The sequence below is a fragment of the Dromaius novaehollandiae genome, chromosome 5, assembly GCF_036370855.1.
Source record: "Dromaius novaehollandiae isolate bDroNov1 chromosome 5, bDroNov1.hap1, whole genome shotgun sequence".
Classification (NCBI taxonomy): domain Eukaryota; kingdom Metazoa; phylum Chordata; class Aves; order Casuariiformes; family Dromaiidae; genus Dromaius; species Dromaius novaehollandiae.
In genome coordinates this window covers 72,879,693-72,951,590 of record NC_088102.1, presented here as the reverse complement: position 1 = coordinate 72,951,590, position 71,898 = coordinate 72,879,693, and the positions used below count along the sequence as shown (strand labels likewise).

Sequence of the window (71,898 nt, the reverse complement as noted above, 5' to 3'; positions counted from 1 at the left end):
GTGATTGCCACATTGCAGCCTTGGAAAAAACATGTTAAATAGCCAGAAGGAAAACAAAGAACTCTTCTAATCATAGGGAATATTTTACCAAACTCCAAAATATAAAAGGTTACCAGCCTAGTGAAGACAACAATTTTCAAAGTGAATTGGGAAATGGAAGAGCTACAAATGGTCAGAGAAGAGTGCTTCAACATAATGCTAGAATTAGGACATAGTTGCCCTCATTGAGAATACTGGCTGTTGTTATGAGTTCCAACCTCTAGACATACAGCAAAAACAGAAAACATGTAGCAAGAGGATGTTACTAGAGGGCTGAAAAATATCTTACTGTGAGATAATTTTTCAGGATTTTCATGCAATCTGTAAAACCTGTGATTCTCAGATAGTAACCAAATGTTTAGTAAAATCTTGAATGCTCCAGAAGTGATCACATAGACATTTGGAGATTTGGCTTCTGGAAGCTATTTCTGGGCACATGAAGGAGAAGAAGGTGACTCGAAATATCCAGCATGCATTTGCCAAGGGTAAATCATGCCTGACCAACCCAATTGCATCTAGGATAAAATGACTAGAACTGTGAATGAAGGGAGTGCAGGGGGTGTTGTCTACTACGACTTTAGCAAGACTTTTGACCATGGTCTTCTGTGGCATCTATGTATCCAAGCTGTGGCATTACAGTCCAGAGGAGTGAAAAACTGGCTGGATTGTTAGTCTTAGAGGTTCATGACTAATGGGTCATACTCCACCTGGAAGCTGGTTAGAAGTGGAGTGCCACAGGTATCTCTCCTGCGACCTGTCCTGTTTGATCTCTTGACCAGCAGCACTGGGGAAGAAGGGAGAATGACACCCCCCCCCCCCCAATACAGCTTGTGGATAGCACCAGCCTTGGGTTGGCAGGGGAACCAGTCAAAATGTTCAAGGACAGGGCTCCCCTTCAGGGGGATCTGGACAGGCTGGAGGGATTGGCCAACAGTAACCTTGTGAAATTTAACAAACACAAATGCAAGGTCCTGTCCCTGATAAGGAAGATCCCCCTGACAGTGATACAGGTTGGGTACTGGCTTCCTGGAGAGCAACTCAACCAAAATGGCCCCGGAGGCCCCTCATGGACAGCAAGCAGGACACGACTTGGGTGTGTGAGGTAGTGGATCAAAGGAGAGTGGTTATCCCCCTCTATTCAGCACTCATTTGACCACATCTGGATACAGCATCCAGTTTGGGGGCCCCCAATACAGGAAAGTGATCACAAAACTGAAGCGAGTTCAGTGGAGGGCCACCAAGACAGCTGGGGCTGCAGCACATTCCCTATGAAAAGAGGCTGAGGGAGCTGGGCCTGTTCAACCTTTAAAAGAGATGGCTTCAGGGAGACCTCATAGCAGCCTCCTAGCACCTACAAGGAGAGAGTACCAAGAAGATAGAACCAGACTCTTTACTATGGTGCATGGCAGGAGGATGAGTGACAATGGGCATAAATTAAAACAGGGGAGGGTCTGGCTGGACATAAGGAAAACAAAGTTCACTGTGCAGATAAGTAACAGGGGCCCAGGGAGTTCATGCAATCACCATTCTTCAAGATTTTCAAAGCAAAGCCCTGAACAACGTGATCTGAACTCCGTGTTGAGCTTGCTGCATGAGCAGGAGGTTTATCTAGATACCTCCTGAGCTCCCTTCCCACCAGAATGCTCCTGTGACTCTATGAAAACCTTAACTCTCTGAAAATGCCTGTTTCACACTGCTGAATATAGTGGAAGACCAGAGTCCCTGGCTCAGACATGGGCATCCATGCTTTAGGTACCTAAAGGTAGATAATCCCATCCGTGCTGGAAAGCTGGGCAACCTGGGGTCAGCAGAAAGAAATCAGTAGCTCCAGAGAGGGAATCATTTGTTGTGTTTTAGGAACTTTTGAGGGACATAGTAACATCCTTTGAAAGATCTGAAATGTCTCTGTAGGAAAGGTCAGTCTGAAATCTTTGCCTGGTCCACAGGTATCTCTGAAGAAGCACGATATGAGCAGGTCAGGGGGTCATCACTGCCATTTGTTTTGTTCATGTCTGTGCTTAGTGGCTGCTTACATACGTAAGGTCTTTCAGATATCTGAAGCTGCACGGTGGCTTTCAGAGTCATGTTTCACTCTTTTCTCTTGCTACAGTAAACAGCCCAGTGCAGAGCCCTGGAGGCTCGTTCCCAGGACAGCACGCTGGGTCATATTTACCTCTCGATCACCCGCAGGCTCAGTAGCTGGGGTCTGGAAAGGAGTGCGTCTTTCTTCATATCAGGCAAGTTACATCTCCACAGCTCCTCTGCACATGAATTATGCCTACCTGCAGATGTTCTCTGCTTCCTTTGGGATAAAAATCTTGTATTCCATCACTTGATAGTGGTGAATGCACAGGGGGGACTTGTATGCCATGACAAAGCAGAGCCTCAGCTTCCTTTGGGCAAGGGGCTTTCTTGTTCGTCTCCTCTTTTACACCTATTTTCAGACTCCTTCAGAAATGAGCTCTACCAAGGTAGGTTTTCTTCACCATAAGACAAAGCAATAGCTCGTACAGATTGTTTTTCTTTTATTGAGACAACTAACGCAAGGACTGATTTAGGCGAGTACTAAACCAGGGTAAGTCTTACTTTGTTATAGAGAAATGTAACATTTAAAATGATCATCGCAATAAGAATAGAGTCATTAACAAAGCAGCCTTTGGAATGAGTATGTTTTAAAATTAACGCAGTTTTCAAGCAAGCATCTTAACATAATGCCTGTATTTTCCAGAGTGCTTCGGTATGCTGGAGCTCATGAAGATACAAACCATGAATTTATCCATGTGACATTTATCCATTGTAAATGGTATTCAACTACTTGCTAAATGTGATTTTCAGACAGGAATAATAATTGGAAGCCAAGTGAAAATGTTTGAAAGTTCTCAAAATTGTAAAGCTGAACTGTATTTTCTATTTTGAGGATTGCTGACTTATAGATTTCACTGGATTCCCTTGTAAATAATATCGTATTTTCTGTAGATCTTGTTAGTTTCATTCCGTAAGAGTTCTTTTTCAGTTCTTCCGTGAATACAACCAGTGGAAATTCAAAATTTCTTTCAAACTGAAAGTGACAAAAATCTGATATTGTTCCTTAAATTCAAAAACACAAATGCTAGAAATAATGCCTATTTTTAACTCTCCAGGCATAGAAACAAATGTGACATTTGTATTGCTTCAACACATTCTGCACTCTTTTTTAAGCATCTCAGCTGAAAGAGAAAAAACATATACATATTGGATTGAGAAAATATCGTAGCAGAATATATCAAAATGCAGCAATTAAATTGATGATTGATTGGAGCAAAACCTTGCCCCAAACTGAAACTACTTTTTATCTTTTTGACGTTTTTCTTCCTTTTGCCTCAACAGGTAACATTTGGCCATGGGACAAAATCACACATACAACAAATTCATCCTCTTGGGAATTACAGATAGGCCATTTGCACAGATCCCTCTCTTTGGGTTGTTTTTACTGATTTATATTGTCACTTTGGCGGGGAACATTGGGATTATGGTCCTGGTGTGGACTGATCCCAGACTCCATACCCCTATGTACTTCTTCCTCACCCATTTGTCATTTACTGATGCCTGCTATTCCACAGTGGTCACCCCCAAGATGCTAGTAGATCTGCTACTAGAGAATAAAACCATTTCTTTCGCTGGATGTGTGACACAGTTCTATGGCTTTGCTTTCTTTGCCACTGCTGAATGTTACCTCCTTGCTGTGATGGCCTATGACCGATATGTTGCTATCTGCAACCCATTGCTTTATGTGATGATCATCTCCCAGCAAGACCGCACGCAGCTGGTAGCAGCTTCTTACCTCATTGGGTTTCTCAGTGCCGTGATATACACAGGCTGCACATTTGGGGGCTCTTTCTGTGGACCTAACCTGATCGACCACTTCTTCTGTGACTCCAGCCCCGTGCTAAAGCTTGCTTGCTCTGACACCCACCGCAATGAAATGGTGATCCTTGTACTTTTTGTTACAAATGTGGTAGGCACAAATGTGATTGTTTTGCTCTCCTACAGCTATATCCTCTCCACTGTCCTGAGGATGCGCTCTGCACAGAACAGGTCCAGAGCCTTCAGCACATGTGCCTCCCATTTGATGGCTGTTTCCTTATACTATGGGACAGGCTTCTTTATGTACCTACAACCCAGCTCCAGCCACACCAGTCTAGACAAGGTGGTATCTGTGTTTTACACACTGGTGACCCCCATGCTCAACCCCCCATTATACAGCCTGAGGAACAGAGAGGTGAAGGATGCTCTTGCGAAGTGCAGGAGAAAGATTTTAAACTGAAGTCAGCATAAAAGTATTATATCAGCTAATAAGTGAGCAACTTATCCTTTGTGAAGGTATAAACGAATTTGATTTTTCCTTAATCTTTACTGCTTTATGTAGGTTCTTCCATAGCTTCAACACAGACGTGAATTGCGGTATTGAACCCTGAGACATGGGCCCCACAATAACATCTTCCACAGAGGAAAACCGGGAGGAATGGGACCCTCGAACTTCATTCAATTTTGAAGTCACTAGGCTGTAGGAAAAAAATGATTTTGAATTATTAGAGGCCTCTCTTTCTCACAGGAAATACAAATCACAGTTCTACTGATTTATACATTTTTCACTGAGAAATGTTTTTTTCTTTTCTTGCTGTGAAATTATTCATGGACTACAAGTAAGTAAACTGTCAGCATTTCTTAGATAGACAACTCACCTCTGAAATGGGCAAGTCATACTAAATCCCTTCCTCTGCTGAGGATACTTGAATCGACCAAGACACTTGAATTTTATCACATTTTCTGGGCTGTAGGTAGGCAGGGACTGTCCCCTCCATAGACAAAACATCAGTAAAGTAGGGATTGCTTTAGATGTCTTTTCTTTTTACAAATACATTAACCGTCAAACTAAAAAATTTGATTGTCTCTGTGTACCCCAGTGAGCATTAGAAGATGTCTCATGCAAAGCTTCACATGAAGGAATCGAATAAGACTCAGAGTGGAATGCTGAAGATGATTAGAGTTCAGTTATTTTATTTTCCTAAGAGCTGCAAAATAGCTATTCATATGCATTTTTATCATAGTTACAACAGGGATATGGATGCAGGATCCTATTGCTCGAGGAAGTTCTGTAATCACAGTAAATTGGTAGGACTCCTCTACTTTCTTTGTAGCTATTCTTTTACTTGATAGCAAATGTGTCAGTTTTTGCTTTAAGGAAACAAGTGCAATTCATCTTACAGCAAGGACAGTCTTGAAGCATTAACAATATTAGCTAGGAGAATATAAGATGATGTACCTTCTCAGACCACTGTTAGACCATTTTGATCTCATCTCTAATCCCCAATAAAATCCCCCCACTGTCACATGTGAGTGAATTTGAGAGTTGAGTTTGGGGCAGGAAAGGAGGGAGAGTCTGGAAAAGTAAGTATTCACATTGGAAGAAAGTTGATGCCAAGATATGACAACAAATGCTTATGAGAGTATGGTCATGGCCTCCTGCTGTGGAAACTCCATCAGCCCTCATATAACCTCTTTAACCCTGGGACGCCCTTGCTTTGCACTCTCTATCACATTGCTCTGAAGGGAAATTGATAACTCTTGAAGAATACTCATCTCAGTGAGGAACATCTGTTTCTAGCATTGGCATGGAAACCTTTCTTGACATCAAAACCTGCACATGTTTGATGGGAGTGCTGAAAATGGGTGCTATTCAGAGTTGATCTAGCCAAAGTAAAAGCACTGTAGGATGGACAGAGGACTTCCACAATATCTGTAAATATTCCTGTAGAAAGGCAGTAAGGCCTTAATGCCTGCCTCTTCCATCTCCTACCTACTTTCACATGCTTTCCACAAATTTGACATTTTTCAATCATTAAAGGATGCAATCATGTCAAGTGAGAAAACTCATAGGCAATTTGTAGCTCAAGAGTGTTCTGAGTGCTCTGACACTGATCTTGCTGGGGAGACAATCAGATGGAGAGCAGCTTGGCAGAAAAGGACCTGGGGGTGCTGGTGGGCACCAATCCAACATGAACCAGCAATGTGCTCTTGCAGCAAAGGTGGCCACCAGCCTCCTGGGCTGCATTAGGAAAAGCCTTGTCAGCACATCAATAGAGGTGATCCTTCCCAGGACCACTCAGCACTGGGGAGGCCACATGTGGAGTGCTGGGGCTGCTTCTGGGCTCCCCAGTACGGGAGGAACATGGACATAGTGGAGCAAGCCCAGCGAACAGCCACAAGGGTGATTAAGAGACTGGAGCATCTGATGTGAGGAGAGACCAAGAGAGCTGGCATTGTTTAGCCTGGAGAAGGCTCAGGGGGGATCAATGTGCCTGATTGCCCCTCAATACCTGATGGGGGGGGAGTAAAGAAGGTTGCACATAACTATCATAAGTTCATTATTTTGCATGTTGTGTGATTTTTGAAATGCAGTACAACTAGGATTGAAAATGGACTTTAAAATTTTCTTACTGGCAAAGTAAGATAAGAAGGAGTAAGCATCAGAAAGAAACCTCAGAAATACATTTTTGGCAGTCCTCTCCTGGCTATATTCTGATATCTCACTTCCATATAGAATATATTCAGAGTTAAAGAAAAGTAGAGTACATTTGTTTCTAACATAGAAAGTGAGAAAAGTGGTGGAAGCCAGAATCCCTAGTTATATCTTTCAATATCAGAGGGAATCCCTTCCCAGGATACACACTCATCATCCATTTTCCATTCAAAGAAAAGTCTAAGTCAAGACTGAAAAAATGAAGGATGATGAATCTTGCCAAGGCTGCCCGGCATGAAGGATGATTTCTGCATAGTGGTAGCATGAAAGTGGCCAGCCATTCCTCTAACAGGGTGTTTTCCTGTGAGGGACATAGAATTACCATCTAGAGATAGGTGCCAGTGTCCCACATGCAAACATCCAGCTTATGCCTTTGTATGCCATGGAAACCAAATGGTATATTTCATTTTGAAAGGAAGCATCTATCCTGTTTTCATAGTTGAAAGACAATCTGGAGCACATCTCCATGTGTGTCAACAAGTGTGCCTCCCATGTAACAGCTGTTTCCTTATTCTTCTTTATATACCTAAAACCCAGCTCCAGCCACGACAGTCTAGACAAGGTGGCCTCTGTGTTTTACACGCTGGTGACCCCCCTGCTGACTCCCCTTATCTACAGGCTGAGGAACAAAGAGCTGAGAGAGGCTTTTATGAGATATGCAAAGGGATTGCTCTGTTTTCATCTTCATCCAAGTGGAAGGAGGGGGCCTGAAACTATAATGAGCATGTAGTTGCTCTTTGCTCTCAAGGAAACAGTACTTCTAATAAAGTTTTAATTTGAATTTACCATCCTAAATTCTAGTAGCTTCTTTCCTAGTCTCAAGCTGATGCAACAGTAGTGGGAAAATAAGCCCATGGGATACACAGTGTACTTCATCATATTCTTTTCTTTCTATTAGTAAGATAGAATTGTGGTGGGGGTGGGGGGGAGTCGGTGTGTTTTTTTTTTTTTTTTAAATTTGAAATACTGTATTTTAATTCTAAATTGGATTAGTTAAATTAATGGGCATAGTGAGCTACAGGGATTCAGCTGATACTGAAACTCAGTCACATCCTCCATGGTCATCTCTTCTTATGAAAGTATCTCATTTTGAGATACTTTCATAAGGATGAAGTTCCTCACTTTCATGAGGAATTTTGAATCTCACACACCCTTGAAGCTGGAGAGGCATTGCCTTGCTGGAGAGTGATTTTCTGTACAGGACAGAAATTATAATCAGTGGGAACACTAGCTGTTTTGTTAGTTCTGCTGGGATTTAGACACAATATTGGGCTTAACAATATTTTGGCAAGATTTCAGTGATTCTGCCTGTGACAGCAGCAAAAACGCAAGGTACATTTTCAGAGGCAAGTCGGGTGCCTGTAGGATTAGTCTCAGAATTATGCCAAATTATTTTATGGATTTTGGCTAGTGGCTAGCAGAAACAAATTGAAAATACTCTTAGTCCAAAGAAAATGATTTTTTAAAAGCTTTATTGAAACAAAATGCTAAGCATCCCTGAACAGATAGCTCTGTCTGACTTGCCCCCTTCAATGATGTTCTCAGAATGCTATGAGGCATGCATACACCCTTGCTGTACTTGTGTGTGTGGACTAGGGGATTTCTTTGACAGCAAGTACTTATTTTTTATCAGGACTTTGCTTGTCCAGTGGTTTCTGAGAATCAGCCAAGCTGGGTTCTGTCTTCCAAGACAAATAGCTATCAAACTCAGGTGCAATACACTAATTATTTGTACTCCCCTCCCACTGGTTGGTTTGAAAATGGGACAGAGGCACCAAAAGTGATGCAAACTTCAAACTAGTTCTATAGACCACCTAAAGTGGGAATAAAGCAGATCAGAAGTGAGGTACTTAAGTAATACAGTAGATATTTTTAGTAAATATGTTTTTATGCATAACTAAACTACCTGAAAGTTCTGAGCTAATCTTCTCTCAAATGGCAGTATATGAGGGGGGAAAAAAGCAAATGACAGTAAAGTCACAAAGCAGAACAGAAGCAAGGCCCCTCAGTATTCGCTATGTTCGGCCAGGAATTGGGACATTCACCCAAAGGGTAGTGGTTCTGCATTCAACACCATTTTCTAATATTCTGGAGAGAGGAGTTTCCATTCCCTCCCAAACATCACTGTTACGCTTTGCACAAATAACACAAAAATGCAATGGATGCAGCATTCGCTGCAGATTGGCACACATTAGAGAACGATAGGATTGCAGGAACTTCATTTGGAGGAGATCTCTGGAGCTCATGTTGTCCAGCCTCCTGCAAGAGGTAGAGTTGCTGCCAGCACTAGCTCATGCCAGCCACAGTTTTGTCTAGCCACAGTCTTGAAAAGCTCTACGCAGAGAACGGAAAAGTACCTGTCTTTCCAATAACCTCAGTAAATGCCTTGACCACTGAGTTTGTGAAATAAGAAGGAGCAGGGTGAAAAAGTGCCTTAATTTTTTGCCTTTCTGAATTTCAGAATTCATTTACTGATTGTCCAAAGCCATGCCTTTTTCTATGAGTATTGAATCCAAAATAATGTTATCCATAGGGTTTTTATCAGCAGTGCTGTTTTCATCCTTGAAGACCAGTGGCACTGATATTGTGCAGTAGGACTGCAATGCACCAATATATTTTCAGGGACATCTTGAGATGTAAGGTGGGATTCACAGTCAAGGAGATGAGGCCGTTGAATCTATCATGCCACAGCCTGAGTGAATGTCTTAGTCACTAGGGTCTTGGATAAAAGAAGAGATATGTGAATATCACCTTTGCTTTGATCATTAGTTAGTTCACTAAGGTAGTTATTTGGTACCTCCCTGGGATTGATGGAGAGCAATCAATGGAAGCAATCCACAGATAGGGGCCTGAAATAGTTCTTGTTCCTAAAGCTACTTCTCAGATGGTTTACAAATATAAATAACTTAATGACATGTTTGATTAATAACAATTGATTCACCATTTATTGTATCATCTATGCTGTATTCCTCATCCCTTTAAAACTTTTTAAGAAATGAATTTTCAGTACAATACACCAAGAAGTTATGGACAGAGCATTAATATTTACGTTTCAAAGATCTCACTGCTATGAGTGAGCATAGTATTAAGAATAGTATGTATATACTAGTATTCTTAGTATATTATATATTATATACATAGTAAGTAATACTATGAGCATAGTATTAAGAAACAAATAACTTCAGATAAAAAATGCAACAACTACAGCTGGGATAAACAGCGTTCTTGGTAAAGTGAATTTTGCACTCACCATATATTTCCTCTTCCCATAAAAACACTAACACCTCAGTTCCTTTGAAATCATGAAGTCTTTTTTGTCTTAAACTACAAATTTTAGTCTTCAAACAATAAACTGATATACTGACAAGTATTTTTTCTCTTAAGGAATCCTCTCAGGGCAGCCTTCACCTCCTTGTTTCTGAGGCCATAGATCAGAGGGTTCAACATGGGGGTCACCATCATGTAGAACACCGAGATCACTTTGTCCTGGTCAAGGGAATAGCTAGATGATGGGCAGAAATTCAAGAGTAGAATTGTCCCATGGAATTTCATCACGACTGTCAGGTGGGAAGCACAAGTAGCGAAGGCTTTGTACCTGCCTCCGGCTGAGTGAATCCTCAGGATGGTAGTGATGATGTAAGCATAAGGGACAAGGACAGACAGAAGGGTGCTTGCTTTCACCATTGCAGCCAGGTTAAATATCAGGAGCTCACTGAGATGTGTGCTAGAGCAGGAAAGTGCTAGCAGGGGGGTGATCACACAGAAAAAATGATTGATCTCATTTGACCGACAGAAGGATAAAGTAAATGTGAAATATGTATGCACCAGAGAATGCAACAGGCCAAGTGTATAGGACCCAGCTACCAGCGGGACACAGACTTTGGGGCACATGATGAGCGGGTAGAGCAGTGGGTTACAGATGGCCACATACCGATCGTAGGCCATTGCAGCCAGCAGAAAGCACTCGGTAGTCCCAAGGCCTAAAGAAAGGAACATCTGTGCTGCACAGCCAGCTAGAGAGATGACTTTTCCTTCCCTTATGAAATTTATCAGAGTGTTTGGTGCAAACACAGAAGAATAACAGCTAAGAATGACAAGCTACTGAGGAAGAAGTACATGGGGGTATGAAGATGCGGATCAATATTAATTAAAATGACCGTCTCCATATTGCAGACCAGAGTGATGCTGTAAACCATGAGAAAGAACACAAAGAGGATGACCCGATCTGTTGGGTTATCTGTTAATCCCAGCAAAATAAATTCAGTGACAACCACAGTAGCATTGTTATTCATGTTCATCTTGTCTGTGTTGCTATCCTTGTATGGAAAATAATAAAGTGATTAGACAGAGTGAAGCAGAGAAATGAAATTACAGTGATTTGTTACTTTTCCTACTCATGATTAGAAAACAGAAAACATGAAAGGTTAAATCAGCAGCAATGAGATTAATTTCTCCAAGTCTCAGGGGTCAGGAAATATCTGCTATGTAGATCTGCACTCAACCTAGACTTCATCCCTAGTCAAAGGACAGAAATAGGCTCACATAAGACATAAGGATATGTCACTCCTAAGCAGAATCTTCTCTAAGAAGTAGTATTACTGTCCTTTGACCATCAAGGGAGGCATGGTGACTAGTTCAGATGCAGATGTTTACATTTGGTACAACTAAACTTTGGACCTCATCGTAGATGAGTTGAATCTTCCTTTTTCCAGTTCCCTTGGGATGTTATTCCAGCCATGGCTGTTGAAAACTGCAAGCATTTCCTGAAAAACAAGTACATATTCCAATTTTGATCCTTCTTCTCCCACTACAGGAAGACCGAATTCACCCGCTTAATTTTTTTCTAGGTCCAGGGATTCTCATTCTTTCAATACAAAACAACAACAAAAAAGCTCTACAGGTTTGGGGAATTTCCAATTAATACTTAGGGATAACCAACACAGTTGATTGACATCATTTCATCCTAACTTTCTCCCTCTGAGGATTTTATTCAAGTTCAGTGTTGTAAGAAGATCTCTCCCCTTGCACTAACCAACAAATTGTTACTTCAGATGCACAGTTGGAAAGCTGGAGTGCTCAGATGGCGTTCTTGCAGTGCCTTAAACATCATGTTCTTCCATCCTTGGTGAGAACAGTAGCCACAAGACTATTTACTGTTGTAGCTTCCTTGTGCTATATCATGTCTGATGTCATTAAAACTGTTAAGGTTTAATTCAATGTCTGAGTGCAAGCAGTCTCTTTTTTCATAGAGGAAGTAAACACTTCCAACCCATACAAATAGGATTATCTGCCAAAAATCAATATGCACTTATTTCTTCCTTAGAAAAACTGTTCCCTAAAAGCTGTGAAGTTACAGTCAACAGAATCATAATATACGTTGATCCTGAAAGTTAGTTGTTGTTGTTGTCGTTAGCTTATTTAATGTTGCACAATACTTATCACTACCTTATCTCTGCTTCAACTAAAAAGAAAAATGAAAAACTGGAATTGCTTGTGTTCCAGTAGATACTCTGTCTCCCTTTAAGGAACATATCCCAACTATCCACCCTTAGGTTTTCTTATTTATCTCCCATTTCATGCCCCTGTGAGACTCTCCCGATCTGATGCCCTAAAAATCAGCAGGGTATTTTGAGTACCATGAGTCCTAATCATCCCCAAGAATGCTTTTCATGTATCGCAGCACTTTACAGTTCCCTCTCCTAAAGAATACCTACAGCTTGTGGTACTTTGAGCAAATATTGCCCCATTCCGTGCTGCTTCAGGTGCTTCCTGGACATCAGCTTTCTTTCATGACACCTAGGCCTTTGAAGAACATCCCTGGCTTCTACCTTACTCATATCTACTGAGGTGAAATACTCATTAGTCTCTCACTCTGCCTAGTCAAATCTCATATAGAGGACCGGTTCTCTACATGCGGTTTTGTCTCGACATTGCTGCTGCTGCTGCTGCTGCAAAGCCGCTGCTGCCAAGGCGTGTTGGGCAATGCCGCACTGGCGCCCCCGGGAGCTGTCCGCGAGGTAAACAACCTCGTGCACCTGCACGAGGTAAAAAGGGTGCGAAAAGGGCAGAAGGTCATCTCTAGGGCACGAACTGCAAGTACTCATTTGCCATCTGCGCATGAGCAGGAGACCCCCAGATGCCCCAGCCTGTTTCTGGAAGGTTCCGAGAGGGCGGACTGCGCATGACAGTTAATCTGCATGGGAAGCGAGGAAGCACCTCCCAGAGGTGGGGCAAGAACCTATAAAAACTGCAGACTGTGTGAATGGGGGGGGCTTGCTTGCGACGGCTGCAGAACTCAAGCGGAGTCAGCGGAACCAGACGGGAGCTTCCCACCTCTGCCCCCCCGCCGCCGCCGAGACACCCAAGAGAAGAGGACCGGCGGGACGCCACTGGATCCACGGGTGGTGATATCTATCTTTCTCTCTCTCTCTCTCTGTCTTCTCCTTTTCCTCTCTTTTTCCTAAACATGTGACGCGAGACGTGTCTAGTTAGTTGATTCCATTTTGCCTTAATAAAACTTAAAACTGGTTGGCTGGTGTCGTTTCACCTTAATTCAGTCCAAGGGCATCACGAACTTGGTCGTTTGGCCCCAAGGGGAGGGAGGTCATCCTGAACGACTCCCTTCGGGCCGCGACATCTCAACATCTAGTTTCTCTTGAGTGATGAATAGTATGTTGGATCCCTTGTTACTGGATTGCCAGAACACCATCTCACCATGGCATGTTATCTCTCTCCTTTTACATACTCAGCTGCAGCCCCTCTGTCCTGATGTGTAAAATGTGAAATGTCTTCAGAACTGTCTTGTAAGCATTCTCTACAAAACTCTAGATAATTAAAGAGATACCATTATGCTACAAATAGACATACTCATCTAGGTCCAGCAAATGTTCTCATGCCAGTAGGGCTTATATCTATACTGGAAATCAATAAGCCAGAAATAAATTACTACTAGACCTATAATCAGAATTGCCTGTGAAAAGGTAAAACTTTACAGGCACATAGATACAAGGAAAAAAACTGTGTATATACTAAACCCAAGCACTGAAAAATTACTGGAGCTGGAAAAGACCTTCTATCCACTCAGTGGAACCTTCTTTGATTCCAGAAAGACACTGCAAATCAGCCTATCTTGAACAGAAAGCATGCTTTCCCTCCTTTTCCCTCACTGTTCGTTTACTTACTCTACTATTAAGAAAGTGCCATTTTTCAACTGGAGTCAGACACTGCAGCAAGAACAAGTAGTCATAGCCTGCTTTGCAATGTTCTTACATGGCTGGAAATAATACCCTTCCCTTCCAGCTAAACTACATAGAACTTGTTCTTTTTTAGCCTTCCCACACAAAGGACTACAGGACTTATTCCTATTACTTGGAAGCTCGGAAGGTACCTGTTGATAGTTCTTCACAGACAGTGGAAATTTTGTGTCTGTCATGTGTAAAGCATGACAGTTTATTTCTTTTGAGCCACAGGGGACAGTTTTCTTCAGATGTTTCTGAGTTCAAAGTCTCAGGTGGTCTTATTAGGACTGTCATAAGGTGTCTCTAAAAAACTGAGTAATTGTCTCAGAAACAGTGACTGCCTAGATTTCATGTGATTCTGTTTTATGTACATTGTGCCTCTTTTCAGAATAACAGTAATAACTTCTAAAAGACTTGCATGAACGGTTCAGAAGGGTATGACTGAAATTTCATAGTATGCAATAAGTTGGTAGTGCGTATCGACCACTGTGATTACACTGGCTCATGTCATGAGTTAGCGGAGCACCTTTCTAAGGTGCTAGATGCTTGGATGCGAGAATATTGAACCCACTGGGCAGTGGTAATTTGAGAAATTGAAACCAAGCAATTGAACACCATTCTCCCTGGTATGAATGTGTCAGGGCAAGAGACAACAGGCTGGGAAGAATTTCACTTCATCTCTGTTTCTGTAATTAGGTATGAATACAGGCTATACTTCTCCAAGTTCCCACTGCAGCCAACCTGGAGCTGGTCAGTGCAGCCAAGTCTAGCATCTAGAGAGCAGTTTGGCTCACCCTGAGACATGCACCTACATTTGGTGTGATGAATTGCTCTGCCTACTAGATCTTTACTGACTGCAACAGCAGTTTAGACCCCAGGTTTATATTCAGAGACTTCTGCTGGGGACAGCCATGGCTTGATACGGTTGCCTAAGCACAGGCATATTTAAGCAACCTGGGACATCATACTAGACATGAGACACATGTAGGGCTGGCAGATGTGACTTGAAACACAGGTGGATTTGTGAAGTGTACCTGGAGGTGAGGCAAAATAGGCAGCTGACTATATGCAGGCAGGAGAACTGAGCACCCAAACTGTTTTAAACTTCACCATCTAAAGCTCAGTGTGAGGGTGACTGAGCACTGGAAGAGGTGTCCCAGAGAGTTGTGGCATCCCAGTCTTTGGAGATATTCACAAGCCATCTGGACATGGCCCTGGGCACCCTGCTGGAGCAGGGGGGCTGCACTAGATGACCTCCAGAGGTGCTTTCCAACCTCCACCCTTCTGTGGTTCTGTGTTCCCCACATACCAGGCTCCCACTAGGGCCTGTCAGGTTGTGTCTCCCTGCCCATACTCACCTACCACAGTCCTGGGAGGCCCTGGGAGGCCCTGGGAGGCCCTCTTCAACCATATCCAAATACCAGGGTCTCAGAGAGTCCCAGTGTGCTGTCCCCCCACCCATATACAGATACCAGGCTTCTGAGGTGCCCTCTGGGACTGTATCCCCCCATAGCCCAACGCCAGGGTGTCCTGGGGCCTGCATCCCTCCATAGCCACATGCCCAGGACCTCAAGCACTGCAGGGCTGTAGCAGGAAAAGGGTGACCCCCATGGCCAAGGCAAAGGGAATGCAGGGGCGGCAGCTGAGGTATGAGTTGGGCAAGAGCAGACACACGATAGCCACCAAGGCCATGCCCAGCGCCCATGGGAGCCCCAAGCAAGAGTCGGCTGAGGGAGGCAGGCCCAGTCCCACCTGGAACATTGTCCCCAGATACCACCCTCCCACAAGTGCGCAAGGGCCCCACTTACCCTCATGCCACCTCAGTGCGACTGGGTGGCTGGAGCCCCACACAGACCCAGCCTGGCTTGATGCTGCACTGGCAGCCCCCGCACTGCCCCTCAGGCTCCCTGTGGCTGGCAGGAGTGGCCCTGCCCCAGGCGGGCAGGACACATGCGGTCCATGATCTGGAGGCCCTGTGCCCCCCATGCCACCTCGCCAAGACACTGATATGGGCTGTGCTGCCCAGTGCCCTCAGTGCATCTGGCACCCCCATGCGGGGACCCTCCAGGCCCCCAGGACTGTACAAAACAAGGAACAAACACACTCCTAGGGCTAAATGCGCTGCCTGAGGAGAGCCCGCCGGGTGTGCCCAGCCCCAGTGTGACTTCGCAGCCACCACTGTGACCCATGGCGGGGCCTGCTGTGAGGTCAGGGCCAGCCGCCCCTTAGCAGCTGGAAGGAGCCTCTGGTGGCCTCACGGCTCTCTGCTCCCGAGGGTCAGGTCAGTGCCTTTTCATGTGCCAGCCAACCTCCTGGGCCTGAAGGGGACAAGCTGAGCTGAGAGCTTGGCCTCTCCTAGAAATGGTGAGGGGGAGAGCTCCTCGTGGAAGGGTGCGGGAGGCACCGACAGCCTCCTTCGGCAGCAGTACTGCCAGCAACACGGCGGAGGATGCTGCAGGGCCCGGCCGGTGCCTGGAGAATTGGTACGAGGCCGGTTTCTTCTCCCTGGGTGTCTGGCTGGGTTGGCAGCGCAGATGCAGCCTAATGCGAGGTGCATTTTGGAGGGGCCAGGCGGCAGCACAACACCTTGCAGATGTGTCTGGACAGCAGGCTCTGGCAGAGGAGCCGTACGAGGCTCCTGCTCTTCCTGTTGTGTGGAAAAACACCCCCCCAGAAAGGATCCTGGGAATCTCCAGGGAAAGCATGCCTCCTTCCTTAGCAAAAGAGAAAGCAAGCACACCACAAAGACTGCCAGAAAGCTGTTTTCTCTTGCGAGATCTGTTTATTTCCCTGGATTATGGAAGCTCCTTTTCCAAAGGTGCTTTCGGAGCACTTTCTTCCCAGAAGAGCTGCCTGCCATGTGGAATAGGGCTGACAGAGACCATGTGCCTTTTGGGGGTTGGTCTGTCAGCTTTCTGCCAGCAGCAGCAGACTTCCAAACTTGCTTCTCTGCAGCCTGTAGAGGAAAATCCACCTGGGAAGAGGTTTGTCGCAGACTTGGAGCATTCATAACAAGAAGGGTCCCTCTTTTTCAGGCAAGAGATCACCCTGCACAAAAGTAGGTTCTTGAAAATCCTCCTTTTGTTGATCCCAGTCACTCTTTGTGAGTTCTTATGAGCAGACACCTGTCAGTGGTAACACCAATGGGCTGAATGCCAGCTCTCAGGGTGAGGGAGAGGCACTGGGGTGCCTTCCAATTTCCCATTTCAGGGATTCAGGATGCTTCTGAGGTGCTCTCTGCAAGTGGAGCCCACCCTGCCTAAGAACTGATATTGATGCACACAGCATTAGGAAGTGGACCAAGTAGGGCCCTCTTGGACAGAAATCCTGCCTATTTTGCAGCTTGCCCTTTTGGGCAGTCTCTGTAGACACTCCCATGGCCCAAGTGCTTCTTGAGGATGTCCAAATCAAAGGGAGATTGGTGGTCTCCCTGCCAGGCAGACAGATAGACAAACAGAGACAGAAAGGGAGAAAAGGCTTTGCAACTGTGAAGGGGAGGCTAGAGAGAGTCCTTCTCTCTTGTGGAAATGAGTTCCAGGTGGTGAGCCCATCCCTTGGATGGGCCCAGCTCTGCATTGCTCCTCACTGTGCTGCTCCAGTATCCCAACACTGCTCAGAGGTGTGTTGTGCTGTGGAAAGCACGGGGAAGGACAGGCAGCCAGGGTCAGACCTAGGCATCACTTTGGAAGCAGAGCCCAGCTGAACTGGGGCTTCTCAGAAGGGCAGTGCAGGTGGCATGATGGAGAACTAGCTCTTAGAAGGCCCACGGAGCCTAGTTTTGGTGCTCGCAGGAGCAGTAAGGGGAAATGGGGAGGAATTCTGGGGCACCAAGCATGCCTGGAGATGACGGCTGTGTAGGCCCCCAAGGCCTGGGGTAATGCCTCCCAGCTGGTGTCACATCCTCTCTCTGCACCAGGTCCCCATGTGTTCAGCTAACCTGTTGCCACCCGGGTCTGAGAGGAGACAACGTGACCACAGGGATTTTTAGAAATCCTAGTAAAATAACTGTATTTTGGTGATGTGAACTATGTGGGCAAGGGAAGTGACACAGGTGAGTGACTGTTGTTGTGGGACAGGAAAGTCCTGCAAAGGAGTACTGCTGGTGGTGCTTGGATGACTCACTGACTCAGCTGGTTCCATGCAGAGTAAGCCACAGAAGCAGCAACTTAGGCCATATCTTCCCAGAAAAGCCCCTTCTGGGAAGCTCTGACAGTTCAAGGAGTGCCAGAGAATGGAGAGCCTTTGTCTTTCAGGAGCTGCTAGGGCTGTCTGCAGCAGAACCGGAGTCTCTGTGGTAAGAGACAGTTCCACTGGTTCTGTGGAGTAGCATCAGCTGATCTCCTGCTCTTTGCGCTCACTTGCATAAGGGCCAGGGCTCATATCTTTCCCTTGTGTCTTCTGCCTTTTGCTGAAGCTGGCAGTGCCAGGAAGCACTTGCAAAGCAGGGAAAGAAAAGGGGGCCCAAGCTCACGTGTCTCTTCTCCTCCCTGAGCTTGAAGGCTCCCAGCAGGGGCTGGGCAGCTCTCTGACAGGATCTCCTTTCCTGTTGTCTTCAGAAACTCACTTGCTCTGTTGAGGGAGCAAGCCCAAGAGATGCAGCTTCTGATGGAGCAGATGGCTCACCTGAGTGTGGAGATGTGCAATGCAAAGAAGGTGATCCTGCATCTGGTGGAAGAAGGCTTGGACGAGCAGAACCCCGGGAAGGCACATTCTGGGGTGGTTGGTGGGGTTTTCTTGCTCACCGCAGGCACCCATCCGTTGCCAGGAACTTGCTGGTTGAGCTTCTCCTCTATAAAGCCCCTTCTCCAGGCCACCTTTAGCCAGGCCACTTCAGGCAGTGGAGGACTCCTGACAGCCTTCTCTTGGCTCTGTGCCTACTCTTTGCCTGTGCCTCTGGTAGCTCTGGCCTAACCCCTGAAGCAGTGATGAGACACAGGAACACTCACGGGAGCAATTGGTGCTGGCAGAGTCTGAGCCTGACCTGGAGAGCCAGGGGGTGGAGACAAGGGTGTGGGGAGTCTGACCCACATCTGGACTATGGCTGTGAGCAAGGATGCCATTCACGAGTCCTTGCTTTTCACATCAGAAAGCACTGAGTCTTGCCGCTCCTTGGACTAGGCTTCTCTTACATTTTGTAACAGACTCGCTGTCCTAGGACACAGTAGTCACACTGAACTGCCTGCTGATGTGGTCTTTTCTTGTGTTCATTCTTTTCTTTCCCAGGAAGTTCAGCAAATGAAGCAGGCAATGTCTCAGTCAGGTTGGGAAGACCACATGCAGGTGTCTGACTGGGCTCTGAAAAGCTCAGGTATGCATACAGGAAGTCAAGTCTCCTTGCCTTGTGGCTGTGTATAGACCTCCTAAAAGGAGGCTGCGCATCAAAGCAGAGGGAGATGAAATGACATCTTGGGGTCCAAAAGCAAGCTTGTGGCAGAGTGGCTCTTTTGGGTTCACTCCCAGGTCTGGGGTCAGGCCCCTCACTGGTGCCTCTGGCACTGCCCCTACAAACGTTTTGGTGCTTACAGAAGAGCTCTATTCCTCTCCACTGCATTTACATTAAGGTTATCTAGAGTTGCTGACCTTGAGTTTAGAGGCCATTGTGCCTGTGGTGGCAGCAACAGGAGTGGTGAGGGCCTTTCACATCAGCCACTGGACTAGCAGCACTCAGCTGCTCTCTCCTCATTTCAGGTGGCACCATTGACAGGCAGAGAACATCCAAGAGCTATGAATGGGAAGATAACTGGCCCTGCAGGATGTTTTGGTTCCTTTCTGCTGCAAACCCTCCAGATACAATTTTGCAGGTGTCATAGCAGAAATCATCAGTGCTGGTTTCATTCCTTCCTGCCAAGTTGGGGACAAATGCCAGGGCATCTCTGTCCTTTGGTCTTGCTCAAGCCCACAACATTGATCTGGTTCCTGAAACCTAAGGTCTAATACAGGGCTTGGCTTGCTACAGATCAGTGGTTCCCCTCAGGAGGGACACTGTTCTGAACTGAACAGAACTGAATTGAACTGTGGCATCCTGCCAGAAGGCCTGATCATGGTTGGGTGAAGGAGTTTCTCTTTAGTGCCCCCATTTGACTAACCCATCCCTGACAGTTCCTTCCATTCTTCAATGGGGTGGGAAGCTTGGGGGAGACAGCAAGGGGAGCTGCGGAGCTGCTGGGCAGAGCGGTATCTGTAGGACCCTGACTCAGATGTGGGGTGGCAGATTTCATGCTTTCCTAATCAAAAGTTTCCTCTTTTCAGGAATACTGAGAGTGCCCTTTACCAGGCAGGGAAGAAGGCCTCGTGCTTCTGCCCATTTCCTCACACACTATTCATTTATCAGCTGGAATACAGACCATAGACAAACAGGCACCTGTGCTGCTGCCTACATGTTTAGCGGTGCCAGATTTGCCACTACTTCACTACTCTTTGCTGTTGCCTTTTGCTTGCAGCTAGACATTTCTCTGGGGCACTGCTGGCCTTTCCAAGGGTCTCAGGGCCAGGTGGTCATTAGGTTGCCTGCGTGAATCCAACCAACTGCTGTCACCGTGCAGCACATCTTCAAGGCAGTCTCTCCATCTGGAACCATCAGCAGCGCCCCCAGAGACTTCACTGTGTCTGTAAGTCTTTGCCAGGCACTTCTGGCTTGGCTCTGGCCATGGGGAAAAGCCCTAACGGGGAGCTGCTTATCTTTGTGCATCCTTGAAGAGTTGTGGCCTGGCCTTTCCCAAGCACTGCAGTGGCCTAAGGGGCTGTTTCCAGGGATGGGATGGCTTTATCCCTCTTAAGACTTGTTTTGGCCAAGCATCTCAAGGCTCTTGATCAAAACTCAAGGAGCAGACTCCGCTTCACTAGAGCCTGCACCCAGCTACTGCTAGTGCCCCAGCAGAGGCTGGACAGATAACAGGTCTGCATGCAGTGTGCACAGTTCCTCTTTGTCAAGTCAAGTCTGATCTGCTCCCCTTGTGCTTGGTCTCTGAGGGAGTGGGTGCAGAAGGAGAAGAGGAAACTCTCCTGGGAACCTTCATGTACAAGGTGGAAAAAGAGGCCATTCAGACCTTCACTCTGAAGGTAGGGGAAGTGCATGTGGGCAAGATGCCTGGGAGGAAAAGAGGTTTGCCTGCAAATCTGCAGCAGAAAGACTGTGGATTATTTCTCCCTGGGCAGAGAGGCCAGTGGGCAGCACTGTCAATCCTGGCAGCAGGGTGGATGGCATCCTCTCTTCCCAGTACACCTTTCTCTGCCCGCACTCTCACTCCTGCTGGCAAGGAAGCTGGAGGAGACAGTGGGCCTTTGCGGGGGTTGCACACCAGGCTGCCCTGCATGCAGAGCACCTGCCTGGCCTGTTAGCACAGAGAAAGCAGCAGAAGGGAGGGGCTGTGGGAAGGGGGACGCAGGCCCAGCTGAAGCAGACGGTGGCAGGAAGGACACCAGGTGCCTTCCCCCATAGCAAGAGTTTCCCCATGTCCCCAGCCTTCCCAGCAGCCCTGCTACCAGCTAGCCTTCAATGTCCACAGCTGCTCTCACCCCCTTTGGGGAGCTTGCTCCTTCCCAGAAGCGGTAGGGCTGGTAGAGGCAAATACCTACTGGTTGTACTGTCGCTCTTTATGCTCTAGCCAAGCTGCTGCTTTTTCCCTTATTTTCTTCACAGAATGAGCTTCCCAGGGCCTTTCAGTATATCAAACTTCTCATACAGAGTAACCAGGGAAACCCAGAGTACACCTGCATTTATCGAGTGCAGGTTCATGGGAAGATGGCAAACCACAACTAATGCCATTAGCCAGAAGACAGGGCGAGACCTTCTCAGACTGAGAATGAAAAAAAGGAGGCAAGAAGAGAAGAGATGTGGCAGTTCACTCTGGTATGGATCAATGTCATTTCACAGATGCTTTCAAAACCAGCCTGTTTCTTGCTTTCACGCAGTGAGGTGTTTGTTCCTCGGCCTTTCTGCTTTCTTTCCACTGCACAGATGTTTTCCTAATAAAGCAAAAGGAGACAATGCTTGCATAGCTGTTCTTTTTCCCTAATCCCTGAGCACTAGAGGCATCACCCACCTCAGCCCAAGAAGGAGTCAGAGCCTGGCAGAGTTTGAGGTGAACGATCTCCACACCACTGACCCCTTCCATGCAGGGTTCACAGTGAGTCTGCTTTTCACCTGCAGAAGCAACTGAATTGAAAGGACCCTGACATTGCAATGTCAAGCACAGCAAAGCTAGGAGAGGGCAGAAGGAGGCTTGCTCATTCACTCATCTTTCAACATCCCTGCGCCTTATGTTGTAGGGGTTTTTTTTCAGGATGTCGTCTCCATTTTTGCACAGACATGCCCTAGCTGTTCACTTTTACCTAAGATATTCACTTACATGGAATAGAAACTTTTATAAATATATATATATATATATGAGTGTACGAACATTCAAAAACTTATTTTATTCATTCATACATACACTATTATATATATTTAAATGTGTACATGCAAAGCACATATATACACGTTTATAAGACTAAATAAATTAAGCATATATATTCAGAAGCCTAGGTTTAAATGGATAAAACATTCTTTAAAAAGAGGTAATGGAATGAATAATGAAAATTTAAATGCAAATAGAAAGTAATTTAAAAAAACATAAAAAGCAGGTTTGGGGCCTCTGACTTCTTAAGGCTGCAGAACAAGCATCTGGGGTAGAGGGAACTTCAAGAGGGCAGAGGGGTGGCAGCAAAAGGGTGGGGAGCACAAACAAGTCGTAATGCGCCCAAGTGCTGCAGATCCCTGCTTGGAGACCACCAAGGTCCACCCAGTGCAAACCCTGTTAGGCACAAAACAGACCAGTTCTGTGAGATGAACCAGAAAGCCCCTGAATCCAATCCCATTCCAACAGGGCTACCATGCAGTATTACTGTGGCAGACTTCGGGCTTTGCATGGTTCTTTAAGGCACAGGCAACACTGTCTGCAGAAATGGAAATCCAGAACAAAATGCCAGCTTCAGAAGAACATGTGCATGGAGACAACAAGAAAAAGCCCCTAAGAGATTCCCCCAAAAGACCATGCAAACCAGAAGAACTGGCCAATGGGCCTGTGAATTGCAAACTATTATTTCGAGGTGAGTGTCACACAGAGAGGGTGGTCGGTTTTAGGAAGCTCCCTTTGCCCACGGTTGTGGGGGATCTTACAGCTCCCTGTAAGACTATTACTGGTATGCAGTCTGATGCTGTATTTGTTTCCTTGTTCTTAGGCCAATGCTGCGAAGAAGAGGCAGACCAAGCCTGCAATGAAGACTGGCCTGTTAGACCATGGGGATGTTGCAGAGCTGAAAGAGCGTGATTATTATTCAGTACAGAGAAGTAGCAGGCGGGGTGGAGGTGCTAAACAGACTGATGACAGGGCTATGGCAGAGGCTGTCAGAAGTCAGGAAGGTGACTCATACAAGTGCTGGCTGTCCTGATGAGGCTGTGGCTATTGTTCACAGGACAGTGAAGCAAAACTCAGTTACAAACAAGGCCATTAACTAGTAAAGCTAAGCCATTTTTTGAGGGGGTGCAACAGTGAGTAAATGGTTTTAACCCTCAAAGACTGTGATGATTATGTTTTGTGTGGTGTAACTGGGAGGGCACTGCTCAAAAAAGAGTTCATCATTCTGTTGCTTCTGGGGTCTTGGCTTACAGGCTAGCAAAAGAGAAAAAAAATGTTTCAGTGAAGACTGCTAATTAGGAAAGCCAAATGAACTTTGTGTCACTGCAAGCATCTTGTTGGCAAGGGGTTACAGGGATCACAAGGACTCTTAAGTGCAAACTGCTTTTCTGAACCTTATAGGCCAGGGAACATTTCTCCCACCAGGATGTGAGATGACCCCCTGGAAACAACTTCCTGGTTACTGCAGCCTCTTGCAGAGCAAGAGGCTTTCCTACATAATAAGGATATCTCCCAGGGTTGGCCACCAGCTGCACTGCCAAGTCCTGAGGCAGTTATTTGAAAGCCCAGCTTTACCTCCTGACCCCCCCTCAAAATGCAGCAGGGGTGGTGGAGGAGGCAGCAGATCACCCTGTGGCTTCCATGGAGCATGGTCGGCAGTGGGAATGGCCAATCCAGAGGTTCAGGACTAGGCAATATAGAGAAAAATACCAATACATTAATTTAGATCTGTTTTCACTACATGAACCTTATGTTCAGGGTGTAGAGCAAGGTTTTGACCATTTACACAGGCTTTTTGAACCTGGTGGTTGTGCTCAGCTCTACCTTTAAACTACCAGTAGGCATGACTCTTTACATTCTCCCACTATTACTTTAAGCAATATGAATGCTGAGAAATTTTTAGGATGGCTCCATACTCTCCAGCAAAGTCAGAGAGTGCTGTCTTGTTCAGACTTTCTGCCTGGCTATCACTATTGTAAAAGCTGTTGGAGGTGGGGTACACAGAGCCCTACAATCTATCCCCCATTCCAAAATTACATCCAAAAGACAAAAAGCAGCCCTATTTAACTGATCTAAATACCAGTGACAATCATCTCTGTTTTGCTGGGAGTCTCACAGCACTTACAGCAGTAATCTGACAAATGCAGAATTGCTAAGCTGAGCAGAAGAGCTGCATGACAAATTGGGGTCCTCTGCGCACAAGGAGGTCACGCTACGTGACATCCCTTTGTCTGAGGATCTGCTACATGTTAATATATGTGTCATCCTCCTATCTGAGAGGAATGAGGGTTGGGGGATTTTTACGCCAAACAACAGGTTTAGTTATCCCAAGATCTGTTTCCTTCCTTTACATGATGAGTATTATTATGGTGTTAAGGATGTCAGGAAGGATATTTGGGGGGAGGAACTTTTGTGAGCTTTGTCATACATTGTATAACCATAGCCATAACTGTAAATATTATTGCCAGCTCTGCTTGTCTCATGACGGTACAGCTATCTTGGGGACAAGGATAAGGTGCCCTCTCTCCAGGGTGCTGTGCAGGTCTGAGGAAAGTTTACAGAGGAATGATGCCCTGGCTATTAAAAAACAAATTGATTGTTTGGCTATGATGAAACCAAGTATCCAAAGCAGTATAGGTAATAACTGCCAGTGGACAGTAAATTTACTTTTTGATGTTTTGATTGTACTGATTTTTTTTAGGCTACTAGGATATTGACTGGTTGGAGGCTGGTGCTTCTTGGCCCTTTTATGAAGCTATTCTACCTCCTGTGGCCACTAGTCACCAAGCTAGAGAGCATGGTGCAATTTCCTTTGATAAGCAGGACATAGACTCAGTAAATTAGGTATAAACAGCCTTTCAAACCATCCCTGGAGCAAATTCTCTCACTACAAGGACACAGAGTCTGCTTTGTTTGACCAAATGTTTGTCTGACTTCAGTCTAATGGGGGTGTGTCAAACCTTGGCAGTAACAGTTATGCTTATTACCAACATTTTGACTGCTTTCTTATAACCATGGAGAATGAAGCAAATGTGACAGCTCCTGGAATAAGCAAATTACGAACAGCTCTGAGTAATATCACACATCTTTTTCCCTTTGACACAAAGACTACATTTGGCTAGACTCCAAAGGACAATAGATTATAGCAGGACACATTCTGTGATTGTTGTTTGTTTTGAGTATCACTGAATCTTTCTGCTTACCTGTAGGGAATGGCGATCGGAAGATATCGCTATGGCACGGAAAGAGGAAGGAAGAGGAAGGATATGACGTAGAGATAGCAGTATGCTTGTAGGTATATAAGCGAATACATGCGTACAATAAACGCCATTTGCAGCATCCTCATATTGGTGTCAGTGCTCATTGGCCCGGAGGCAGGGGGAGCCTCCGTGCCGTCTCAGGCGAACGGGAGATTGTCGCATCAGAAGGCGACAAGTGGTGACCCCGACGTGATAGCCGAGACGGCGGACCGCAGGCGGTCGAGAGGATCCGGATCATGGACGCGGTACTTAAGGTTGTACGCGTGGGTGCCCGGGAATGGGTGCTCTCTATGAGAGCGGATGCAGTTGTGAACTGCGCCGGGCGGCTCCTGAAAGATGGAGCGATAGTTAGACCAGGGGACATTTTTTCCCCTTCTAACTGGGAGAAGTGCACTCGAGCACTTGCTCAGAGAGCTATGGCCACTAAGAAGGCCGCAGAGCTTAAGACGTGGGGAGATATAACGATCATTTTAGAAAGGACTAGGGAGGAGCTTGAGACCTGGCAGGCTGCCCGCGCGGCGCTGCACATGTCCGCGGAAATGGCGACACAGACAGCAGCAAATGCAGAGGAGCGAACGGAGGAGATAGAGGGAGAGACGATAGTAGGGGATGAAGTGAGAACGGAGAGTGTGGAAACAGACATAAAGGAGGAGGCGGTTAATCAAGAACCAGAGCGGGGAGAGGGGGAAGTAGAAACTCCAGAGGCTTACCCAATAACGCCCTCTTCTCCGCCACCGCCGCGGTATCCGTGGAAAGAGATGAGGGCGATGGAAGGGGGAGAACTAGGAGAACCAGGAGACCTTTGTGGAGACCGAGATATGAAAAAGCCAGTGGCGGGTAGAGGAAAAGAAAGCAAGGTGAAAGTGGAGGAGGCAGAAGAAAAGGAAAGACCGCTTATAGTGGATGATCCCCGAGACTGGCTACCGGGGGCCATGATTCGGGTGCAGTGGGAGGACGAAAGAAGAGAAGAAGCAGGGGAAAGACCAGAAGCAGGGGAAAGACCGAGGGTGCCGCACCCGGGAAAAGATGGCGCTGGCCGAGAGAGGAGTGGGCGTCGACCAGCATTGCGGAAGGAGGAGACTGAAGACTCAGGTGCAGCAACTAGGGCGGAGTTCCCCCGCCGCAGTCAGAGGTGAAGGGAAAAAAAAAAAAAAAAAAAAAAAAGGGAGGAAAGTCACAAGAGATGTGGAGCAGATGTTTATGCTGCTTACAGCTCTGGAAGAAGAAACAGCTAAACAAAGAGGGCTATTAGAGGCAACAGCTAAACAAAGAGGGCTATCAGAGGCAGCAGCTAAACAAAGAGGGCTATCAGAGACAGCAGGTTCCGCCCAAGCGGGAGGGGGAAAAGAAATTCCCCTAACAGACTGGAAACTGATAGCGACGGAATGTGCCCTGAGTGGCCTCAAGTTTCGTGCGCCAATAGGGGCCTTCCCAGTACGAGTTGCCCCGGGGGGGGGGGGGCAGTGGAATGGATGCCCCTCGACCCAAAGACGGTACAACAGCTATTGAAAGCAGTGCAAGAACAGGGCCTGCAACACCCGGTGACACAGACGTTGCTGGACGCGGTGCACGCGGGAGGCCTAATACCGTGGGATTGTCGCGCCCTCGCGCGACTGGTTTTATCGCCCACGATGGTCCTTATGTGGAAAGAAGCGTGGACCTCGCGCCTGCAGCAGGCGTTGATGGCCGCGCAGGCAGACCCGCAGAACCCACTGGGCCAATCCACCCTAACGCGGTTAAGAGGAAATGATGCGGCCATGGCTACACCCCAGCAGCAGGCAGCGGGCCTGAGACCTCGGGAGATACTGGCGGCAACAGAAGCATCTCGAAAGGCCTTTGATGATATTGGGCCACTGGTGCAGCAGGCAGACCCATGGACGACTGTGAAGCAGAGAGTGGGAGAGCCGTTTGACAAGTTTTGTGACAGGCTACAGGCAACAGTAGAACTTGCATCTTTACCAGACGCTGCAAAAGGAGCGGTGATGTTGGAATGTATCAAACAACAGGGCAACGAGTTGACAAAAGAAATCCTAAGAACAGCGCCTAAGGGAGCAAGTCTAGGGCAGATGATCAAGTACGTATTAGAACACCGGGACAAGACCACAGCCCTACAGATTGCTGCAGCAGTTATGGCAATGCCGGAGGTTAGAGCTAGAGGAGGTCCAAAAGGAGGCCCATGCTTTGGCTGCGGGCGAATGGGCCATTTGAGAGCACAGTGCACGAATAAGGGAAGTTACGCGCGCCCAACAGGGGGTATGGGGAGCCTTACATGCTGGGCCTGTGGAAAACCAGGACACAGAGCACGAGATTGTCGGCGGTCGGGAAACGAGAAGCGGGGAGGGCAACTAGGGGGCCACCCCTCCCCGGTGAGCCGGCCTCAAGTAGCCCCCGTCAACAACAACACACCGCTGATGGACAGCTCCAGAGACCAAACTCCGAAGGGAAACCCCGCATGGCCCTGGTCTTAGGGTGTGAGAAGAGACCCCGAGTGAAAGCGCATCTGATAGGCCCACCAGGGGCGGGTCCTCCTAGCATCCCCTTAATAATGATGCTAGATACGGGGGCAGATGTTACATGTGTGCCCTCGTGGTTGTGGCCATCGAGTTGGCCAGCAAAAGTGGCAAGCTCGTTAGATGGAGTGGGAGGCAGGGCGGAGGCTATGATTTCTGAAACCGATATCACAACTGTATTGGAGGACCCGGATAGGCCTGCTCAGATCATCCGTGTGCGGCCGTACATAACTGCCATAGGGGAACCATTGTTAGGGCGAGACGCCTTATTGCAAAGCGGCTTTCACCTGACAAATTTAGGGTAAGGGCCACTGCCTACCTCCTCGGGGCTCATTTCGCTGTCCCGCTGACATGGTGCTCCAATGAGCCTGTGTGGGTAGAGCAGTGGCCATTGACAGGGGACAAATTGGCGGCTGCCCGACAAATAGTAAGTAGAGAACTAGAGCAGGGACACCTGGAGGAAAGCCACAGTCCCTGGAACACTCCTATATTTGTGATACACAAAAAGGATAAGTCTAAATTTCGATTACTGCACGACCTACGAGCGGTAAATCAGCAGATGGAAGCGATGGGTGCCCTCCAGCCGGGGTTGCCACTACCATCAGCAATACCAAAGAATTGGCCAGTGGTGGTGATGGATATCCAAGATTGCTTTTTCTCTATACCATTAGCCCCTCAGGACAAAGCTCGATTTGCCTTCACACTGCCCTCAGAGAATCTGCAGGAGCCAGCAGCACGATATCAATGGACAGTCCTCCCGCAGGGCATGAAAAATTCACCTACGATTTGTCAGGCGGCAGTAGCTAAGGTATTGCAGCCGGTAAGGCGACACTTACCTGACCTTCTCAGGGCACTCTTCACCTCCTTATTCCTGAGACTATAAATCGATAGGTTCAGCATGAGAATCACCAGAGTGTAGAATACAGAAATTATTTTGTCTTGGTGAAAGGTATAGCTGTAGGTGGGACGCATGTACATAAAGGTGATGGTGCCATAGAAAATGGTGATAACTGTAAGGTGAGAGGCACAGGCAGAAAAGGTTTTGAATCTCTGCAGAGCTGATTTTCAAGACAGTGGCCAAGATGTACATGTAAGATACAAAGACTCACAGCAGTGCTGGTCACCACAGTGATGGAGATGGTGGAATATGCAATGTGAGTGACTTGGATATTGGAACAGGAGTGCTGAAGAATTGGGGAGGGGCACTTCACAGAGGTTATCAGTGAGCTCAGAGCCACAGAAGAGCAGATTAAATATGGAGCCTGTCTTCACAACTGAATTCACAAGTTCACGGAAGTATGCCATAGCAAACAGCAGCGTGCAGGACCTCCTGAACATTGTAACCATGCAGAGATGTGGGTTATAGGTGGCTGTGAAGCCATGAAATACCATGGCAGCCAGGACATGACATTCACTGGATACAGCAATGCAGAAAAAGAAGAACTGTGCTGTACATCTGTAAAACGGTACAGCTCTATTGTCAGTCACTAAAGTCAGCAGCAGCCAAGAAGCAGTAATGGAAGAACAATCCAAAAAAGAAGAGACTGAGGAAGAGACTGAGGAAGAAGTACATGGGGGTATGAAGCTGAGAGTGAATCCTTGTCAACACAATCATTCCAAGCTTTCCCACCAGAGTGAGAATGTAGATCATGAGGAACATGACAAAGAGGGGGGCCTGCAGCTCTGGGTGATCTGAGAATGCTAGGAAAATGAAATCTAGCACTATGGTGCTGTTTTCCTCTGTCATTTGTTATAGTTTGTTTTGCCTCCTATGAGAGTAGAGGGAAAAAAAGAAAAAAAAGCCTCATTTTTGCCATTAATCCGGAGACAAAAAATGCTGGGGGTCAACATCTCCCTGAATTTCTGTCTTCCACTACAAATAGGGACTTACTGACCAGCAGCTTGAGGTGGCTCCAGGAATATACTTGCTTTCATATCAGACTATCTGGTAGAACACTTCCCCTTTCTTGTGGCTCAGCCTCTACACTATAGTATTGAAACAGTGATAAAGTAGAGACAGGCATACAATGAGAAATTGGTTGCTAATACTGGAGCATAAGGATATAAAGAATTTCTGCAACAGCATATCCATGCTAATAAACAGTTAGATGCATACATGATGAGTGTAGACATATAAACTATAGGTGCCTAAGCTTCTACGACAGTTAATGAAATTCTGCTAATAATACACTCAGGGTATCCCAAATGGCTCCCTGCTCGCTCATTTAGGCAGCAAAATCGAACCCTCAGTGTTCAGTATAAGTTTAGCACTACACTGTTTAATATCAGAAATGCTTAATTCCCAGTTACATACAATTTTATTTCATTCCTTCTTGTCAATATCTATGCTAAATTCAATATATTTTTCATCCATGTTATGTTCATTATGACCTTGTTGCTAATGTTAGAGGAGACAGATGGTATGTGAACAATGAACATGCAGAACAAAGTGAAAGGACCAATTAAGTTACAAAAATAAGACTAGGTGAAGTATACTTGCAATGCATAAGGCAAGATGAGATCATGCAGGGATTATAGAAACAGGAAATTCTTTCAGATAACTTCTTCTATTCTGTGTATTTACATGCATGTGATAGAGTACTGCTACAAAATTTTCTTTAATCTTTCCTTACCTACTTGCAAATAAATTTTGGCTACATCTCTGCTTCAAGATTAGTTTCTAACTACTATAAAAATGATCAGGTTTGCTTACCACCAATGGAGTTTTACGACCATGTATTATCTGAGGATTTGCCCCTTAAATCTCTCATTTTGTAACTGCATTTTTCCTCCTTTTTTTTTAGACTTCCTTGTTCCAAATCCAACACAGTCAAAGTACTTAATTTGGAGAATAATACAAATTACTACAGCTGAGCTTCATTTCAAATTTCACTGCAAATATCTGTGAGCTCATATGCAAACAAACGTGCAAGTACATGACTCGGGAAATAGGTCAAAAGATACACTCATTCTGTTTCTCATTTAGTCAGAAGCATGACACTGTCAACCTAGGGACATATGTAACAGATCATGCATTAATCCAGATAATTAACAGTGTCAGACTGTTTAGTTTATCCCTTCTGAGTGTCCCCACTCTCATGTTAGGTAGGAAAAGCACACCAGGTCTCCCCTGACCATGCAAGTAAGTCTGACATGCTTCTGGTCAAAGCAACAATGTGTTTGTTGTCCTGCTCCAAGCTGCGCTGATCAGGCATAGGGCTGTTTGACAGGTACCCCTGGAAAGCACTGGTAACATTATTGCTTTTTTCCCCTCCCCAGTTCTTCCCTTTTACCACTCTCATCCCCTCCCAGACAAACAGCCCACCCTTGTTCACCCTTTCCCTATAGGAAAATATATATTCCTACAGCCCAAGATCTCCTGTAGGGCTGCCCCTGAGACAAATTATTGCAAAGCTGTATGTAGAATATTGTTCTGCTGCATCATGGCAAGGGAAGACTGTGAAGAACTTTTAAAGACTGATTTTGGAGCTAGAAATTCCTGTTCTTTTCCTTCTGGGTGCGCTGGATATCACGATCTAATAAGCAGTTATCATGACATTGTCTCAGAAACTGAGAGTCCTCTAGTTTACATATCCATCAGAGTTGTTGATATTCTCTTTTGCTCACTGAAGAGACATAGGTACTTTGACAATGGGAGTCAGCACACGGGTTTTAGATTCTGCTTTGGGCTGAGCTGTTAAAAAGAACAGCAACTATCATGAACTCGGTCAGTTCTAGGAGATACGTTGTACCTCCCACTCCATTATCCTCTATAATGTCAACCGTTGCACTGGTTAAGAAAAGATCTTCTGGGACACTGTCCTTCTCAAGGCATCCTTCACCTCTTTGTTCCTGAGGCTGTAGACCAAGGGGTTCAGCATTGGGGTCAAGAGTGTATAGAACACTGAAACAATTTTTTCCTGTTGAAGTGAATACCTGGAACTGGGCTGCATGTAAACAAAGCTTAGGTATCCATAGAGCAAAGTGACAGCTGTCAGGTGAGAAACACAGGTGGAAAAGGCTTTGTACTTGCCTTTACTGGTCTGGATCTGCAAGATGGTGGAGAAAATATATAAATAGGAGATGAGGATTGTGAGGATGGTGATGCCAGCAATAGTTCCAGAAAAAGCGAACAGTAAGACCTTGGTGGTTTGCATATCAGAGCAGGCAAGCTTCAGCAGTGCGGGGAGGTCACAGAAACAGTGGTGGATGATATTGGGCCTGTAGAAAGACAAGCTCAGCAAAGAGCTTGTGTGCACCAGGGAATTCACAACCCCCCCCCTATACACGACCCAGCAGCCAGGAGGATGCAAACCTTCCTGGACATGGCCACCATATAGAGCAGGGAGTTGCAGATGGCCACAAACCTGTCATAGGCCATGACAGCCAGCAGGAAGCACTCTGATCCTAGAAATGCAGCAAAGAATGAAAACTGGGCAAAGCACTGAGCATAGGGCACTACTTTACTCTCAGACAGGAAGCTCACCAAAGTCTTTGGAGCAACAGATGATGAGTAACACAAATCTGTGAGCGACAGATTGCTGAGGAAGAAGTACATGGGTGTGTGCAGTTGGGTGTTGACTTTGATTAACAGGATCAACCCAATATTGCCCACCAGGCTGAGAACATAGATTCCTAGAAACACTGCAAAAAGGGCCATCTGCCACTCCAGATGATCTGTCAGCCCCTGAAGGATGAACTTGGTCACCACTGTGTGATTGTTCCTATTCATTTATTTCAGGTTTGAAGCACTTCTTTCCTGCCAAGATAAGATTGACAAGGCACACAATATTAGCATTTAAAATGGTTGGACAGCAAGAATTCAACTGAGTAGGAGGAGAAGTACCAAATGAACACAGTCAGCAGTATTTCACTTTCCTTAACTTCCAGTAAGGAGCATGGATGTCTCTTTTGGAAGCCTAGGCTTAGTGAGTAGTAAATAGAGGGAGGGGAGTCCCTCTAGCGAGCATTTACAGTAGTAAAGTGAAGGGAATTTGACATATAACACATTGAACCTGCATCATCGCTTGGAAAAACTACCTCTTTCTGTTCACTAGATACAGAGCCTAGGCTTTAAACAGAGGCCCCCATGTTCCCAGTTATTGAGTGTCTTTGTTCCCCAGACTGATAAAGTTTTGTATGTATTCAGTGTAGTCCATAACTGGACCTCTGAATGAGTAGTATTCACTAGCAGTAAGGTTTAAATCTAAACTGGAGAGGAAGCAAATAAATTTTTACAATGTACTTTAAAAAATCCTATATAACCTTATCCCATAGGTTTGTGAAACTCACTGGTGTTTGCCTTCTCTTCTTGCTTGAGATTTACCCCCAGCTTTGCTGTCTTAATGTTAGATATCTAGACCAGTAGTCAGAAGATTGGGTTGCTTGCCTAGACAGAGGAGAGAGACAAGAACCTCAAAAGTGAAACTCATTTCACTCCAAGACTGGATTCTGAAAGAGCAGGGATGATAAGTCTATTTCTATAGAAAGATCTGGAGAACAAACTTAAATTACACTTCTCATGTTCAGGTGAAAGAAGTTAGGGGAGAACAATCCTTCCCAGGGCTTTTCAATTGTTTTCATCTGAAATTAGCAATCTTTGTTAAGAAGATAAAAAAAGTGTTCATTTGAAAATTAAGCGGCATTTTCTGAGGGGATCTAAACTGATCAATAACAAAAAAAAATCTATAATTCCATTAATCTGCCCAACTGAAAAGAAACCTTTTAAGGCACTCCACTGGCCAACTAAAAACATTGATCTTTGTAACAAATGAAGACAGAAAACCAAAACCATGTTAAGCAGCAAAACAAACCAAATGAAAACAGCACACACACAAAAAAACCTCAGAGTGCCATAAGCTGTCACTTGGAGCTATAGAACAATGAAATTCACTTTCATTTCAGCATAGGAACCATCCCAAGGTGTTTCAAGGCCCCAGTTTCCCATTGCCTTTTCAACATGTATTCAGCATCACAACCAAAAATGAAATAAGAAAAAAAAAAGACAAAAATAATGAAGAGCCAAGCCTCATGAAAAGACCTGTCTTGTTTACAGTACAAACTGTACTAAAATTTATATATTCACCTGAAATATGAAGTACAGCTTTCCCAATCACATACATACTACAGGGCGCATTTCAGTTCTGTTTACCTTGGAAGGCACTGTATCTGAGCTTTGGAAGGTGTGGATTCCAGACGGAGAGACTTCTCATTTCCATACAGGACCTGCTGTGTCCATTGGAATTTACAGAGAAAAAAGAAAAAAAAAAAAAAAAAAAAAAAAAAGCAGCGTATTTCATTCTTGACTTCCAAAGCCCTACAGGATCAGACTGGATAAATAATGAGACACTATTTCCATGCCTGGTATAAAGGTCTTAAAAAGCTAAGAATGATACAGATGTGCTTGGGCAATTGGCCATTTGAGACACTGATCATTAATATTACTTTTTTTTTCTGGGACTGTAGGGAAGACTGCACTGTCATAATTAAGCTAACTCATTGGTTTTCATTTTTGCTTTATACTTATGTAGCTCCATGTAGGTCCATGCCCTAGAATTCATAGAGAAGTAAGTCTAGTGTATATAAAGGTTGGATAAATGCTTCCTGTTTTCTGTATTGTCTCCTTGTCCTTTTTTCACTTTAATTCACTTAACATCTGGAAAGATCTCTGAGTGAGGACACTTAGTCTTTAGGCTGGAAGGATGGAACTGCAATTTGTTTACTTCAGTGGGATCTTTGTAAGTGCCTCTGGCTCTGACCTCGAAAGGCACTTCAGGACTTAGTCATCTCATTTGCCTCTGTCACTGAGTCCTGAAGAGCCTTCAGTGGAAAATACATGCCAAAAACCACCAAAACCACACAGATTGTTCTATATTGAATCAACATTTGACCTCCACACTAGAACTGAGGAAAAAAGCTCCTTCGGGTTTTTTGTTTTTTTTTTTTTTTTTTTTCTGAGGTGCTCTAAGTGGTCTGCAGTCTCCCAGTTGAGAATACGGATGCAGACATTGATAGAAGGATACAGAAAAAGTTGAGTTAGGATATTGAAAAGTTGGAGGTAGAAATGTTTCCATTGTGGCCTTCTCTTTTCTTCGTTTAGTTGCATGGCAGCAATTGACAGCATCAGAGATGATGAGAAAGAAATCAACCAGATCTTCTCTGAGACCCTGCAGCTTAGAAAGTCTGAACCCCCAACGGTACATAAGGAGGGGCAGGCAGAGTCTGTGCCTATCAGATTGGGATGTGAGGACTCCCATGATGGGGAAGGCTGGAAGCTTGTGACTTTTGGCACCAGGATGGTGGTTCCTGATCCACCTGCAGATTTGCAACTACATAATAAATTCAGTAACCACATAGTGGACAAGGGTTTGGGAGCTCTGTCAGATGCAGCATTTGTGCCAGCTGATCCTAAGTCACACAGGAGCAGCAGGAGAAAGTGGTAAGTGTTAGCAGTGGGACACTCCCTGCTGCAGGCAATGGAAGTCCCCATCTGCCAACCTGACCTGTTCTATAGGGAAGTTTGGTGTTTGCCAGGGGCTGAGGTTCGTGATGAAGTTGAAAGACCCCTGAGGCTTGTCCAGCCCTTAGACTATTACACCCTGCTGCTCTTCCATGCGGGCACCAAAAATACTGCCTGGAAAGTGTCAAGCATGACTATATGGCTCTGGGGGCAGTGATCAAGAGCATAGGGGCCAGGTGTATTTTTGATCCTGCTAGTGAGGAGAAAGGGCTTGCGGAGGATTGGACGGATCCTGCAGGTCAAAAATTGTTTGTGCAACAAGGTTGGCAATGTTATGGAAAAATTATGCTCACTTAGCTACCATAACAGGATCCGACCCTAGGTTCCCTCTGAGAAGTTCAAAGCCAAATCAGAGCAAAATTAAATAAATAAATTTTAATAACGCAAGTGCAGCATTTACAGATTGAGCTGAGGGCCTCCAAAAAGGGACCCCCAAATAAATCCCTGGGCAATTATAACTTTCCAATCTAAGTTCTCCATCCCTCACGCGGTAATTCGGACCACTAGTAATATTCAGGTCTGGGGTCTTCCCGTTCCTTGTTGGGTCCCATTGTTGTCCCTAGGCAGGCTGTTTCTTTCCTTATCTTTACTGTTGCAGCTTCTGCTGATGGATGTACCTTCGTTCCTTGTTGGGTCCCATTGTCGTCTCTCAAGGTCCTGACAAGGAAAAGGTAATTCCAGACCACAACAATTAACATTGCTCCAGCAGTGAAAGGAAGCTGTTTCTCAAGGTCCTGATGCCCTGCACAGGCCTTATTTCAAAGTCTTGACATTCTCCCTTTCAGAGTGTGAGACACAGGAATATAGACTGCTTGTAACTTTCTTATCTTTCCAACTTGAACCAGCTCTGGGGCCCTCTTTTACTTAACATGATGAGTTATCTGAGTGTGGCCTAAAGCTTCAACAAATTTAGCTCCTCATGCTAAGCAAGTTTTATAGAAGTTGTGCTAAGCGGCTACCTCTAGGCAGCCCCAGTCCAGTATTCTTCAACAGGCAACAAGGTTTCTATGGCCAGTAGAACCTCTTCGAGGACTAATGACTGCTTGCAAGAGATGGGATCCACCTGACAAAGTGGGGCAAAAGCTTCTTTGCCAACAGGCTGACAAACCTGGTAAGGAGGGCTTTAAACTAGGAATGACAGGGGAGGGAGAGCATGACCAGCAATCAAGTGAGGAAGTGGTGGACAGGGTCAGCAAGCAAAGGCTGCAGGGTTATGTGAACAGGAGCAGCCTCATAATCAACAAAACAGGGCTGAAGTGGGGTCAAGTGTATGCACATAAAAAGGGAAGGGCCTACAGGACAGCAATATGGGGAAAGCTCTCATACTATTTCTGGGAAATCAGCATGCTGGGGTGCCTCTGTAAAGTGCCTGAACGCTAATGCACACAGCATAGGGAACAAACAAATGACAAATGGAGTTAGAAGTCTATGTGCAGTTACAGGGCTACGATCTCAATTGAATGACAGAGGTATGGTGGGATAGTGCACACCACTGGAATGCTGACACAGATGAATACAGGCTCTCTAGGAAGGAGAGGCCAGGAAAGTGAGGAGGGGGAGTTGCCCTTTGTGTGAGAGAGCAGTGGGAATGCATGGAGCTCTGCCAGGGAATGGGTGAAGGGCCATCTGGGAGGTTATGGGTCAGGATTAGTGGCAGACCAACATGGGTGACACTGTTGTGGGTGTCTGCTACAGACCAACCTACTAGAGAGCAGCTTTGCAGAGAAGGACCTGGGGGTCCTGATGGCCAACAAGTTGAACATGAGCCAGCAATGTGCCCCTGTTGCAAAGAAGGCCAACAAAATCTTGGGCTGCAATAAGAGGAACATCTCCTGTAAGTCAAGCAATTAAGTATTGCCAGTAGTAGTTCTTTCCCCTCCAGTCACCACAACAGATTGCATCAGATGAGGCATGTGAGGTGAAAGGATGAGCAGAGTAAAGCCTTGCCAGGGTGCTCACAAAGCTTCACACCTTCACATAAATGGTTGCTGTTACCCACAAAAAATAAGAGGAGCTAAGTCACAGAGATGCTGTAGCACATCACTTTGAAGGCCCATTGGCATCTGCTACCAGTATGAAACCATATGAGTGTCCTAGGGCTATACAATAATCTGGTGGAGGAGAAGAAAATGGACCAACTTCATAGGGCTTTGTCATCACTTAAACAGGGTCTTTTTCACTGGTGACAACTCATTCACCTGAAAGTTAGCCTTGCTTCAGGCGGATGGCTCACTTTGCTCAAGTCACAATATAAATGTTAGTCCGAAGTCCACCAAAACACTCCAGCTTATTTCAGTGATGTTTGGAGCAGACGTTCAGCCTTGTTTCATCCTTCACTGCCTGAGCTAGGAACTTGGCCACCTTGGGCTCCTGCTGTGCCGAAGAAGAGAAATAGGCCAGCCTTACATTGGTGGATTAGGTACCCAAGGACACATTAGCTGGCAGTTTATATTTATGTTAGGCAACTGAATGATCCTTGAGTTGCTGATAATGGCTATCCCCAATGCCTCACAAAAGCTCACCCTGATCTGCATAGAACTACACAGATAAAGAATTAAGTGGGATCTAACCTGCTCCAGGTTTATTACCTCCAAAGAAGCTTTTTTTTTTTTTTTTTTTTTTTTTTTTTTTTTTTTGAAACCTTTTAAGACTGGAAATATTTTAATGAAAAATGTCAAGTTACCACAAGATAGCATAGGATCGAAGTGTTTTGAGATACTACTCCAGCACTTTCATTGCAGATTCAGTATTTGCATTCAACACTCCCAGAATGAAAACAATGTATGATCAGGGAAATGCTTTTCTCACACTTTTCAGAGCCCTTTCTGGAGTTCTCAACTAAATAAGAAAGTAGAAAATGGCTCAGTCAGAAACAAGATGATTCCCCAAAGCTTATAGCAAAGAAAGAAATTCTTCTGATTTACAGCTGTGAAAAAAATTGTAGTCGGGGCCAATTGAAATCCACATCAGGTTTTGAGTCCTCCCTTCCCCCACCTCCAGCAAGTGTGATTTTATTCTGACTTTCCCTGCTTTTTATTTCTGCTTTTGGTATTAGAAACAATCCCCGGATAAAAAGCTTTTAGAAACCTTTATTCTGAAAGATACGTGTATCATTAGGATTTTTTCCCTTTTGTGTATGTGTGGATGGATCTATACAGCTCACTCAGAAACACTCTGTATTATGCAGGGTGTATTATATAGCTAGTCTGTAGTGTAGTTGCAGGCAATGAATTCAAATGATGTGAAAGTGGGATGCATGCAGTTATTTGCATGTATGTTTACATGCAGTTTGTTAGAAATTAAGTAGCATGGTTCTGGGCTTCAGAGAAAGGGGAGGTCCTATGAGGGTACAGGAAAACAAGGAGGAGGGAACTGATTACCAAGTTAATGTACCATGAAATCTAAATTAACAGCGTCTATCTGCCTAATTTGCACATGAAGAATGTGTGATCAAGTGATGGTCTTTCTTCACCTTGAGATTTGATTACTTTCACCATTCTAAAGTACAACAATACGCTGCCCGAAAGCTTGGTATTCTCATTAACTTCTGATCATGGGTTTTCATGCAAAAAATAGCCAAGCAAATGCTTGTTAATCTGTTTCTCATAGGCAGTGAATGAAAGAGTATACAAACAGCATCATCCCATTCTGCATTTCTTTCCTCTTGACTGTTTCACTGGTTCAGGTAACGTATGAAAAAACTACTCACAAAAACCCTACTTCATACCCACCAAATCTTGCTGTTGCTGAATGCCAGGTTATGCACCCCAGTTGTATCCACTGTAGGCTTAATACAGACAAAAACATGGGGCACTGGATAATCTTCTCTCTTGCACATATCCAGTCATGATACTGCTACTGAAGAGCATCTCCTTATAATTTATAGACAGTTCCAATAATTCAAGGTGCCTCTTTTCTGGAAGACCAGAAAAACACTGTATTTGCAAAGCTCCATAGAAAGTGAAGAGGACAGACAGACTGCTCAGCTGACGACTCATAATGACAATGAAAAAATGTACATCAGTGGAAAAGTGAGTTGTTTCCCACATTTGATTGGGGATTTTGGCCTTTTTTTTAATTTACTAAGACATCATGGTTAGTAAAGCTGAGAGAACTTACAGGATTTTATGTGTAGATAGTGGTAGTCCAATATCATCCTGCGCTCTTTTCTGTGACCTAAGCCCCATCAGATATAGCTATATCACTAAAAAACAGTAACAACAGTAAAAACAGGTAATGCAAGAGTCACCACTGGGAACTAACACTGCAAACATGCGTTTGAATTTGTAAGCCTCTGTCCCTTGAAATAAAGAGTTAAAATATTTTCCTACAACCTCACACAAAAAACATAGACATACATTATGGGAGCCAAACACTAGGAGACAAAATTCATCTTTTCCTCTAGGAAATTAAAAATGTGTCAGAGAATTTCAGGAACATAGTAAAAAACAAAGAGTAAAGATGAGGGGGAGGGCTATTATTATTTTTCTTATGTCCATTTAGCTTTAATGTCCAAAATTAAGCGAAATGTTTAAGTTATAGCAGGCAGACCAAAAAAAGTCACTTAAGGTCTCTGTGTTTCTTCAAGACACTAAAAATTACCTGTCAAAGTTTCTCTAATTTTTCATTTACATTTGATTCCTATGCATATATGATTAGTATAAATCAAAACATTGGTACGGAACTGGTATTTCCCTCTCTTTTCAGTTTTTCTAGGCAATTGATTATTCTGATAAACCAGTCCATGAACAGGAATTTTTCCTTTCCATCACCCTTCTAAGCGCATTTTTCACCTCCTTGTTCCTGAGGCTGTAGATCAGCGGATTCAGCATAGGAATGACCAGCGTGTAGCATACTGCAGAGATTTTCTCTTGTTCCAGGGAGTATCTCGAAGCAGGCTGTATGTGGCTTAAGCTCACAGGCCCATAAAATAGGGTTACAGCTGTCAGATGCGAGGCGCAGGTGGAGAAGGCTTTGTGCCTGCCCGTGGAGCTCATTCTCAGGACTGAGAAGAGGATGTAGAGATAGGAGATGATGACAATTAGGAATGTGGACATAGCTATGATCCCAGACAGGGTTACAAGCATAATCTCATTGATACGGTCATCAGAGCAAGTAAGTTTCAGCAGTGGGTTTGTATCACAGAAGTAATGGTTGATGATGTTAGGGCCACAGAATGACAACTTCAGTAAGCCACAAGTATGTATCAATGAGTTAAAGAGTCCTCCTAAATATGATCCAGCCACCAGCCAAATACAAACTTTCTTGGGCATAAGTGTGGTGTAAAGCAGTGGGTTGCAAATAGCTACATAACGGTCATAGGCCATGACAGCCAGCAGGAATCCCTCTGTGGTCACAAACACAACAAATGAAAAGTGCTGGGCAATACATGCAGAGTAAGAAATAGTCTTATTCTTCACTAAGAAGTTTACCAGCATCCTTGGAGCAAAAACTGAAGAATAGCAGAGATCCACAATTGACAAGTTAATGAGGAAGAAGTACATAGGTGTGTGAAGTTGGAGGTCAATCCTGATCAAGCCAATCATTCCAAGATTACCCGCAAGGGTCATGACATAGATTAGTAGGAGCATCACAAAGAGTGGGAACTGTAGTTCTAGGCGAGTCGTCAGTCCCAAGAGGATGAAATGGGTCACTGTTGTGTGATTGTCTACTGCCATGCATACATCTGTAACAGCCTACATGCTGAGATGAGATGTGTGATGACTATAAACAAGAAAGGAAGACAAGGTTGTTTATGAGTATATTTCATGGAGTAATCCACCGTCAAGTAGGGCAAAGGCTGGGATTAAGTACCTCGACCTTGCTTTCATTTTGTGGGGCTCAGATTTTTTAAAGCTTCCAAGAAGCTTTCAAAACACATATGCTAAACAGTGAGTTCTCTATCTTCCTTCGTCTTTTCAGCTAGGTGTTTTACTTTATTTACTCACTGAGGAAAGAATTAACCTCACCAGAGTTTATTTGTCCAAAGTGGAGTTTTCTCATCTAAACTCATTGTCTTGTCTCTCTCTTTAGCTTATGAAAGTGCCTATTTCTATTCAGTCGCTAGTAGATGGAGCCTGAATGACTCATGCAGTGTTCTGTCTGCGGCTCAGGCAGGATGTGGCTCTCTTCAAAAGGCACTCTCAGTGGCTGCTTCTTCCCAGTATGCCAATGGAAGAAGAGCTAACATTTCACAGTAGCCAACTTTTTGGAACACCAAAATAGAAAGTAAGAGTTACAAGTCTGGGTCTATTTTCTGACTAAATTAATGCAGATCCAAAGCTTTTACTTTGTAGGGGAGAATCCACGACTGCAATGGAGTAAGAGGCGAGATCTGGTCCCTCTCCTCGTGACTAATTCTATATTTTATCCACAAATAACTGATGAAAAATAATGCAGGAAGAGTTACCATAACTTAACTTTCAAGCGTCTGGATCTCTTGCTAGATTTTGACTCAAGATCAGAAAGGAACTTTTTTGGATAGTCAGACAATTACCATTTACATCTCTAAAATTGGTCTAGACTTCTAAATCAGCTAGGTCCCTTTATGATCTGTACATCAGTCAGCTATTCATCCTACCAATTTCAGACATGAGCACACCTCAGCTTTTGAACAGAGTGAGCAGCCTAGAAGCCTCTCCCTGAGAAGTCCTGTCTCTTTCAATTAACCATAAAGGTAGCTGAGATGTTTAACTCACTACATAAGCAATTTCTGGAGAAATCTAAAGTTCAGTGAAATCTACCCCACAGAGGTTGTACCCATTTTTGTGTACCACATTTGGTCTATGATTGAAATGATCTGACCATCTTGCTAACACTACAATTCACTATGTGATTTTACACAAAGCAGACAAACAAACAGGCAAACTTTTTTGAGCTCTCCAGATGTAAAATGCAGACATAATATTGCTTTTCACATTCTGTTATTTTCTGTGTATTCAGACCCTGAATTTTTTAAAATAGTCTATCGGTATGTGGTGCCCAGAACATGGCACCATCAATGCCAAACTGACAGGTCAGTGCTAATACTATCAAGGACATACCTGGATTTTACAGCTCAGCTGCACTTCAAACACTCTCCAATCCTTAGTTCCAAATGCTCCAAAACCACAAAAGTCTGGATTTCAATCTCATTGACAAAGACTCCATCACAACCTCTGTCTATCAATACAAAAAGGCCTTCATATGTAATTTTCAGTTGGGTCTTCCAGTCTCTTTCATGATCTTATCTAACCCATCTGTGATCTGTAATTTCTCTTTAGTGAAAACACGCAAGCAAATGAAATAGATGTAGTTGCTCATTGTAGTGACATGATAGTGAGAGGTGTCTGAAGACATCTGGGAAGAGATAAAATAGTCCTCTTCCCTCCACAGAAAAGAAGAAATATTGTTTCATGCTTGTGGGTGGCGCAGAACAACAGCTCATCCCTCAAACTTGAGAGATCATGTCAGGACCTGCTACCGCACCCATTCGCTAATTCAGCTATTAGGAACTGAACCCTCATGAACAACTGAGTTTTCAGCTAATATTTTTTGGATCAAACACAAAGGACATCATTACAGTGTCCTCATGGGAGTCTTTAAACAGGCAAACAGAAGTCTGATCTCCCACAGCAACATGGACAAAATGAGTATGTTTATAGTTCTCAGTTACTCAGTTTACAGCAAAATCCTCTCTGCTCGCCACTCTGGTTCATTGTTTTTCAGACAGGAGTTGGCTAATGTTTGGATAGCTGAGAGAAATGCATGACTGTTTAATAGCTAGTGATGCAGCTCAGCCCATCCTAAATTAAGGTCTTCAGCTGATGGAGAATACATTCTGATTGCAGGTGAATATTATACTTCATTGGTTACATATGCTGTTAAACAAAAAACAATAATAAAAACAACAAAGGTCCTGTTTTCTTGGCTGACCAAATAATAGAAAAGATGTCCTCCAAATAGGAGATTTAGAATGCTTTGATGATGATTTTTTATCTAGCTAAAAGTCACCTAACCTCTTATATTTAAAATGTACATATTTACACCTGAGTTAGAACCCTGCAGACAACAGCAGGAAAAAAGAGAGAAAGAGTATTTGTGAAACAAAACATGAGTCTCATACAGGTTTATGCTCTTGTTGAGAAGATAGGATGAAAAGTTTAACTGATGGGTTGTGTTATTTTCACATTGTTTCACTCATTCAAGTAAGATTCCATTGCCTCTATAAAGATCCAGAGCCAGAGGTTCAGTAAAGCAGTTGCAAATATAGACATGTTTGAAGAGTTCTGCAGGACCTTTATTCATATCTAGAGCAGAGATCTGTATCATCAATATTCACAAGTCCCAAGAAACAATCTTATTGGGAAAAAAGGCATTGTACAAAAGACCAAGAAAAAGCATTGTGCTAAAGGCTGAGATAATATTTGCACTGAAAGCGGCATGTGTCCAAGAAAGAGCAAGCTATAGCACCAAGAAATTAAAAAAAAAAAAAATCCTTGAAACGGCACATAAAAGCAGTTTAGTAATTTCATTTCTATTTTTTCTTAACCTCTTTTCAATGGTCTTCAAGAGCAAACTCTCTTTCTTCTGCTTGACTATGCATGCAATTACTAGGTGGAATGCATGAGTAACAGGAGGGGATGTTTCTAAGAGACTTCAAGCATGGAAATGTCCTTTAATATCTATAGTTCCAAAGGTGGGGAAGGGAACAGGGGCACTTACTGTCAGGTGTCTGTGAGAGACTCTAATGGACTTACGAGACTAGAAACTTGGACTTACGAGATACCTAGAAGGGACATCAAGGGCCAAACTTGAATGTAAACCTTGGTTTGTTAGAAGACACTGCAGGCGAGAGGCAGACATATTTCCCATACTGCTCACAGCTCTCATCAGTGGATAGCATGAGACCTACAGTAACCTATGCAACAGCGTTAATCTGGTGTTTGTGAAGTGAAATTGTTAAAATGAGTCTATGAGGCTTCCATGAGCCAAAGCCTGTTTAATTTCCTCACTGAAGCTCTGATGTGTATTTGAAGAAGAAATCATAACCATGGTCATCAAAGCATGCACACTGAGCAAAATGCTGCTCCATTGTACATGCAGCCTTCTGGAGAACTTTCTCTGGCATTACCACCCATTTCTTGTGTTTACAGCAAGTCAAGCAGTATATAGCTTCCTCTTCTTTTATTTTCTTCCTAGACAACTGCAAAGTCAGCTTTCAGCTTGCCTGTTGCTATATTCCCAGAGCATATGGAAGCACTTTGGATCCTACAAATGGTGCTGTCAATATTAACTCTTGCTTTGCCTAGTCCTAGGTCTACAGGTGGTGATAATAACTGTAACCACAAGGAATCTTTAAAGCCTTGAGGTGAGAGTTAAATGCATATATTTGGGCAGATGGAAGTTCAGTTTTCTAAGCTGGTCACATCAGATTTTTCTATAGTCAATAGAAAAAATAGGCAGCTTCAGAGGGAAATTGCATCTAGTCTGTCTTAACTACCTTTCTTGGGAAGGACTACTAAAATTTTGGGGTGCCTATGTCTCTTCACTGGTTAGAGAAATGGAGTTTGTTTGAGCTAGATATACATATAAATATTTAAATTAGGCAGATTGTTCCCACATTTGGTGTCCAAAGACTTCAAAGAACTGCTGGTTGACTTAAGACTACTGTGGTGGAGAACATATGTGTCATATTGACTAGGCATTTGCTGAAATAAGGCATTAGTAACAGGACTAATTGCCACATATTTCCATATTGCATATCCTTTAGGTAACAATCTTCCTGACACCTATCTTCAATAAGGTTATGTAAAGGATCCAGTATTTAATAACCCATATCAAAGAGAACAGAGTTAATATAGCTATCCACACTTTCCCTGTAGTTACCCACACGCAGTTCTGGAAGGCTTTCAGCATGTAAAGACCTCCCTCTTCAACAGTTTTCTTGCAGCACATTTCACGTCATTGTTTCTCAAGCTGTAAATCAAGGGGTTCAGCATAGGAATGACCACTGTGTAGAAGACAGAAACTATTTTTTCAGTATTCAGTGAAGAGCTGGAACTGTGGAAGAAATACATGAACAGAATTGTGCCATGAAATGTGAACACAGCCGTGAGGTGGGAGGCACAAGTGGAGAAAGTTTTTTGCCTGCCCTTGGTAGAGCGGATCTTCAGCACAGTAACAACGATGAAAAAGTAAGAAATGATGACAACCGTAAAAGTGGTTGTCTCAAATAAAGCTCCAAAAACAAAAACAAGGATACTGTTGAGATAGATATCACTACAGGAGAGTTTTAGGAGAGGGAGGAGATCACAAAAAAAGTGGTTGATGACATTGGAGCTGCAAAAAGACAGTCTCAACAAGCCATGGGTATGAATCAGCGAATTTACAATACCTCCCAGATATGACCCAGCTATTAACAGTATGCAGACCTTTTTGGTCATAATGACAGTGTACAGCAATGGGTTACAAATGGCCACATAGCGGTCATATGCCATTGAAGCCAGAAGAAACATCTCAGTGGTGGCAAAAACTGCAAAGAAGCCATACTGTGTAATGCACTCACCGTATGAAACTCCCTGTAACACCGTCAAAAAATGGAGCAGCATACTGGGAGTGACAGTAGAAGAGTAGCAGACATCCAGGAAAGACAAGTTGCTGAGGAGAAAGTACATAGGGGTGTGCAGCTGTGAGTCAAACCTAATGACTAAGATCAACCCTAGATTGCCCAGCAAGGTCATTCCATATATCAGTGAAAAGACAACAAACAGTGGAAGCTGCAGGTCTGGTCTATCAGTTAATCCTGTGAAAATGAAGCTAGTCACTGTGGTATGATTGTCTTCAGCCATCAGTTTCACTTAATTGCTGCCTATGGGACTAGAGAAGCAGAGCCCCATATCAGCATAGGGGATGGATTGTTAACATTCCCCACCACAATCTTCATGATCTTAACTGATCAGTTCCAGTCCTAGCTTTTTCATCTAAAGCAATAAGAAGATATTTCACTTCTACCTTCCTTTCACTGGTCTCCTTTCTTTCCTTTTCTCTTCTATAGCCACCTTTCTGTAACACAAGCTGAAGCAACCTCTAGTATTCACCAAGAGTTAGAGAGTAAACCCATCATAGGCCATAGACAGTGTAAATTTCTTAGGAACTGAAGGCACCTCAAGAAAAACCTCTAGCCTGCTGTCCAGCTCCATGGCAGAGTTCCATTGTACCAGTGGTATGGGGACTTCACAGCCTCTTCAAGCATGTTTTTTTCCATGACACAAATTTGAGTTAGTCTTTCAAAATGTAATGATTAATGTTTTCTGAACTGACTGGTGCTTTGAGGTAACTTGAGCTGCTCATGAAACCATAAGTAACAGTCTATTGAAGGGATTCCTTTTTAGGAGGCACCAAGCACTCAGTTTTGCTCATTGCTTGGAACAATTTTGAAGAAATCTCCCTAAATTAGAGGTTTTCAAGCACGCCACTTTCTTCACGAACCCTGGTTTGATGCAGGTGACTCTATGTCATCCAAACTGGTCCCAGTGCCATGGACCTAGCAGCAGCAACTGTGTAGGAGAGGAAGATTAAAAGAAAAAGTCAGACCCAAAACAGTTTCACTAGCAATACAGAAGACAGTCTGAGAGTTGGTAGAAACTCCTGAGTATTGTTCAGCTCAAGATAGAGAATGCTATCTTCATTAAGAGGGGCCAAAACCATGCCTTAGTCAAGAAACAAGGCTGTAAATCAGCAATGTAGCTTTAAATCCATGACTTATCTTTTGCGCTAGCTTAGTATTTTTGAAACATCATATATAAGCCAAAATATCTTTAAAAAGAATTAAAAAGCTATAGAATCATCATATTTCTTATTTTCAAAGCATCAGAAGAAGAAACCTTATTCATGTTGCTTATGCTTTACTTCTTAAGAATTCATTTCAGAATTGATGGTGCTGTTCTCAGAGATTCCAGTCTGGAGAGTACATGTGGGTAAAAAGCTTCTCTCCTGACTGCACCTGTCTCAAAGGAAAGCTCCCAGTCTTAGCTCTTTTCTAGGTCAAGACACAGAGGTTCATTCCATCCTAAGATAAGTGCCTAAGATAGATGACATGAAACAACCTTGATGATCACCATTTCTTCTCAGGGAGTAGCATTGTAGGGGCGGGCTGGAGGAGATCCAGGTGAAGAGAAACTGTCCAGGCTGATTAGTTTATCCCATTAGCTCCTTTCATGTTAGGAGAAATGAACCTGGTATTCTATGCCAAAAGATTCAATGATTTCTTATATCCATAGAGCTAGATTCAGGGCTAGGAAAAATTATCTGACATAAGTATTTATGACACAATCTAGACAACTGTAACTAGCATTATTAGTAATAACATGTAGATCCTGCATGTTTTATCAGCATGTATGAAAAGTATCAGTGTTTACGTTGAATAAACTATAGGCATGGTTTAACCCCTTATATCCATACATTTTGATCACTTGGACATTGAAAAGTTCAGTTTTGAGAATGTCTCCTTGCCTCTCCTTGCCTTGCCTTGCCTTGCCATCCCTTGCCTTCCCTTCCCTAACTTGCCCTTCCCATCTTAACTTTCCCTAACCTTCCTTTCTCCTTTCCTTTCTCCTTTCCTTTATCCTTGCCTACCCTACCCTACCCTACTTTACCCAATCCGATCCGATCCTATCCAATCCAATCTGATCCTATCCTATCCTAACCTATTTAAAGTATCTGCCATGTTTCTAGCCTTACTTAGTTTTAGTCAGTCTTATGAAAAGCAAAATAAAGGCATCAAAAGGTTTTATAATGTCCTAAGGCTTACCATTCTACTAATCTCATTAAAGATTCCAAAAGAGATTTGTCTTCCACATCCTTCCCCTAAAGCAAAATAAAGTAAACTTATTTCACATTAGAAACTAACACTGGCATAATGTCACTGAAGAACACAGCAAAGAACTGTGTTTTCTTTTACCTATTCTGATTCATTCTAGGACTGATCCTGTATCTGTGTTAGAGAAAAGTTTGTAGGAAAAGAAGTAAACTGATTGATTTCAGAAAAGTTTGGTATCAGAATTTTAATGTGGTTGTGGAGGGACTCAGCATGAGAAAGAGGAAGGAGGTTTTGAGAGACAGAGACAATCAGTGAGAGAGAGAAAAATGACACATATAGTTGAAATGTGATGCTAATTCTATTTCCCAAAGACTTACAAAACCTCTTGCTCTTGTTCAGAACAGTCCAGGACAAAGGAGTGTCAGGAAAATCCAAATTTTGTAATTCCATGGCCAACTGTAATTTATACTTACTGCTAGGAAAGTTTCCTATTGGAAGAAGGGAAGCAGTCACATTGTGCCTTCAAAGAATCCACATCTCTGAGATGAAAAAAGTGGTGTGATGGAAATGAATTCATATCCACATATATATACTTTTGACCTTTCCAGGTATCTATAGTACTGGTTAGTACAAATTAAGATTGCTATTTAAAAACATGCTTTCAATGTAGAATAATTGCCCTCAGCTGAATTGCCCCAAGAGAAAAGTAAATTATGTTTACAACTGTGTAGCAGACAGATGAGTGAACTTTTGCCTTAAACATTTCTTGGTACATAAGGTGCAAGCAAACCATAACCCCAAACAAGCCATCTGTCCCCAGCAGAAACAGGACTAAGCTGCTGCCACCCCCGAAATGGTCTCCCTGCAACCACCCAGGACACACCAAGCCTGCGCTGAACCAGACCACGATCGGGCAGAGATTTTGGGACCTGGACTGTAAATTATTGCCGTTTTTAGCACAACTTCTATAAAACTTGCTTAGCATGAGTAGCTAAATTTGCTGAAGCTTTAGGCCACACTCCCTAGTTCAGTGAGAAAGGGCCCCAGAGCTGGTGCAGGCGGGAATGATAAGGGCGTTACCAGCAATTCACATTCCTGTGCACTGCTGAAACAGTGCTAATTGCTGGAGTTACCACCTCTTTGTCAGGACCTTGCGAGATAATGGCTGGACCCAAGAATGGAGACACACCTGTCAGCAGAAACAGCAATAGTAAACAGCCTACCTAGGGACAGTGAGGAGACCCAATAAGCAGCAGGAGACCCCAGACCCAAATATTACTATTGGTTTGAACTACCACATGAGGGGTGGAAAACTTAATTTGAAAAAACTATAATTGCCGAGGGATTTCTTTGTTTGAGGCCCCTCGTCCCTCGTCGGAGGCACCCACCTTGAGCTGTGATTCGAACGGAGTCAGCGGAACATTATCGGCCTCGGAGTGGTGGTAGCTAGCTTCCTCTCTCCTTTTCCAACTTTTCTCTATCTTTTCCCCTTACCCTTGTTCTGTTCCCCTCTTCCCTTCACCTCCCCTTCGCCTTTCCCCACCTTTTCTCCCCACTTCATGGAAAATAAAGTTAAAAGGTTGTACGATATTTGACCGGTTTTAGTGTCTTAATCTCGTCCTTGGGATCGTAATGAAACCCTCCCAATATTGGATCGGGACAAACTGCTTACATTATTTTATTGTCAAGTGATCTAGGAGTCTCTTTCCATAGGCTAGATCTACTCAATGCAGTCAACGTCACTTGGAGAGCCATACAGCTCACTTATATTTGGTCAGCTGAAGAGCTGGCTAGTCTACAGGCATTATATTGGCTAGGTCGCTAGTAAGTATGATAAGATCCTATACGTCTTGTTGCATGTAGACACCTACATGTGAAATTCTAAATGTGTGTATTCTGTGAGATGAGTGACCCGAAAGTGCCTGATTGTTTACTAAACATAAGCATCTAGTGCTCTTTGGGCCCGTGGAAGACTAGTTTAGGAACCTGAGTGTTAGTTTTCTAAGCCTAAATTTACCATTTAGGCTAAATTTACTATTTAGGTAAAATGTAAAAAAGGGGTTGACCCCCTGCACAGGCTTGATCCATTCCACCTTCTTGAAATACCTAGAGTAGAATGAGATTGCTTGTTTGAGGAATATTCTACCATTGCAAGAGCAATGTAATTATAGCAGAAACAAATTAATACATCTGTGTGGGTCTATTCTCTTTCTTTGCTTGCTTTTCTCTGTATCTCCAGCATGAGGTCTCTGTTTCTTATCTCCATTTACATATTAGCTGGGTTTATAGCAGTTTACAGCACATCTTTCCTTCGCAGGGCTGTGCTGAGAAAAAAAAACATTTATGATCTTGATGTCCTCTAATTCTGTTCATACCAGGGACATATAAAGGGCACAGGTGAATTTGATTTGTATTGCATTAAACAGGAAAGTGATTCATCAATAAGAGTATCTCCACCAAGACTCATGTTGGACAAAGTAGTGACCTGGCAAGAGGGAAGTCATACCTGATACTCTGGTAGAGAGGTGAATGCGTACTCTTCTACCTGTTTAAGAACACAGACAACCTGAAATTTTAAAATGGAAAGAATGTCTTGAATTGTGTCTAGAAGCAAGCATGATGTGATGCTGAGGAATATTCATTTCACTGATGCTGCTGGTTGATCTTCAAGGCAGCCTTAAATAGGATTCTGGTATTAATCTAGTTTCGAGATAACTAGATGGCCAAAGCTAACACAGAGGTGTGGAAAAGCTCCAGTAATAATTATCGTCAGAGGTCAAAGCTCTAAGAAAGTATTTTTCAATTTCCTTCTGAGTGGAAAACTTTGGCTGATACATGGCTCAGGACATCCTTTTTCTTCTAAAAAGAAATGGAGTTATGTTATATTTTGTGAGAAGAGAAAAAAAGTTTGAAATGCTTCTAGAGTCCTGTGTGTTAGAATCAGCCCAAATGGGACTGCTGACACGATTTTCACTGATTGTGCTTGTCCTGTGCTTGTTCATGGTAGCTGCATGTGAGAAGTGCTCAAACAGTCCAAGCTAGCAGTTAAGAAAATCCAGAAGCTTCACAGTTAATACAAGAAAAGCTATGCAAAAAGCAGAATCAGAAAAATCCCCTTTCTTCTCCTCTATGTTATGTTACCCTCCTTAATGCGGAGACATCCCTTTATAACTCATGCTTTATTCAGGCACTGATATAGTTTTGCAGAATCAAATAATCAACATGCAACATTCAGTGAATACTTTTTTTATTAAAATAAGCTTAAATCTAGTTTCTACAGGAACAAATAAAAAGAGTTATCCGTTTTATTTATGCCTCAACTGTCTCACCTCATTTTTTATTCTTAATTCCAAAATACATCCATTTAGATGGACCTGTGTGTTAATACACACAGGAAAATCTGAAGCAATTACATATTTAACAGCCCAGACACACCAAAAAAGGCAATTATACTGTGCTTTACATCTCCTGAGGGACAGGAGCTAACCACATCCCGTCATCTTAAAAAGATATGCGACATCTCTGATGCCTTGTGTTACCTGCTTGAGATGTTTTGTTGACCTGATCGGTGTCATAAATGATTGCTACCTGTGGAAACCATATTAGATTAAATGAAGGTAATGTGTTGGACCATTTTCAGTCTTAATCGCTTATACCAATTTAGAAAATGTCATCTTTGAAAAAGCAAGGCATAACCACAGATGTCTGTTCACCCAAGCCTCTCTTTGGTTCCTATTTTAAGATGGAATGGAACTGGTCTTTGCAACAACTTCTCAGGTTGGCTCAAAATTGGCCGTCTGTGTTTAAGTTAGGTGAGATCTAAACCCTATGCACATTGCAAAGCTTATTGGTTTCAAAAGTCACTAATTTCAAAGAGATTCAGGCACCTCTGTAGAAATAAGCTGCATAAATACTTGGGGGAAGTTGAATTTAGCCTCCTTCTCCCTCAGCTCTGTATTTAGAAAAGAGGGATAGTACCATCGCCCTGTCCAAGTCCTATAAATCTGGGACATATGAAACCACTAGTCAATTGTGAACATGTAATTCAGAACGTTAGAAAACTGAGACAAGCAATGTATATAGTAGTCATCTGCCACTCCTCCTCCAGTCCCCATGAGTCTGCACGAAGTTACTGTCCTTTGTTTGGGACATTGCACCATCAAGGAACACATTCTTTTGAGCCATTTGTCAAGGTCTTTGCATGAGAACAAGAAAGAGCATAAAGCCTCTGCATAATATTCAAAGGTAAAACCCTTGTCCCACTGAAATGAAGGATAAGACTTAACCTTCACATAAGCAGGGCCAGGATTTCCACCAAGGTCCCCCCTCCATAGAGGCAAGACAAACATATATAGAGAGAGAAAAAGAGACAGGCAGAGTTATTCTTACAGAGCCTCATTAAACTATCTTAGAAGTAATTCACGTGGCTTGATTGGGACTGAACTCTTCCTGTTCTGTATATATGCAGAGTGAGAAATGCCCCCAGAGAATGCTTGAGAATACCCTAATCTTCCTACTGCCCAAATCATACTTGGATGCCCTTCCCAATTGGTGTATAAGGATCTGGGATCCCAGCTTCCCTAGCACTAGTCATCTGACTAGCCAGATGGTATAGACTAGTCATTCAAACCACTGACAATGACCATTTTTACAGATGATTCAGCCAGAGTTTCTCAGAAACCTGTAACTCTGCACTGACTGTAGAGAGACTATGAGACTTTTTCAGAGTGGATACCTTATTCCAAATGTCTTGAGTGGGGTTTGTTTCACTATAGGTCTAAAATGTAGATATCTGCATTTGAATTAGTGATCCCTACACTGACTTTCTATGCCATGGAGAAAAAAAAGGCACTTCTAAAGCATGATTTGTTTAGTGTCCATATAAGTTACAAATGAGTCATGCCCCTAATAATGTATTTGTTTCTCCATTAACTCTAAAGGGACTCCAGAAGATCAGCTCAGATGTAGATGTCTACTTTTTAGATTTTGCATTTGCCAGTGAAAACTTTCTATTAAATTTAAGTGAGACAAATTTCAAATTGATAACTGAAGTTAGGCAGCATCATTGTCATGGTTACAGACCATGTTACAGACTTTGTTTTCGTGTATGTCTCCTTTCATCATCTTCACTTCCTTGGTATAGGGGCCTGTGTTGCTCCCATTTGTAGAACAAGGCAAGATGCTGTCATGGAAATTAGGCTTGTCAGCCACCATAACAGGGCCCGACCCTAGGTTCCCGCAGAAAAGTTCAGAGCCAAATCAAAGCAAATTAAATAAATAAATTTTAATGACGCTCATGTAGTAATTACAGCTCGAGCTGGGTTCCTCCGAAGAGGGACCCCGAACAAAGAAATCCTTGGGCAATTATACCTTCCAGTCCAAGCTCTCCACCGCTCATGCGGTAGTTTGGACCAGTAGTAATATTTAGGTCTGGGGTCTCCTGCTCCTTATTGGGTCTCATCACTGTCCCTAGGTAGGTTGTTTATCTTTACTGTTGTGGTTTCTGCTGATAGATGTGTTTTGATTCCTCGGGTCCCGCCCTCGTCTCTCAAGGCCCTGACAAAGAGGTGTTGTTCCAGCAATTAGCACTGCCCCAGCAGTGACAGTAGGTGTTACCTCCCAAGGTCCTGACAAAGAGGATATAATCCAGACCCCAAGATAGTCCAGACCCCCCGTAATTAACATTGTTTCAGCAGTGAGAGGAGGCTTTGTTCCCCAGGGTCCTGGCACCCAAGTAGGCCTTATTTCAAAGCCTTGGCATCCTCCCTTTCAGAGTGTGAAGCACAGGAATGCAAACTGCTTGTAACTCCCTTATCATTCCAGTTTGACCCAGCTCTCAGGCCCTTTTCTTACTGAACTAGGTAAAAGTTCATTATTTTATCTAAGTGCGGCCTAAGGCTTCAGCAAATTTAGCTACTTATGCTAAGCAAGTTTTATATAAGTTGTGCTAAGCGGCTACCTCTAGACAGTTTCAGCTCAATATTCTTTAACAGATGCATTGCCTGAAATATCCACTCAGTCACACCATTGACTTCAAAGCCTGATGGAGTCCTAAGCACCTCTGCTGATTCCCTTTGAGAATCTGTAAGCAATGATAGTGAACAACCATCTTTTCAACATAAAGTGTTTTCATTTAGCATTAGCACAAACTACAGGGAAAAAAATGCTTTAAAAGCCAGACAGAAATTGTAATTGTAAGTTGAACTTGAAATTGTAAGTGTTATCTCAGTCTTCATCGCAAGCTAAGAGAAACATGCTTGACTCCTCAAAAAACAGAAAAAAAAAGAATATGATGACATTCACTCCATCAAAGAAGGAAGACAAATGCCCTGAAAGTTTGCCTTCACTTTATTCAGAAGTTAGATATGTGCGATCAAAAATATACAGAGCATATTCCAGAAAACCTTCAATGTGGGCTAGTTTCAAATCCCATAATAGGATCCTTCCCATCAACTGTCATCACCACTTGTTGAAGGGTTAATTCCTACACACATCTATTACAGTGTGTAATCAATAATGTAGCATAATCAAAGAGAAAGGTGGATCTCACTTAGGCTTCTGAATCAACGTTATGAAAAAACTCTGCAAAATGTATGGCAGAGCTGTCTGTTAAATCAACCAAAGATTTCTCCAATATACAAGGTTCAAGTGTGCTGTTTTTAAAAACATACAATGCACTCTTATACAGTAGACATATAAATTGGACTCTGCCCTAAAATATGTGGGTTGAGAGCAATCTCACTAAAGATAAGCACCAAAAATGTAGATGTACACATCTGGGATAGATTTCTTTTGTAGGCATGCAGGGAAAGATGCTCTTTCGAGATACAGTTCATCTGACCTATTTTAGCTTTCTGCTTTAGGGTGAGATGAATAATCCCCTAAACTGTTTTTTTCCAGTAACTACAATGCGAACCTAAGGAAATGAGTTTAGATGGAAACACAAGTAACACAGATACTTGCGTTTAGTGAGATGGACTTTTGTATGTGTTTTTGTTGCATGCTGCACCACAACTACCCTATAGTCTCTTCATTCTCTTTTTTCCACCTAAGTAGATGACTGAGAAAACACTTTTCTCTCTGTTGATCTTCTTAGGGCTTCCCTTACTTCCTTGTTCCTCAGGCTGTAGATGAGAGGGTTCAGCATGGGAAAGACAACAGTGTAAAATACAGCAATCACTTTGTCTGTGTCCAGCGAGTAGCTGGAGCGGGGCCGTAAATACGTGAAGAGGAGGGAGCCATAGAATAACACAAGGGCCATCAGGTGGGAGGTACAGGTGGAGAAGGCTTTGTGTCTGCCTTCCACTGCATGGATTTGGAGGATGGTGCAAAGGATGCAGGCGTAGGAGGCAACGATGATCAGGAAGGTGCTGGTTTGTATGAAGCCACACAGGGCAAAGAGAAGGACCTCGTTGACATGTATGTTGGAGCAGGAGAGCTTCAGCAGTGGGGGAATGTCACAGAAGAAATGATTGATGGTGTTGGGCCCACAGAATGACAGCGTGAATGTGAAACATGTGTGTATCAGTGAGGTCAGACCCCCGCTGAGATAAGCCCCGGCTACCATGAAGGTGGAGGCCCTGCGGGACATGACAACTGCATAGAGAAGAGGATGACATATGGCCACATAACGGTCATAGGCCATCACAGCCAAAAGGAGGCACTCAGCATCAGCAAAGGCAGCAAAGAGAAACATCTGTGTTGCACAACCAGTTAAAGAAATGGTCTTCTGCTCTGCTAACAGATTCACCAGCATCTTGGGACAGATGGTAGTTGAATAGCTAAGGTCCAAGAAAGATAAATTGCTCAGGAAATAGTACATGGGGGTATGAAGGCAGGCATTGAACCGAATGAGCACAATGATGCCAATGTTCCCCACCAAAGTGGTAACATAGATGAATAGAAAGAGCACAAACAAAGGTAACTCCAGCTCTGGACGGTTGATGAAACCCAAGAGAATGAACTCGGTCACTGCAGTGCAGTTTTCTTCAGACATTTCCTTACTTCATGTTTACACTTTAGGTAAGCGTTGCTGGAGGGATCAGTAAGTCTTAATGGATAAGCAATGAATAAACACATTTCATCCTTCCCTGCTCAAGAGAATTAATGATAACGTGAGTATCTGACATAATATCCAGAGGGGAAAGCAGTGACTTAGAGCATAACTATCCACAAAAGTTTAGGAGGATATTCAAAGGGAGATTAGTAAAGAGAATTCCATATAAGGATATCTTCCTTATAAAGCAGATATACTCAGTGACATGCATATGAAATAGGTTCTTAAGTAACATTGAGCATAATGGAGCATAATATGGATATCTGAGAGCGTTTTATATGATGCATCACTCAGAGAAAACATATTACTTAACATATAGTAAGTACTAGATATTCACCTGAGTGAAGCATAAGGTATGAAGCTCAGGCAGAACTTGGGGCTAGAATGACTTTTTTTGATTTATTATTGCATCTTGCTCCTCGTCTTTTTTTTCTTTTCTTTTCTTTTTAAATTCGTTCCAAAGTATTGGGGGTGGGGGGAGGTTCTTTTCTGAGGCAGATGAATTTTTAAGCTGAAAATTAGTTATGGAAACAAAAAGAACTATTTTAAATATTGGAAAAATTAAAAAAAAATCCTCACATACTTCTTTTGGTTGAAACTATAAATTCAATTTAAATTATATTTTCTAATACATTCCCAAGAATACATTCCCCTAAATACATACCCCAGAAAATCAGTTTTGAGTGCTAGTTTCATATTTCTAAAAAGATGATGAGTTTAACTTAACTGTGTGAAAGTAAAGATTCATTTCTGCTTGTGCCAATATGAACTCTAGTAAGCACAGCTCTATCTTGTCCACCCTTTTATTTACAAAGGAGATCTAACAAAAAACATGCTGGTACAAATCACTAAAATAACTGCACATTTCAATACTATGTAGACAAATGAAACTATAAACGTATATGTTCCTCCAAAACACCCCACACACGCACCCCAAAACAACAGCAACGAAAAACTCTGAACCATTCAGCATAGGCAGCCAAATGGTTCAGGCTGAATTTGGGGATTCAGAAACATAAATCTTCAGTTCCCAACTGTATTCCCAGACACTGCAGCTGGAAGGATTTGCACGTACATTTAGCTGCCTAATGTCTGTTTATGTCATCTCAAGTCCATTTGTAATCATTAGAGAGTGATAGGCAGGATACATCATTTCCTGGATGTGCCTCTTCCTTCACTCTACAGGCACTATAGAGTGACAAAGGTCATGACTTATGTCCCTGATTTATGTCCCTTATGTTAGGTGACAAGCAGCCTTTCCTGGAATTTTAGTTAAAGTTAGGCAAGCTGAGTTACATGGAGCCAGAGTAACACTGCAATTTATTTACAAACTATCACTGATCTTAGACAATCCTAGATTATACTGGTAGAGAAAAAAAGAAGCTGTTTCTGCCCTAAAAGATGTATCTTGTCGTTACTTAGACCTTGTTGTTTCTTCCTATTTGCAGTTTGTTGACCATCCTCATACAAGAAGGCACGGGAACCTTAACACCTTCTAACAGACTTCTGATGTATAACTGCAAGAGATTTGTATTTCCAGATCAATATTTTAGGTACCTTTAAAAATTAAGCTCCACTTTTATTTTCAAAGACATTTTCATATTTTTTTCTTTTGTTTTATCCCGATGAATAAAACTTTTCCTTCAGTGCACCTAAAATTAAGCCTTCTAATAAGGCAGTTGATCAGAAACTGTTGCTACATGACTGGGAGAAAATGTGAGGGAATTGAATTCATCATGAAACTCACCTACCAGGGAAAGAAATGGTCTTTTCCATGATTTGTAAAATACTGCTGCTGGGAGCTGCCAGAGATTTTATACTTATGCTGTGGACACAGGAGACCCTGATCTTCTCAAGGGAAAGAGAGTAGAACAAACAGTTGAAATGCTACCATTGTCTCAGTGTGCAACTGCCTTCATGAAACAATTTGCTGTATAGATATTTTACACACTGCTGGAAATGTCTCTAATATTCCCTTCAACTGCAAACTGATTAATACTATTTCTCAAGGTCATTAGTATAGTGCTAAATCCTACTTGCAACATGAATAGGCTTCCCAACATGCGCAATAACATTATCAGGATTCAACTGTAAGTTTATTTCTCCCACAACTTTAGCATTTGCTAAGAGCCTGATTGCCAAAAGTATCTGCATAAGATCATGATGACTTGTCTCCATCTAATGGCTAAACTGCATAACATGGGTAAAGAGGTATCTATTAGCTCCCTAGCTTAATCATATCATTTTCATAGACTTTTTTTTTTTGGTGGAAAATCAAAATTCTAATTAAAATATACGTAGAATCTCCTGGTCTTCTGTCTGGAAGGAATTAATTTCACTGGACTCGAACCAACCAAAAATTAGGCATCTAGTCTAAGCTAGTTATCAATCTACAGTCAGTGGAGGGAAAGAGGTATCCTTAGAGAATAACTGATTTTGAGTGATGATAGGTGCATTGTTTATGACATGCTTGGAACCCAGTAAAACTGTGTCTGTGCGTAAGACACATTACACAAATGTTCCGTAAATCCATAAGCTGTATCTCTGAGCAACCCTGAACTTCTTTATGGTACAGTACTTGTGCCAAGACCAGATAGGGAAAATCTAGGGTGGAATTTAGCTCATCTGACTATAGAGGCAAGATTCAGTTAGAGACTCAGAGATCTCAATATTGGCATGCAAATGTAAGCTTCTACAGGTGAGCTAAGTGTATAGCTCTCCTTAAAATCAACAGAGGTGTAACTAATATAAGCAGCGTAGTTGAGGGGGCAATTCAGTAGGTGCTCACTGGTGTCTACTTCAGAGCGACCTGATTTGCTTTTGAGGCTCCACATATTGTAATGACTTTCTCTCTGCTAATTTTAACAAGCGCCTGGGCAGTCATCTCACACAGCCTTTTACACCCGTGTATAGGTGCATATACCACAGACAGGGAAAACTGGTTTTGCTACCAAAGCTAGGCACAAAGGACTGCAAAAGGGGAAGCAGAGCTTAGATCTTACCTGGAAATATGGGCCATCTTAGAATAAAATTTCATTAGCATCCTAAGAATTACTTTTAACATAAAAAAGCTAAAATCAAACCCTATGAAATCTGAGATGGGAATACGGGTGAGGTAACTCTTTACTTTGTCTAGCTAAATATCCCTGCCCCTTCTGAGGGATGAGATATGCCTTATTCCCCTCTGCTCCAATACATTCACTTTCTTGAGGGAATTTGCCATTTCCTGCCCCAACAGAACAGGTAGGAAGGTATAAGCACGTGTTCTTGATTACATGTGGTGTTTCCCAAAAGTCCAGTCTACTCGTGAAAGCAATGCATGGAGTCAGGAAAACTTTGTTCATCAATTTTATTGTGAGACTTACAGTTAGATAAAAGAAGAAACCCCAGAATCTGCAAGATCAGTAGAAGTCTAAAATTCTGGGCAATGTCTTCATAACATTTTTGCATTGGGAATTCCTCATCTTCTAAAATGGTTGAGGAGTTTTCATTCTAAGCTTATGCAAAAGCTTAACTTCTGATTAAATAAAGTACAGGAAATATAGACACTTTGCGTTGAAAAAAGCTTACTAGCAACTTACAGTTGCAGAAATTAATTTGTAGAGTAAGCACTGCTAAGGTGTCTGTCTTACCTTTTTAAGAGCTATAGAAAAATTTATAACCTTCTTAAAAAAAGCTGGTTAAAATTTGTGTCTGGTATTCAATCATTCATCTTTTCCTAAGACAGATGTCAAATATACATATATATATATATATATACATATATATATATGATGAATTTCTTTCTGAGATCTCTCTCTCCCCAAGTTGCTTAGAAACTGAGAAAGTTCCTTAGACCAAGCACATAAGGCCTCTATGGTACTGGCAAAAGAAAGTCTGTTTATCATCCATCTGAAAGGATGCAGCTAGTTAATGCACTTATGTGCAAGACAACACATGATAGACTAGTCATTCAAGCATAAAGCACTGGAAATAAAAGAGCCATTGAAAAGCTAGACCAAATACAGCAAGATCTTACATAGCTTAATATCATCATCTTGAACATCATCCAGAGTTTCTGTGAACCTCGCACAAGTATGAATAGTCAGTGCTTTTGGCAACAGCCTTGTGACTTACTTACAGGCAACTGATGAAAATTTAGGTGTTTTGGGGTTAAGATGAGAGAGGAAAATGTTTACAGAACTTTCATTAACTCCATTATCTTTCTGCATATGATCAAAAAAAAAAAATCCTCAGTGAGTCATAGGAAAGGTTCATCCAGTACAGTATGCTGCTTCTGACAGTGGACAAAAAAGCATGTATACACAAGAATAGGGTCAGTGTACAGTTACGCTCTTTGACTATTCATCCTGTCCCTCAGCCACCTGCAGCTGAGGAAGTCACTGAGTTGGAGTAACTATTCCTCACCAAGGTAGGACTGAGCAAGGAGAAATAACACAAGAATAAAAATACGGGCTGTGTGTACTACAAACAACAAATTTTGAAGAGGAATTGCATTATTGCAATTCAATAATATATACATAGTCAATATTGCAGCATTTGCAGAGATGGTGGGCACATGAGGGCAGAAAATTTAGCACATCTCAATAAAGCACGAGCACTGTCAATTCTAACCTTCCCCAAGTCTTGAAACAACCACTCTGTAAATGGACATATAATCCCTGAAGGAGGGCATACAAAGGCAGCTAGATAATTTTCTTACACATCTCACCTTTTGGTGCCGTGGGTTACAGAAATTGCTGCATCCTGCCGCAGTGGGCTATCTACATTCACGAGTATGTTTGATGTTTTAAACAACAGCTTAAGAGTCCAAATCACGATAAAGGGCCCTGTTTTGTGAGGTGCTGTACAAAGCCTGAGTTGTAACAACTGTCACCAATGACTGTTGTAATTTACCCCTTCATGAGCAAATGAAAATTCTCATTTGTCCCAGACTCCTGTGTCAAACTTGAAAGTTTGCCCATCACCTTCCTTCTGTGTTTCTCCTTTTAATATGTATTCTTCAGTTCAGTACTGCAGTATTTCTGAGAGAGAAGAGTCTGGCTCCAGACTTTTCAAAATAATTGTTTTCCCAATACATATTATTTGAAAATCAAATTAATTGTTTTTTCCAGAAAAATAATTTTGTACCGTTCACTCTCCTCAGGGCAGCCTTCACTTCCTGGTTCCTCATGCTGTAGATGAGGGGGTTCAGCCCTGGGATCATCACCATGTAAAGCAGTGAGGGCACCTTGCCCTTGTGCTGGGAATGACAAGATCCAGGTCATAAGGAGGCGAAGAGCAGTGTCTTGCAGAAGACGGTTACTGCCACCAGGGGAGACGAGCATGTTAAAAAAGGCTATGGTTCTGCCCTCAACAGAGCAGATCTACAGCAGAGCAGAGAGGATATAGAAATAAGAGAAGATGATGATGAGGCAGTGCGGAGAGAACACCTGTAGGAGGTATGATGAGGAGTCAGGTGAGCGGCAGAGTATGTGATAGCTGCCCCAGTATGTGCTTTCTACACACTGACCGAAATCGGCCAGGGCCAGACATGCCTATTCTGTTTTCTCAACAACATCTAGCTGCTTCGCAGCCAGTAACTACTCAAGCTTTGCATAGTCAAGATAAGAAAATAGTTCTAGCAGATAAAAGGGGGCCTTAGGATACACAAAGTGAGTCCCGCCTGGGCATCCAACCCATCAGTCCAGCAGCCTCCCATCAGCAACCCCTCCACATGGCTCTGGGGCACCCCATGCAGTTTGGAGTGCAAGTCCTTCATCTAATCTAATTTGTTTAACCCCTCACATGCCTTGAGTGTCTCTCTATGCCAGTATCCAACCCTCCCTTTCCTGCCTTGAGGTCACACAGGGGAATTCATCATCTTGCCTCTCCAAGAAACCTATCAAGGGGCTCAACCTGATGACAGAGCAGAACCCTCCAAACATCAGCACAGGCATCTCCATGTCTCCTTCATGTTGAAACACAGAGGGTCTCCAGGCTACATTCTCTTAAACTCAAGTGATATTTGATATCCTTTAATAAGCATTGCTCTCAATAAGAGATATTCCAAAGCAAATGCTCACACAGGAAGTAGATGACTAGCCAACATTTTGCTTTACCATCAGCTCCCAAAATGGCTTACTTTCTTAGTGCATTAAACAAAGCTAACTTAATTATTCCCTTCTCTTTGCAGGAGGAGAGGATGATATTCATTTTAGTAACATTTCCCTGTGTACGTGTTCTCATCAGTTATAGAAATATTACTCTAACTTACTTTTATTACTTAATTTAGTTTGACGGTATTTTCCTCCTTTTTTAGACTTGTTCACTTTATTTAAGACAATTTCAATTCCAAACATGTCATTTTAAAATAAAAGCTATAGTTATTTCCAGAATTTCCAAGCAAAACTTGTATTTAATAAATGTCAAAGCAAAGTGTTTTCATCATTTTTCAGCTGAAATTATTCACCCAATATGGCCTGGATATGATTTTCTTCCACCAAATTTCAGTACAGTGTTATACAGATTTCTTCACAACTGGGAGTTCTATAATGGCAATAGGAAAATGCTTTCCTGGTCACCAGCTTCTTTCGTTAACATATTGCATTTATTGCATCCTCTGAACTGCTCTTTTCATGGCAACCTTCACATCACTGTTCCTCAGGCTGTAGATGAAGGGGTTCAGCATGGGAGTCATGACTGTGTAAAACAGCGTGGCCACTTTGTCCTTGGCCAATCTGTAGGTGGAGCTGGGGCACAGATACATGAACAAAATTGCCCCATAAAACATGGTGACAACCAATAGGTGGGGGGCACAGGTGGAGAAGGCTTTTCTCCTGCCCTCAGGAGAACAGATCCTCAGGATGGTGGGAAGGATATAAATATAGGAGACAAAGATGATTGTCATTGTGCTGAGACAATTTATGCTGACAAGAACAAAGATAACGACCTCATAGGTGTGGGTGTCAGAGCATGAAAGAGCTAAGAGAGGGGGAATATCACAGAAGTAATGGTTGATAATATTGGCTCAACAGAAGGAAAAAGTAAAGATGAAAGTGGCATGTGTCACTGCATGCAAAATGCTAATTGCATAGGAACCAACTGCGAGCCATCTGCATGTCCACCCGCACATAATGACAGGGTACAGGAGGGGCTTACAGATGGCCACATACCTGTCGCATGCCATGACGGCCAGCAAAAGGCACTCAGCAATCCCAAAGACAACAAAGAAGCATAGCTGCGCTGCACACCCTGAGAAACCAATGTTTTTCTCCTCTTCCAAGATACGTACCAGCATTTGGGGGATGATGACAGAGGAATAGCAAATGTCAACAAAAGCCAAGTGGCTGAGGAAATAGTACATGGGAGTGTGAAGACGAAGATCTGCCCTGATTAATACAATCATTCCAAAGTTTCCCAAGAGCATGACAGTGTACATTGCCAGGAAAACTAAGAAAAGAGGTGCCTGCAGATCTGGGCAGTCTGTCAGCCCTGAGAGAATGAACTCTGTCACTTCAGTGTAATTTGCAGGGATCATTTTCTGTAACACATTCAACCTGCAGGGGAGAGATAAAATGACAGAAAACAACAGGGTTAGAAGAGGGGTGGGAGAAACTGAGCTTTACAATCCTGCCGCTTCAGTCATCTGATTTTGGCACTTCAGTGACCAGCTTCCCCTATATCACTGAAGGGAGACAAAGTACTTCCTATAGGTAAGTCATAAAATGTAAGTTAGACTCCGAGTCATTCTTGGAAGGCCTCTGTCTGGTGACTTTAAAAGGAAACTAAAGCCAAAACCTAGTTGTCAAACTAAACAGTGAGAATACCCACCTGGGCTTAATTCAGCATTTCATCTCTTATATAGCTTTCTATCTGTGCATTCCTGGCAACATTTAGCACAGATAGAAAGTCAATACACTGGACATTTTTCAGTGATAACCTTTTATTTTTTTTTAAATTAAAATACTTAATGTATGCTGTTTTTTCCTTGGTGAATTTCAGGTACATTTTGAAAACAATTAAGGGGGAAAAAACCCAACATTTTTGAAAAATAAAACAATGTGAAACATTTTGACTTGCAGAAATACTTTTCCTGTTGATTTTTGTTTTCCCTATGCAAATCAAAGCAAAATAAACGTGTGTGTGCTTTTCCTTTTAAGCTGACATGAAAATACAGTTTTCAGTATACACTGCTTTGACTACTACATAGAAAAAGAAGTCATAGCAGTACAATAATGACTGGGGAACTAACTTGGATGCATCACCAAAGCCATAAAAGAATACATGTGAGCAGCAGAGCGGGGCAGACAGAGAAAATAATACACACACTAGTGTAATGTGGCTCCTGTTGCCTTGGCCACCACGATCATCCCTTGCCATTGCAATGGCAGCTGTGAAGAGACTGGACATCTACACATCTCCCTGTTTTATGTCATCTATAATTTCAAGCAGCAGAGTCCTCTCCCTGTGTTAGATTCCTTCTGTCATTCCCAGCCTCATTGCTGTAAACGAGATATCTTAAACCTCTGGTCCTTTCTGTCAACTATCTTAGTGCCTTCAAGTTCATAAGAAAAAAAAGAAAAGAAAAGGCTCACTTACCTTAGCTACATGATGCCCTTTCACATCCCATCTGTTCAGAACAAGAAGGGTGAGGAATGAACAGAATATAAAATATCTTCTCATCTTGGATGTGACTTCTTCCATAAAACTCAGGCACTCAGGGTCTGCAGCCAGCATAGACAGGTCAGTGTAGCACTTTCAGGAACTGTGGTGGGTTTGGCTGTTCCTCCAGAGCATAGGAGCATGGCTAAAATTCACCTTCAAACAAGTGTCAGGAGTGTTTTTTAGTACTTGTTCCTGTAATGAAGTACTGAGAACCATTTGTTCCCGCAGCTTCCAGAGTGCAGACAAGACCTCTCTGTAGCTTTTAGTATTCATGTTCCATTTATATTAACTTCTGTGACCTTGGAGGTATTTCACTCCATGGAGAATAGAAGCTTGAAAACAAGCAAAATCCACCCGGGATACAATTTTCTTAATCTATAGCCTCATTAATGAAGCCCAGGAACAATCTGTTATGAATGTCTGGATTTAAGTAGATATCCTCCCCCATCTCCGATGCTGAAGAGAGAGTGGACAAAATATGGGCATTTACATCTACACTTATAAATGATTCACCAAAAGCAAAACCAACCTTTTTTCCGCAGTCATCCCTGGTTACTATCTAACTTTCTTGAGTATCTTTCTTAGTATCACAAGCAAGCTAGCTTTTAGCAGTGCAACAATATTTCTCTCAACAACACCTCACTCCATTCAACACTCTCAGAAAACAACATGACGCAGCAGACAGAGCTCCGAGCCCAGTGCCCTGGAATCAGATTGGAAGTTGAAAGAAATCCTGTCAGCTGACCTTCAGCATATCACTGCATCTCACCCTGCCTCAGTTTTTCACGTGTGAAAATAAGGACTACAGCACAGACCTCTGTTACAGTTGATTATGAAAGCTATATCTATATCTGCTTATAAAAATACAATGGCTGAAAGAAGATTTTAGAAGCATTACTGTGATCATCTGAAGTCTTGTTGTACTACTATTTTTCCCCTTTCCCACTACAGAAGACATAAATTGTAAAAAAGTCCTCTGAGGACAGGCGGAAATGACTTTCTACAAAGCTGCCCCTGTCTTTCCACTGACCAAAGCATTCAGAGTTATAGCTCAGAGCTAACAGGCTGTCATTTAGAAACTAGGATATCTAAAATTGGACAAATGAATCAGAAAATATTGCTCTGAACTAAGTTTGTTTTAATGTAAATTATCATTAGATATGATATTATTCACACTCTCCCTGAATCCAGGACTTTGCCACTTGGCTGTGACTAGCAGCCATATATGTTCTTCTGTGTTTTCCTTCAATGCAACACTTCAATGCAACCTTTCCTTCCTAGCAACACCCTCCTAATAAATCCATGAAAAATATGTAGAGATGCAAGAGTGTATCCTCAGCTTCTGAGAATCAGCATAAACATCATTGCTTTGGTTGACAGTACCAATGCACATTAGATGTGCATTATTTTCTACCCTATCATGACCTCTAGAAACACAGACATCAAATCTCCATCTTCTCGAGCGCTCCTGTGAAAAGTAACAGTGAAGCTGTTGTGATCATGATGGTCCAAGGATACCAGCAAAATTTGGAGGCTGATTCTCCAGTAACACCTCCAGCAACTTTTTTCAGTCCAGTCTTCTTATTTTGGGCTCTTATTGTTCAAATATGAACTAATGCTCATTCTTCGTTTGTGTAATATATCTGTATCGTCCCTGCTGGAGAAAATGGCCAATTTCTGATCGTTAACATCCACACCTCAGTGACATTCAAAGCAGTGATCCTATTAATAGGTAGCCAGTTCCCTAGACTCCTTTCACACTCAGTTGAGATCAAGAGTCAATTCTGAAATGAATTTACACAATCCATTTTAAATATTCATATTAGGCTGAGAAGAATCACACCTTAAAGTGCCCATTCCTTTCCATCCTTGATCAAAAGAGTCTAGACAGTGAGCTCAGATGTGGTGCTCCATTGCACACTTCTAAGATGGGTTGGGTGAATCCTGTGTTCATACCTTTCCTGGCAGGTATCTTCCAGGGGAAATCAAATTCACAGAATGTGACTGTTATTTTATCTTTTTTTCTGATACTATGAACACTCAGATTGCCTGGCTTAAATTTCCCCATCTTCATCTCTGTATTTCTCTTTGCTATCCAAAAGGATAAAGTAAGGAGTAAAGATGCAGAAGACCTGGGTCCTTCCAAATGGTCTTTGCTGTTTTGTTGCAGAAAGGTTGATTCACTTCAATATACCTCATATGCACAGGGTAAAATTAACATTTCCTGCTTCTCGTGTATGCAGTAAGATGGATACAACTGATTTGCGGTAAATCATTAATGATTATTATTATTGATGTCTGAGATTGTATGTCAGCCCCATCTCTAACACCAACTTTTTGCCTGCTGCCAAAAATACAGACTATAATGCCATTCTGCAAAGAAACTTTTTACTGTCACTGCTTGTTAGGGAAGCTCTGTTCACGTCAACAAAATACAGCTACCCAAGCAATGTAGGCAACTCTGCATCTAATTTCTGGAACCTAGTTTTGCTTAGGCAAGAATTTGGCTGGTCAAACATCTATGAGTATATGCAGAAGCAAAATTATACACATAGAAGTATATTTTTAATTAAGAAGGAACCATATAGTAAAAAGGCATCTCTGGAGGATGATACAGATTCAAATGGATGCTCAAAAAATTTCTGTTCCTCACCACTGAATATGAGAAAAACCTATCATGATTAGGTATTTTAGTAAAGTAACTTAAGTAACCTAATAAAATATGAGAACCTTCCCTGTCTAGTCCTTAAATTCTGTTTCTTCTTGTTCCCTGTTTCCTTGGGGGTTTTTTTGTTTGTTTGTTTGTTTTTTCTAGTGCTCTAGTAGTATCTAGAAAGGATTCACAAGGGACAATTTTGACTAATTAATATAAGACTTTTTTTCAGGTTTAAATACGTCTTCCATGTCATGTGCTGACATCAACATGTGTCTCAGAAGAAAAACACATCCCAAAGGAACCCAGAGTTTATATATATACATACATGTGTATGTATGTATGAACAACAGGAAAACAGCAGACCTATGAAAGAGAGAGGAAGAATAGCTGTTGAAAAGATAGGTTAGACCACTACAGTTATATTTTTTTAATTTTAATATTCACATGATTTTGGAAGGAGACACAGCTTAGTCTTGTATATGAGCATGGATGTTAGACATTCAAATGCTACTTCTTTTCTTCTTCCTGTAGCCTTTTGTCAGACCTCCTTTTACCTACCTATGTGTCCCACCTTCAGTCCTCTGACTGCCTGTCTCTAATGCTCATAGCAGGTGGATTGCATTCACTTCTTAAGCTCTTTATTGCCAGCTGTTTCAACCCTAAATTCTTTCTTTTTCTCTTTTATTTGTATTAGGAAGCCCTATCATGCATTTAAAAACTCAACAGAAGGAATAGAATTCTCTACTGGGATTCATCTTAGCTTCAGAAAAGAGGTTCATGTATTATTTTAGATGTCCTACGATATCTGCATAGGCCTGACAGATGGGATCTGTAAAGATCATGTCCTGCCAGGGTGACAGCAAGAAGGGGTGCTCTAGATGGGGCTGAACTGGCACTAGAGACCTGCATTTATGCATCTACCCTCCTTCTAGGTATCTATAGCACAGCTCTCTGCATGTGACCTAAGCTCCTTTTCTAGTTCGTGGAGATTTAGCAATAACTGTTAGTAGGGTCTTGAGAATTATTCAGCCATCAACAAATAGATGTCTACTTTATTTAGTGGAATTAGCACTTTAAGCTCCACTTCTACTGGGGGTAATCCCCATTAGAAAGCATTTCTGAAATGCAAGAGGTAATTTTTTCATTTCACTATAATCACTGAAGACCTTATTATCAATTTTGCTTGGATCATTTACTTCATCCAAATAATTTTAGAATTAATATGAATTGTTAAAAATATGAAGAGCATGAAGTTTTCCAAATGAGTTTAGTTTTAAGCAGACAAGCAGTTTAATAAAGTCCTCAGAGTGCTGCCAGGCTTCAGAATTTTTTCTTGTGCTGCTTATTTTTACAATTTTTACTTTTTTTTTTCCCCTCAGCTAGCATGTGAAATGTATCACCACCAGGTTCAGCTCAGCAATTTCTGAAGATGAAAGTTCTGTAAGATGAATCCAGCCCAAGAGTGGGTATTAGGTGCCATTATTATCTCTTTCCACTAATACAAGTAGTGGGAGTCTGGTAGTGCTGTGTAACCCCTTGTTTGAATCAGTAACTGTTGTATTGAATTCGAATAGTCAATGATAAGTCCATCTGAAGATTGTCTGGGTAAGTTCAATAGAAGCCCAAACCCTGAAATGTTTAGATGTGATATTATAATGCAGGAAAGTACAGTTTAATGCCTTCAATTAATATCTAGACAGTACATGAAGAAGGGAACTTTTTTCACTGCATATTAAAATCCTGGCACTATTTTGTTGTATATTATGTAGCTGAAGAGGGGAAAAAGACTGAAAACAGTTTTGAAAATACTTATCACTCTGATATACACAGAAGAGCTTCCTCCATACCATTTAAAAATATGATCTGAAATATCATCTACCTCATGGAGTATTATGGTATTCCTTCATTTTTGTAGCAACTGCATTCCTCATGCATCACTTAGTTTTCATTTCGAATAGCCTAAAGATGACTCCTTGATCTCTTATATACAGTTCAGGAGCAAACGTGAGAATGACCATGAAAGATCATTGAATTAACTGAGACTGCAGAATATTTGCAGACACCAGGAGAGAAATTTCTTTGGTCTTAAGGATCAGGATGTGAAATTTCTATTTTCCATCAACAACCTTATGCCTAAGGAGTGCTTTCTGTTTTCTTATCCATATCTTTTTTAAAGATAGATAAATGGCAGATAGGAATCACACAACAGTGACAGAATTCATTCTTATTGGGTTCACCAGTTGTCCAGATCTTCAGATTCCTCTCTTTATGGTGTTCCTGCTAGTCTACATTGTCACTCTGCTGGGGAATTTGGGGATGATTGTACTCATCAGGATTGACTCCCAGCTTCATACTCCAATGTATTTCTTCCTCAGCCACTTGGCCTTTGTAGACCTCTGTTATTCTTCAACCATCACACCCAAAATGCTGGCAAACTTCTTATCAGAGAGAAAAACAATTTCTTACCATGCCTGTGCTGCACAGCTGTGTTGCTTTCTCACATTCATGATCACAGAGTGTTTCCTTCTGGCTGGGATGGCATACGATCACTGTGTGGCCATCTGTAACCCTCTCCGCTATAGGGCCATCATGTCCCAGCATGTCTGTATCCAACTGGTGGCTGGCCTTTACCTGTACAGTTTCTGTGTTGCCTTGTTCCACACTATAATTACATTTTGTTTGAATTTCTGTGCTTCTAATCTGATCAGCCGTTTCTACTGCGATGACCTCCCCTTATTAGCACTCTCCTGTTCCAACACCTACACCAAAGAAATGTTAATATTTGCCTTTACCAGCTTTGATATGATCTTCTCGCTTCTGATTGTGCTTGTCTCCTACCTCTACATCTTCTCTACCATTTTAAAGATCCCCTCTACTCAGGGCAGGCAGAAAGCTTTCAGCACCTGTGCCTCCCACCTGACAGCTGTCACCATCTTCTATGGGACCCTGATTTTCATGTATTTACAGCCCAGCTCTAACCATTCACTGGACAGAGACAAGGTGGCCTCACTGTTCTACACGGTGGTGATCCCCGTGCTGAACCCCCTTATCTACAGCCTGAGAAACGAGGAGGTGAAGGCTGCCCTAAGGAAAGTAGTGTATAAAATACTGGTGTTTTAAATAATGTCATAGAAATGTCAAAAAACATACATAAAACAAAAACGGAATGTCAAAAAACTCTCTCTGCCCAGCCTCCTTTTTTTTTTTTTTTTTTCTTTTGACTTTTCTCATTTCTTTCATTAGACCTTTTCTGAACAAAAAAGTAGACACCTTAGGAAGTCTGGTATTTCTGTGACATACAGAAAAAAAAAATAGGGCTTCCCTACTGTAGACTGGCATTTGTGTGATATGGTGGATGTAGTTTCAAATCAGTTCACACTAAAAAGGGCTCAGAACACAGATCTCCTATTTCTGGGCAACCTGTGAGTTATTGTGGAAAAGTTAGGCACAAAGCAAGTGCACCTTGAGGCTGTAATGCTTTGGGCTGAGATGAAAGGATCTTGACATTTGCTTATTGTAAAATAAAATTCTACAGCTTCGCTTGTTTTCTCCCAAGGTCTGAGAAATGAAGAGAAATGAAGCTTCTTTCTTCTGGTAGATACTTGCTAGGAATTCTTAGGTCTCTTGGCAGACAAGGACTCCCTGAAGAAAAAAAAAAAGAGAGAGATCTGTGAAAAGCCCTCAGCTGAAAATGCATCTGTGATCCCAGAGGGTCTGCTCATTTGTAAATACAATGCATATGAATTGTCATGAAATCAAAGTTCAAAATGTCTTAGGCAATGTAAGTGAAATATGGGTTTGGTAAGACAGCGATTTTCCTCCCATCAAGCCTTTTTTATTATTTTTTTTTCTTTCAGTATTTCAGTCCGATGAAAAGAGCCAGGCAATGGAAAATATCTAAATTCAAAGCAATTCCAGAATTGCAGTCTTACCTTAAAAGAGATTCTTTTTACCAAGACTTGTCCACTCAGTCCAAATGCCATGTTAAGTATTGTCTACAAGACTGTGGATTTGATTTATGGAATCATGAATTACTCTCCCTGAATGCCTTTTCCAAGAGATTTAGTTGTTTAACAGACTCAATAGCCTCTCTACATTGCTGTTTGTTTGAGTAGGTTGCTACTACTTTCAGAACTTCAAAAAGCTGTGCTTAAGAGATCATTTATTACTTGTTGCCATTATTAATGGGAATAAGATTGTATACAAACATATGTATTCAT

General features: G+C 42.8%; 4 protein-coding genes and 2 pseudogenes across 4 annotated transcripts; 2 read left to right on the top strand and 4 right to left on the bottom strand.

Moving 5' to 3' along the window:
- The first annotated feature begins 3,418 nt into the window (after positions 1 to 3,418).
- LOC112981902 (olfactory receptor 5AP2-like) lies at positions 3,419 to 4,342 on the top strand. Its single transcript, XM_026097897.2, has one exon. It carries the CDS (start codon positions 3,419 to 3,421, stop codon positions 4,340 to 4,342), a length of 924 nt encoding a protein of 307 aa, XP_025953682.2.
- A 5,589-nt stretch (positions 4,343 to 9,931) lies between these two features.
- On the bottom strand, positions 9,932 to 10,896 carry LOC112981288 (olfactory receptor 5T17-like; annotated as a pseudogene).
- A 20,900-nt stretch (positions 10,897 to 31,796) lies between these two features.
- LOC112994212 (olfactory receptor 5J3-like) lies at positions 31,797 to 41,199 on the bottom strand (annotated as a pseudogene).
- Positions 41,200 to 45,411: 4,212 nt separating this feature from the next.
- LOC112994200 (olfactory receptor 5J3-like) lies at positions 45,412 to 46,386 on the bottom strand. The gene has a single exon (XM_026118396.1). It carries the CDS (start codon positions 46,348 to 46,350, stop codon positions 45,412 to 45,414), a length of 939 nt encoding a protein of 312 aa, XP_025974181.1. The 5' UTR covers positions 46,351 to 46,386.
- An 8,982-nt stretch (positions 46,387 to 55,368) lies between these two features.
- LOC112994204 (olfactory receptor 5AS1-like) lies at positions 55,369 to 63,904 on the bottom strand. The gene is given in 2 exon segments (XM_026118400.2): positions 55,369 to 56,319; positions 63,308 to 63,904. Coding segments are annotated over 2 exon segments (1,539 nt in total). The 5' UTR covers positions 63,896 to 63,904.
- A 5,958-nt stretch (positions 63,905 to 69,862) lies between these two features.
- LOC112994205 (olfactory receptor 8U3-like) lies at positions 69,863 to 70,993 on the top strand. Its single transcript, XM_064513500.1, has 2 exons — positions 69,863 to 70,771; positions 70,922 to 70,993. The coding sequence occupies exons 1-2, from the start codon at positions 69,863 to 69,865 to the stop codon at positions 70,991 to 70,993; spliced, it is 981 nt and encodes a 326-aa protein (XP_064369570.1).
- Positions 70,994 to 71,898: the final 905 nt, after the last annotated feature.

Bases quoted from the DNA above. Each gene is read 5' to 3' on its own strand.
- LOC112981902 (XM_026097897.2), top strand. From the start codon at position 3,419: ATGGGACAAAATCACACATACAACAAATTCATCCTCTTGGGAATTACA.
- LOC112994200 (XM_026118396.1), bottom strand. From the start codon at position 46,350: ATGGCTGAAGACAATCATACCACAGTGACTAGCTTCATTTTCACAGGA.
- LOC112994205 (XM_064513500.1), top strand. From the start codon at position 69,863: ATGGCAGATAGGAATCACACAACAGTGACAGAATTCATTCTTATTGGG. The intron at 70,772-70,921 runs GTAGTGTATAAA...TTCTTTCATTAG, and splicing joins TGAAGGCTGCCCTAAGGAAA to ACCTTTTCTGAACAAAAAAG.